Raw genomic sequence first — 72,089 nt, forward strand, 5'->3', positions numbered from 1 at the left:
AATCACTTAATTGCCATGATGATTTTACAAAATTACATGCCTTAATTACATGTTGGAAATTATATGTTTTAGATACAAAAAAATTTCATAATAATAAGCATGTTTTATCTTCATGATTGAATTTGAAAATCTATAGCAAAACCTCGTCCGAATGCATGAAAGTGTTAAATTTTATTTTTGGATCTTCTTGATCCTAACAATCGGATTTTCTCGATACATTATTCTCTTCCAGACTTAATAAACATATGTCATATCGAGTGTTTGGATTCACATCATTGATTTTTGACATATGGAATCAACTAGCAAATGCATCTCTCATAGACTTATCATGTGAAAAATATCTTTCGAGAAATGGATTTGACAATTCCTTCTTATATCTTTTGAGAAATAGTTTTACGTGCAAGGATTTGATTCACACACATATCTTGATTCTTGTAAAAATAAAGCGTGCTTTAATATCTTATCAATTTTAACTTCATTCGAGTAAGCTCACAAGTGACTTTCCTCCTTTATGCAAAAAGATAATAACAAATAAAGACGAAGAAGTAATGAAAGTCATCTCCATGTCATGTTTTCCTTGAGATGTTTGTATAATTGGTATCCTATCACTCATTATTGAAAAATGACATAAACCTAGTTAAAATTTGCTAATATCATTCTCCATTTTGTTGATAACAAAGGGGGAGAAATATATGAATTAATGCTATGAGTGCCATATTTGAATTTAAATTATGTTAAGATATCAAAACTTGCTTCGAAATATATGATAAATTGGTGATAGAATTGCTATGATTGCCATATTTGCACTATGTTATTGCCATATTTGCATTATATTGAGATATCAAGAACTTACATCGCAGTTTTAATGTTGATATCTTACCATATAATGAATTGCTACGATTGCTATCTTTCACATTTGAAATGTAAAACCTAAAAATGGATGTCAAGCTTTGACATCATTTTCAGAGAAATACATCATGATAGGAATCATAATAGGAGTATTGATAAAGTTAAATGATCTTAACTTATCAATATGACTCTTGAATTCAAAGGCTTTGAATTCAAAGGCTTTGAATTCAAGAATAACTTATCTCAAGTATGACATATAGATAGGGGGAGTTAAGGTTAACTCCGGTATCAATTGATTGTCATTATCAAAAAGGGGAAGATTGTTGACTCTCGGATTTTGATAATGAAGTCAATTATCATTTGTTATCTAATCCATATGTTGAGATAAGTGTACAGGATTAACTATGATGGAAGAAAGACATGCAGTAAGAGTTGCGCCGGAGTCAAGACCATGATCACGTTGGGGGTTCGAGAGTTCGACGGAAGTCCGGACGGTCGTCGGAGGTTCTACGGGAACAAATCCGAGAAGTCCAGGAGCTTGCTAAAGAAGCTCATCGGAACTCGCCAAGTGGATCGTCGCAAGTCCAGGAGTTGGCCGGAAGTCCACCGGAGCATCGCCGAAGGTTCGTCGGATGTTCGCTGGAAGCTCGCCGGAAGAACCGATTGACGCACCGGAGCAAATTGCAGTAAATGTCTTAAAGAAATATTGTAGTTAGCATGTAGATTAAGCTAGGAATGGGAGGTGATCCCATTAACTTAATCTGGGGGCAATTGGGCCCTTGATAGACCCAAATTGGGCTGAATGGATCAGCCCATTCAGATCCAGATTTCTTGACCGGCGGTGGCACCACCTAGGAGCTCAGTCTCCCAGGAAATTTGGGTGGTGCAACTGCCTAGGTCAGGTAGTGGCACCTCCTGGGCTCAGTCTCCGAGCAAGATTGGGCGGTGGAACCGCCCCAATCAGGCGGTTGCACCGCCAGAGCTCGGTCTCCGAGCTTTGTCAGGCGGTTGTACCGCCCCAGTCAGGAGGTAGTACCGCCAGGACCCCAAAAATCTAAGAAAAGATATTTTTGAGCTCCAAATTCAAATCAGTATGGGGCCTATATATACCCCACCCTTTTCTGCATGAAAGGGTACTGAAAATCCAATCTTACTCTGTGATTTTTAGAGCTCAAAAGTGTTGTAAAGGCTAGAAGTTCTCCTCCCTCTTTTCTTCTAAGTTTTGATCTTTTAAGAGAGGAGAGAAAAATTCTATAAGGGTTGTCTCCTAAGCCCGTCAAAAGGAGTGAAATTGTAAAAGGGTAGTTGGCCTTCGCCTATTAAAGGAAGGCCTCTAGTGGATGTCGGTGACCTCATCGGAGGAGGAAGCCAAAAGTGGATGTAGGTGAAGATTGACCGAACCACTCTAAATCTCGATTTGCATTTACTTTCTGTTCTCTATCTTAACTGCAAACTACCTCCACAGCTTTACTTTAACTACACTTCGCCTAATCTTAGTTAAAGCAACTTCCGAATCGGCTTTCATAATGAAATCGCTTTTACCATACGAACGTCGTATTTCGATTTGTAATTATATTCTGTTCTCTATCTTAACTGCAAACTGCCTCTATATCTTTACTTTAACTGCATCTCACTTGATCACAAGTTAAAGTGATTTCCGAATCAACTTTCTTATCGAAATCATTTTTATCATACGAACGTCGTTTTAAAATCGTCGAAAGTTTTTTACTGTACTAATTCACCCCCCCCCCCCCCCCCTCTTAGTGCTCTTGATCCTAACACAATAGAGTAGAAACCCTTATTGAATCTTATGTAAAAGGAAGTTAAGCCATGGAAACTCCTCGCATCATGCAATGAAGTAGGTGTTGGCCAATTGAGAATAGCTTCTACGTTGCTTTGATCTATTATAATTCCATTTTTTGAAATAACATACCCCCAAAACACGATACTATGAGTAAAAAAATCATACTTTTTCATATTAGCATAAAGATTTTACTATCTTAAAATAAAAAATATCTTTTTAAGATGATTCATATGCTAATCTTCACTTTTGTTGTACACGAATATTGCTAGTCATAGGTGCCCTACAAGCCAATCACATGAGTGATGGCACATGTGACTTGACACGTAGTATTTTTACTTATTATTATTATTTGGTATTTTATCACTTTATATTGTTTGTTGCTTGAATATATTGTGATGTCCATAGATCTGTGCAATAGGAATCGGACCATGACAAGATCACGATAATGAGACCGATTCACCTTTAAACATAGATCCTAAATAATCTCGGTCATATGTTACTCAAGAGGGACATCGAGATAACTGGACAGGCTAGTGTGCTATAAACCCGTCCATATGATGGATGTAGCTGGTCTCATAGCTGCTAGTATGGGGGCACTAGGGATACAGTATATGTGCTCATTGGAGAATGAGTTCATTGATTGATCTGCTTACGAAATGCTAGATGGTTGATGACACCTTATTGTCAGACAATGATTCTGTAGTCCTAGTGGTGTATATGATCCTTAAACTTGAGACACCAAGGATGTTTTGTATGAGTACTCCATTCTTTGATACCGGACTTATAGGTCTGGAGGTTCTAGATCTAGCATAATCGGTCATTAGGAGTAGTAGCCAACCTTACGAGGACTATTGAATATCGATTGAGGATCATCCACTCTTAGTGTCATGAGAGGAATATTTCATATGTTCTTGCTTAGACAAATCCCTAGTCAGGGTCGTTCGGATTGAGAAAGAAATAGTTCTCCGAGAAAATCCGATTAGAGTGAGACTCGAGTAGAAATTGTATGGGCCTGATAGTACAATGCCCGGTATATAGTCTCTGGGATATTAGATGGATGAAGGATTATATGTACATGGTAACTGAAGATAGACAGGTTCAATGGATTGGATTCCCCTATATCGTCCGATAGAGTACCCCATCCTCTTGAGAGATATGTGAGACATATCAAAGGAGAGGATATTGAGGATATTGATCCTCGGACCTACGAGGAGGTTATTACTGTTGGGAAATCATTGGGGGGTGACATCATATGCGCAGCGGAAGAACAAGAAAACAAAAATCCCCGATTCCCAAAAAGATGTTCGTCGTCGTGCGAAGATTGGTGCGCAAAAATCCGCAAAACACAAAACTGCGTATAGAGATTGTGTTACCTAGGGAGATCGTATATCCCTGTTTCCTTGCAGATCCTTAGGAGAGGGTGAAGGAGGTCAAGCGTCCTCCTCTCTAGCGGTGATCCACACAGCAGGGTTGCGACGACGCTCCTCAAAACTCCAGGCCTACTCTAAGGTGGAGAGGGAGAGGAGAATAGGAAAGGCAAGCAAAGACTCTAGCCTATGAGGCTGTGAATCCCTCCTATTTATAGAGATCCCGTGTCAAACCCTAATGGGTCCTTTCCTAGTGGGTATTGGATCTGCATCCAATAAGACAAGGGCTCCGTCGGATATCTCATATCCGAACCTCTACTCATCGCAATGCCTACCATATGTGTGTGACCCTCTAGGCCCAATATCGAGCTGGCCGTGAGTCATACCTGTCAGAACTCCTTCTAACTCAGTGAATTATTATCTCTGTAATAATTCACTCGACTCATCGACTACGGACGTACTAGGCCACTACGCCGTAGTCCCCAGACGATACAGGGGAATCCAATCCATTGGACCTGTCTGTCCTCAGTTACCATATACCTATAGTCCCTCATCCATCTAATATCCCAGAGACCGTATAGTGTTGTCAGACCCATACGGTTTCTACTCGAGTCTCGCTCTAATCGGATTCTCCCGGAGAACTCTTTCTCTCTCAACCCGAATGACCCTGGCCAGGGATTTGTCTGAGCAAGAACAAATAGGATATTCCTCTCATGACGCCGAGAGTGGATGATCCTCTATTGACACTCAATAGCCCTCGTAAGGTCGACTACCACTCCCAATGACCAGCTGTACTAGATCTGGGAACGGCCAAACCTATAAGTCTGCTATCAAAGAGTGGAGCACTCATACAGGACATCCTTGGTGTCTCAAGTCTAAGGACCAGATACACCACTAGGACTACGGAATCGCTGTCTGACAATAAGGCATCATCAACCATCCAGCATTCCGTAAGCGGATCAATCAGTGAACTCATTCTCCAATGAGCACCTGTACTGTATCCCTAGTGTCCCTACACGAGCAGCTATGAGACCAGCTGCATCCATCATATGGACGGGTATACAGCACACCAGTCTATCCGGTTATCACGATGTCCCTCTCGAGTAACCTATGACCGGGATTATTTAGGATATGTGTTTATAGGTGAATCGATCTCATTATCGTGATCTCATCACGATCCGATTCCCATTGCACAAATCCAAGGACATCACAATATATATATGCATTTATGCAATAGTTATAAAGTGATATACGCCAAAATATAATAAGCAAAAAGATTCTGTATCAAGTCACACGTGCCATCACTCACGTGATTAGCTTGCTGGGCACCTATGACTAGCAATCTCCCACTTGACCTAAAGCCAATCACCTATGTGTCTGATCCCCATTAGACTCCTGTGACGCTCAAAGACAATCTGAGACAACGGCTTTATCAGTGGATCTGCAATGTTATCTTCGGATGGAACTCTTTCCACTACTACATCTCCTCGGGTTACGATCTCTCTTATAAGCTGGAACCTCCTCAGAACACTTCTGATGAGACCCGGGTTCCCTTATTTGAGTAATCACCCCATAGTTGTCGCAATATAAGGAAGTCGACTTGTCGCTATCTTTATCGACTCCCAAATCTGTGATGAACTTCTTCACCCAGACTCCCTCCTTTGCTGCATCCGATGCAGCAATGTACTCCGCCTCTATGGTCGAGTCAGCAGTGGTATCTTGCTTGGAACTCTTCCAGCACACTGCTCCTCCATTCAAGGTGTACACATACCCTGAATTCGACTTGCTATCATCGACATCAAACTGAAAACTTGAGTCAGTGTAGCCTTTAACCTTAAGGCTATTACCTCCATATACTAGTAAAAGATCCTTAGTCCTTCTCAAGTATTTAAGGATACACTTTACTGCTTTCCAGTGCTCCAAGCCTGGATCCGCCTGATACCTGCTCATGACACTCAGAGCATGCGCTATATCAGGCCTAGTACATAGCATGGCATACATGATAGACCCTATTGCTGAGGCATAAGGTATCATATTCATGTTTGCCCTTTGGAATTTTCCATGTCAAACCTTTTGACAATGGTTTCTATGTACCTGGACTGGGACAAGCCAAGCATTCTCTTGGATCTATCTCTATAGATTCTAATCCCCAAGATATAGGATGCTTCCCCTAAGTCCTTTATGGAGAAGTGTCTAGATAACCAAGTCTTTACTGTGGATTGCATTTCTACATCATTCCCAATGATGAGGATGTCATCCACATATAACACCAAAAAAGTGATAGCGCTCCCACTTACCTTCCTATATACACAAGGCTCATCTTTGTTCTTAACGAAGTCATAAGATCTGATTGCCTCATCAAATCTTATGTTCCAACTTCGGGAAGCTTGCTTTAGTCCATAAATGGATTTAAGCAACCTACACACCTTATCTAGGCAGTCCTTGGACACGAATCCCTCAGGTTGCATCATATACATCTCCTCCTCGAGGTTCTCATTGAGGAATGCGATTTTCACATCCATTTGCCAGATCTCATAATCATAGTGTGCTGCAATAGCCAATAGAATTCTGATGGATTTTAGCATTGCTACGGGTGAGAAAGTTTCGTCGTAGTCAACACCTTGCCTTTAACGATACCCCTTAGCCACTAGCGTTGCTTTATAGGTCTCTACCTTTCCATCTACTCCGATCTTTTTCTTAAAGATCCATTTGCAACCGATGGGTACAATACCTTCGGGCGCATCAACTAGGTTCCAAACCTTATTGGAGTACATAGAATCCATCTCAGAATTCATGGCTTCTTGCCACTTCCCGGAGCCTATACTCATAATAGCCTCCTCGTAGGTCTGAGGATCAATATCCTCAGCATCCTCTCCTCTAATATGTCCCACATATCTCTCAGGAGGATGAGATACTCTATCAGACCTGCGTAAAGTTGAAAATTGTGTATTAGGTACCTGAACAGACTTGGGCTGTAGAGTGGTGCTTGAGCTTGGTTCTCTAACTTCGCTCAACTCTATCATTCTCCTACTGTCTGCGCCAAGAATGTGTTCCTTCTCAAGGAACACTGCTCTCTTAGCTACAAAGACCTTTTGGTCCTCGAGATGATAGAAGTAATACCCACAAGTTTCCTTGGGGTATCCCACAAATATGCATCGCTCTGTCCTTGATTCTAACTTATCGGGGTTGTGTCTTTTAACGTAGGCTGGGCAGCCCCAAATCTTAACAACCTTAAGATCAGGCTTCTTCCCTTTCCATATCTCATATGGTGTAGACACTACCGACTTAGTTGGAACTCTGTTCAGAAGGTAAGCTGCGATTTCTAGGGCATATCCCTAGAATAAGATGGGTAGGTCAACGAAACTCATCATTGACCGTACCATATCTAATAGCGTACGATTCCTCCTTCCAAAGACACCATTGAGCTGAGGTGTATAAGGAGGTGTCCATTGGGATAATATCCCATGGTCCTTGAGGAACTGAGTAAACTCTGTACTTAAGTACTCACATCCTCGATCTGATCGAAGAGTTTTGATACTCTTTCCAATCTGGTTCTCCACCTCATTCTTATACTTTCTGAATTTCTCAAAGGCCTCGGACTTGTACTTCATTAAGTACACATATCCATACCTTGAGAAATCATCAGTAAATGTAATGAAGTAGGAGTAACCTCCAATGGCATGAGTTGACATGGGTCCACATACATCACTATGTATGAGTTCCAACAACTCAGTGGCTCTCTCTCCAGTTCCACTAAATGGAGATTTGGTCAGTTTTCCACGAATGCAAGGCTCACAAGTTGCATATGACACATAGTCGAATGGATCTAGATATCCATCATTTAGCAACTTTTGAATCCTTCTTTCATGGATGTGACCTAGCCTACAATGCCACATGTATGCACTGTTCAACTCATCTCGTTTCCTTTTGAACACATTTACATTCATGATATATGGAGTGGTGTCTAACATAAATAAACAATTATGCAATGTTCCTTTCGTGATGATCTTATCATCTAATGATATTGAACAACCATTGTTCTCAAAAACAAATTTATATCCACTAACTGTTAAACATGAAATGGAGATAATATTTTTTGATAATAGAAGGAACAAAATAACATGCATCTAATGCAATAAAAGCTCCACTAGGCAGATGTAGGGCAACCTCGCCAACAGCTAATACAGCAACTTTTGCTCCATTACCCATCTTGAAGTCCATCTCGCCTCTCTCTAGTCTCCTAGGCCTTGCCAGAACCTGCAACGAATTGCATATATGATAAGCACTACCGGTATCCAATACCCATGTGTTATCATAAGAGTCTAACAAATGGAGACTGATCATGAATGTACCTGAAGCTTCATCAAGCTTTTGTTTCGCCCTTTCTGCAAGGTACTCTTTGCAGTTTCTCTTCCAGTGCCCATCTTTACCACAGTGGAAGCATTGGCCTTTGTCCTTTGTTGGGTCTTTCTTAGCAACCTTTGCTTTACCTTGTTTGCCCTTACCCTTTCCCTTCTTAAGGGACCTTTCTGCTTTCCTTTTCTTTCTGGTCTCACCAGTGTAGATAACTGGCTTCTCTTTCTTAATAGTACTCTATGCCTCCCTTAACATATTGAGGAGCTCTGGGAGAGTCACCTCAAGCTTGTTCATATTAAAATTCATTATGAACTGTGAAAAGGAATCTGGTAGGGACTGAAGCACAATGTCCACACATAAGTTATCCTCTAGGACCATTCCTAGACCTGTGAGTTTCTCTATTCACTCAATCATCTTTAGGACATGGTTCTGAACCGGTGTCCCCTCAGTCATCCTAGCGCGGAAAATGCTCTTGGATATCTCATATCGTTGAGTCCTTCCCTGTTCCTCAAACAATTTGCGGACATGTAGGAGAATGGATCTGGCATCCATCTTTTCATGTTGTCTCTGTAACTCTAGAGTCATAGAGCCCAACATATAGCACTGAGCAAGAGTGGAGTCATCAATGTACTTCACGTAGCGAGCGATCTCATCCTCGCTTGCCCCTTCTTCGGGCGTAGGCATCACTGTATCAAGGACGTATACGATTTTCTCCGCTGTGAGAACAATTCTCAAGTTACGGAGCCAATCCGTATAATTTGGACCAGTGAGGCGGTTGACATCAAGTATGCCACGTAAGGGATTTGAAAGCGACATTTTCTGAAAATAAAGATGTAGCAGAAATTAATAACATGCAGATTTTGCAAGAAATAAACTATCAAGATATGGACTTCTATCTTAATATGCTCCCACTATTTTACTAACGAGTCACGCGACACCCTCAGCACGTGAAACGGAAGTCTCCGGCAGACTTCTAGTGGGGATCAGGATCCAATCAGCGTCTTAGTGTAACCTCGAGGGACTCGACCAATCACACTAAGCCTAAAAGGTAGACAACTCTTGCCGATCACAACTCCTTGTGATTCCCGTCCTGTTCGGCCTCCGAATCACCATGGCCTCGAGGGACTCGACCAACCATGATGCTCGGTTAAGTCAACACCTTCGTTACAAGATGAGTCCGATTTGATGATATACCCTCGAGGGACTCGACCAAGCATACCATGCCCTCAGGTCACCGGTGACATCTCTATGTTGTAAGCAAGATAGCGAATCGCGATATAGGTGAGTCTCGAGGGACTCGACCAACTCAACCTACACCGGGATTCGGTTCCTACTCATAACGATGGAAGGCCACGTGGGTCAATCTAATTGCCTCACGTTTACCGACTTAATATTATCGAGAGATGTTTCTATGATTTGGTCTCCTAATATGACATGTCACACATATACATATTTAATATATATCTACATCGCATGCAAATATATATACATATCTAGTATGTGTATAAGCAATCACACCAGATGATCATGGACCACAACCTAATATGATTAGGCCCGAGCCAGTAGGCCTAATCAATCACATCAAGATCTATGTGTGCAACGGTGCATCTCCATGCCGTGTGATCGTCCATCTCGTCCTCGTCGGTTTCGTCGACATCTTGATGCATCTCCATGCAACACGATCGTCCGTCTCGTGGGTCCCGCTGTCGCATCCACGCTCCCGCTGCGCCTCCTCATGTGATTACAACATAATCATAGGCACGCAGGCCCGACAATAAACGAGAAATATAATGGAGGTTCGCAGACCTCAATAATAATAATCACAAGTACACACATCACACGGTCCATAATCATCCGTCCACACATCATACATCACATGTATAAATAATCATCATCATGTAGGACTACTAGATAATAATAAAAATAATAATCAACTAAACCTTTTAATTAATTAATATTTTTCTGAAATCAGGGACATGCAGGGAATTTCTCAATGCCTAAGGGTATTTTCGTAATTTGGACAAAAACAGAAACTGGAATTTCTCAAATTCCGAGGGGTAAAACTGTCTTTTTCCCAGAAAACCCTAATGCCCTCTTACTGCTGCCGTTGCCGCCGCCGCCACCCTGCTGGCGGCGGTCTGTGCGGCGGGGCGAGGGCGCTGCCCTCGCCTGCAGGCGGCACGCCCGCTGGCGGCGCTGCCGCTGCAGGTGGGCTCCCCTTTCGGGCGTCGCTGCCTCCGCAGGCGGTGCTGTACCGCCGGGCGGCCGCCCCTGTGGGGGGGGGTTTCGCCCGCGGGAGCAGCGGCAGCAGGCGTCGCTGCCCTCCGGCGGCAGGCGCCGCTTCCTTTCGGCGGCAGGCGGCGCTGCCCTGCGGCGCCTCTGCCCGTGGGTTGCCAGCCCCGCCGGCAGCAAGCCTGCTGCAAGCAGACCGCCGGCCGGCTGCTGCAGGCACAGCGCTTGCGCATGCGCCGGCGCTGTGCTGCCTGGCTGCGGCTGCGGCTGCCGCTGCAGGTGGCTGCAGGCATGCAGATCGAGGGCAGCAACTGTTGCTGCCCTTCCTCGCTTTTGCGTCAACGATTTTGACGTCAAAATTCTTCCTAAACACAATACACGCAGTTCAAAACCAATCATTCGCACGAACAACCTGGCTCTGATACCACTGTTGGGAAATCATTGGGGGGCGACATCATATGCGCAGCGGAAGAACAAGAAAACAAAAATCCCCGATTCCCAAAAAGATGTTCGTCGTCGTGCGAAGATTGGTGCGCAAAAATCCGCAAAACACAAAACTGCGTATAGAGATTGTGTTACCTAGGGAGATCGTATATCCCTGTTTCCTTGCAGATCCTTAGGAGAGGGTGAAGGAGGTCAAGCGTCCTCCTCTCTAGCGGTGATCCACACAGCAGGGTTGCGACGACGCTCCTCAAAACTCCAGGCCTACTCTGAGGTGGAGAGGGAGAGGAGAATTGGAAAGACAAGAAAGACTCTAGCCTATGAGGCTGTGAATCCCTCCTATTTATAGAGATCCCGTGTCAAACCCTAATGGGTCCTTTCCTAGTGGGTATTGGATCTGCATCCAATAAGACAAGGGCTCCGTCGGATATCTCATATCCGAACCTCTACTCATCGCAATGCCTACCATATGTGTGTGACCCTCTAGGCCCAATATCGAGCTGGCCGTGAGTCATACCTGTCAGAACTCCTTCTAACTCAGTGAATTATTATCTCTGTAATAATTCACTCGACTCATCGACTACGGACGTACTAGGCCACTACGCCGTAGTCCCCAGACGATACAGGGGAATCCAATCCATTGGACCTGTCTGTCCTCAGTTACCATGTACCTATAGTCCCTCATCCATCTAATATCCCAGAGACCGTATATCGAGCATGGTGTTGTCAGACCCATACGGTTTCTACTCGAGTCTCGCTCTAATCGGATTCTCCCGGAGAACTCTTTCTCTCTCAACCCGAATGACCCTGGCCAGGGATTTGTCTGAGCAAGAACAAATAGGATATTCCTCTCATGACGCCGAGAGTGGATGATCCTCTATTGACACTCAATAGCCCTCGTACGGTCGACTACCACTCCTAATGACCAGCTGTACTAGATCTGGGAACGGCCAAACCTATAAGTCTGCTATCAAAGAGTGGAGCACTCATACAGGACATCCTTGGTATCTCAAGTCTAAGGACCAGATACACCACTAGGACTACGGAATCGCTGTCTGACAATAAGGCATCATCAACCATCCAGCATTCCGTAAGCGGATCAATCAGTGAACTCATTCTCCAATGAGCACCTGTACTGTATCCCTAGTGTCCCTACACGAGCAGCTATGAGACCAGCTGCATCCATCATATGGACGGGTATACAGCACACCAGTCTATCCGGTTATCACGATGTCCCTCTCGAGTAACCTATGACCGGGATTATTTAGGATATGTGTTTATAGGTGAATCGATCTCATTATCGTGATCTCATCACGATCCGATTCCCATTGCACAAATCCAAGGACATCACAATATATATATGCATTTATGCAATAGTTATAAAGTGATATACGCCAAAATATAATAAGCAAAAAGATTCTGTATCAAGTCACACGTGCCATCACTCACGTGATTAGCTTGTTGGGCACCTATGACTAGCAATTACGAGTATAGACTCTGAGAAGTAGCAAGAGGCCATGAATTCTGATATGGATTCCATATACTCCAATAAGGTTTGGAACTTAGTTGATGCACTCGAGGGTATTATACCCATTGGTTACAAATGGATCTTCAAGAAAAAGATTGGAGTAGATAGAAAGGTAGAAACCTATAAAGCAAGGTTAGTGGGTAAGGGGTATCGTGAAAGACAAGGTGTTTACTATGACGATACCTTCTCACCTATAGCCATGCTAAAATCCATCCAAATTCTATTGGCTATTATATCACACTATGATTAAAAGATTTGACAGATGGATGTAAAATCTGCGATCCTCAACGGTAACCTCAAGGAAAAGGTGTATATGATACAGCCTAGGGGATTTGGGTCCAAAAAAAGTTCAGATAAGGTATGTAGATTACTTAGGTCCATCTATAGACTAAAGTAAGCTTCCCGAAGTTGGAACATAAGATTTAATGAGGTGATCAGATCTTTGTTAGGACCCTTTTTCTAAGCTTTTGAATAATGTTTGTTGAGTCTGTTTAGTCCAATTGTTTATTGAGTCAGTTTGGTTCAGTTAGAGTCAAGTAGAGGTTTATTTAATATTTATTTATTATTAGAGTTCAAGTCCTGATGGACTTTGGGTGGAACTCTATAAATAGGGATGTAACTGCTTCTTTTTAATAATCTATGAAAAATACTATTATCTTTGGACAAACCCTAGGAGGTCGATCCCCTCGAAGTGATCAAGGAGGGCCGATCCCCTCGAAGAGATCAAGGAGGGTCGATCCCCTCGAAGTGATCAAGGAGGGCCAATCCCCTAGAAGAGATCAAGGAGGGTCGATCCCCTCGAAGCGATTATTATCATTCCCTTTTCTCCAATTTCTTCCACGATAAGACCCTAATTAGAGCCTACGATAAGACTTTAGGTTCTTATCATTTGGTATCAGAGCTTACGATAAGACCTTTAGGGTCTTATCATTTGGTATCAGAGCAGCGATCCTTCGCGTTCTCGTTGCAACGAAGCTATCAAAAAAAAAAAAAAAAACAATGATACGAAGAAAGAAAGAAAGAAAGAAAGAAAGAGAGAAGAAGAAGCAGCAACCGCAGCCACGCACCCCTGCTTCCCTTGCGTCCGGCCAGCCCACCCGCCGGCGCTCTCCGGCCAGCGCCCACCATCGCCCCGCTTCCCGGCCGGCGACCACCACCGCCGTTGTTCCCTGGCCAGGAGATGACGCTGCCAGCGTCCATCCCAGCCCTACTACCGCCGCCCGCCTCCCCTTGCGTCGCAACGCAGCCGCTCGACTCTTCTCCTCGGTGATCGTTGGTGACGCTGCTCCCAGTCGCGCCACCACCGCTGCCTCTCCACCGTAACCCTAGCCGTGCCCCCCCCTTGGGTCGCAGTTGCAGCCACCTATTGCCGCAGCCCCTCGTTGCAACGATTGCAGAAAAAGGCAACTGCGGCTGCGACCCAAGGGGGGGGCACGGCTAGGGTTGCGGTGGAGAGGCAGCGGTGGTGGCGCGGCTGGGAGCAGCGTCACCAACGATCGGCCCTCCTTGATCGCTTCGAGGGGATCGGCCCTCCTTGATCACTTTGAGGGGATTGGCCTCCTAGGGTTTGTCCAAAGACAATAGTATTTTTCATAGATTATTGAAAAAAAGCAGTTACATCCCTATTTATAGAGTTCCATCCAGAGTCCATCAGGACTTGAACTCTAATAATAAATAAATATTAAATAAACCTCTACTTGACTCTAACTGAACCAAACCGACTCAATAAACAATTGGACTAAACAAACTCAACAAACATTATTCAAAAGCTTAGAAAAAGGGTCCTAACCTAGCCGTGCCCCCCCCCCCCTTGGGTCGCAGCCGTAGCCGCCTGTTGCCGCAGCCCCTCGTTGCAACGGTTGCAGAAACAGAGTTCCTCTGTTGCTACAGCCCCTCATCGATCGCAGCCGCGCCTCCACCAACCGCGCCGCCTCCAGCACTCCTCTTCCCCTCCAGCGCCGTCGCCGACCAGTCGACCCATAACTGCAGCAGGCCACTGTGCGACGACCGTCGCACGCCTCCCAGCAGCCGATCCTCCTTGCTCTGCATCCGTAGTGCCAGAAACAGGGCAACTCACCGGTTGCCCTTGTTCCCAACCGTGACACTGCCGACTCCTCCTTCTCCACCGCTGCCGCTGCTTCTCGGTTGCATGATCACCGCCGCGCCACCGTTGCCAGCATCGCCAGCGGCTCCGGCTATGGTGCGATAGAAATAGAGCACCCTGTTTCCCATCTCCAGCATCGCAACTTCCCGGCCAACGACGACGCTCGCTGCCTTTTTCTCCACCGCCAACGCTGTGCTCCGGCCAGTGACCATCGGTGCTGCCAGCCACCGCAACCTTCTCCTCAATCGCTCGTGATCCTTCCGGCCAACTCCTTCGGTGGTGCGACAAAAACAGAACCACCACGCATCAACAAAAATAGTGGCACCCTCTGCTGCCGTAGCCGTCGATTGTAACCACCGTCGTCGCTCCCGGCCAACGACTAACCCCTCGTTCTGCAGTAGTCACCCTCCAACAGCGAATGCAGCAACAACAGCAAGTACGCTGCCTTGCCTCAACCCCAGCAGCGCACGCAACATTGATTCCTCTTCTCAACCTCGGCCGCATCAACGCCGCCTCCCCCTTGCTTAGCATATTCTGCCACAACCACAGGTTGCTATCACCGCAGCCTCAACCTCGTTGCTTGGCGATTGCCCCTTGGGTCACAGCAGCTACAACCACATCAACGCAATCGCCTTCCAACCCCGGTGCTCTCACCTCACGCAGCGATAAAAACAAGGCAGCTACTCTTCCTCCAACGCAACGACCGCAGCACTGTCCTTGGCGTCCACCTCCTCGGCAACTTCGCATCAACAGTGTTGATGCCCTTAACCGACACCAAAAACAGGAGTTGAGATTACAAATTTACAGTATTACGCAATGGCCACTGATAACTCAGTGAAAGCACAAATGGAAGCATTGGAAATCAGAATTGAGAACCGGTTACAAGAAGTACTTAATGATTTCAAAAAGGACTTACTAGGGAGCCTTAGTAAATTTCAACAAGGTGGGAGCTCAAGTTCTACATTGCATAGATCTGGAAATACTAGAAAAGGGCCCCAAGATTGTGACACAATCTACTCAGACATGAAGGTGGATGGACAGCTCTCAAAAATTTATCAGACTTCTATAGTGTTGGAATATCAGAGTAGGTTTGAAAGATTATCAAATCAAGCTAGAGATTGGTCGGAACGACAACTTCTGGATACATTTATTGAAGGTCTTATTCTAGAGATTCGGTGTGAAGTTAAGGCTCGTCAACCCTGCACTATGATAGCTGCGATCTCATTCGGACATCTACATGAGAAAAAAATCAACAGGGAAAATCATGGAAACAGAAGTGACAACAACCAGATGATTAGTAAGCCACTGGCCCCATCTATTCCCAACCAAAGCCTTGACACCCGAAGACTAACCCAAGAAGAACTCAATGAAAGATTAGTAAAGAGTTTGTATTATGATGAAAAATGGAGTATGGAGCATCGATGTAAACAAGGGCAACTTCTGATGATTGAACCAATTGGAGAGGAACCAAAAGCTAAGAATATGGACTCCGATCATGAAGGTATAAATTCTAATGCAGAGGTTGGACCTACCATACATACAATGCATGCATTAGCTGACTATTCTAACCCGCAAACTATGGAAGTTGGCGAAACTCTGGAACATTAGCCTGTTATAGTTTTGATTAATACTGGTAGCACTAACAATTCTATGGACAGTGAGACTGTTGACCGATTGACCCATCACATTGAAGACTGTGACAAATTCAAAGTAAAGATCATTGATGGACGGATTTTCACTTGTGATAGCAAAGGTTCAAAGATAAAATTGATTATACAGGGCCAGAAGTTTCATGCAACGATTACTACACTGAAAAATAAACTTGTTGCTTACACTATCAAAAAGTGGAGACCATATTTACTTGATCAACGGGTTGTGATGCGTTGCAGATAGTCTATGGCTAAAGTACCGAAGAGAAGCTCCCTGAGATTGATGCTGCTCAGCCTTGAGGACAAGGCTGATTTGAAGAGGGAGGAACTATTAGGACCCTTTTTCTAAGCTTTTGAATAATGTTTGTTGAGTCTGTTTAGTCCAATTGTTTATTGAGTCGGTTTGGTTCAATTAGAGTCAAGTAGAGGTTTATTTAATATTTATTTATTATTAGAGTTCAAGTCTTGATGGACTCTGGGTGGAACTCTATAAATAGGGATGTAACTGCTTCTTTTCAATAATATATGAAAAATACTATTGTCTTTAGACAAACCCTAGGAGGCTGATCCCCTCGAAGTGATCAAGGAGGGTCGATCCCCTCGAAGAGATCAAGGAGGGCCGATCCCCTCGAAGCGATCAAGGAGGGCCGATCCCCTCGAAGAGATCAAGGAGGGCCGATCCCCTCGAAGCGATCATTATCATTCCCTTTTCTCCCATTTCTTCCACGATAAGACCCTAATCAGAGCCTACGATAAGACTTTAGGGTCTTATCATCAAGGAGGGCCGATCCCCTCGAAGTGATCATTATCATCCCCATTTCTCCCCTTTTTTCGACGATAAGACTTTAGGGTCTTATCATTTGGTATCAGAGCCTACGATAAGACCTTTAGGGTCTTATCAATCTTATAACTTCGTTAAGAATGAAGATGAACCTTGTGTGTATAGGAAGGTAAGTGGGACCATTATCACCTTATATGTGGATAACATCCTAAACATTAGGAATAATATAGGAATGCTCTCCATAGTAAAGACTTGGCTATCTAGACACTTCTCCATGAAGGACTTAGGGGAAGCATCCTACATATTGGAAATTCAGATCTATAGAAATATATCTAAGAGGATGCTTGGCTTGTCCCAGTTCAAGTACATAGACATTATTGTTAAAAGGTTTGACATGAAAAATTCCAAGAGAGGTCTCTAGGAGTATGTCCCCAAAGATTCCTAAATAAAGGGTAGACATATATAGGATACCCTATGCCTCAGTGATAGGGTCTATCATGTATGTCATGCTATATATTAGGTCTGATATAGAGCATGCTTTAAGTGTCAGGAGCAGGTATTAGGTAGATCTAAGCTTGGAGCATTGGAAAGCAGTAAAATATATCCTTAAGTACTTAGAAGCACTAAGGATCTTTTACTAATATATGGAGGAAGTAGCCTTAAGGTTGAGGGCTACACAGACTTGAGTTTTCAATCCGATGTCATTACTTAGAGAAGCACTAAGGATCTTTTACTAGTATATGGAGGAAGTAGCCTCAAGGTTGAGGGCTACATAGACTTGAGTTTTCAATCCGATATCAATGACAGCAAGTCTAAATCAAGGTATGTGTTCACCCTGAATCGAGGAGTAGTATGTTGGAAGAATTCCAAGCAAGATACTACTATTGACTCGACCATAGAGGCAAAGTATATTTCTGCGATAGAAGCAGCAAATAAGGGAATCTAGATGAAGAAGTTCATCACAGATCTAGGAGTTGTGTCAAGTAATGAGGAGCTAATTCCCTTATATTGCAATAACTATGAGGCGATTGCTCAAATGAGAGAACCTAGGTCTCACCAGAAGTATTCTAAGAAGGTTCCAGTTTATTAGAGAGATCATGGCCCAATAAGATATAATAATGGAAAGAGTTCCATCCGAAGATAACATCACATATTCATTGACAAAGCCATTGTCTTAAATTATCTTTAAGCGTTATAGGGGTCTGATGGGGATCAAACACATAGGTGATTAACTTTAGGTCAAGTGAGAGATTGCTAGTCATAGGTGCTCTGGAAGCCAATCACATGAGTGATGACACATATGACATGACATGCAATCTTTTTACCTATTATTATTATGATATTTTCTTATTTTATATTGCTTGTTGTATATATATATTATGATATCCATAAATCTATGCAATAAGAATCGAATCATGATGAGATCACAATAATGAGACCGATTCACCTATAAATATAGAACATAAATAATCCTGGTTATAGGTTACTCGAGAGGGACATCAAGATAATCAGATAGACTTGTGTGTTGTATACTCATCCATATGATGGAGATAACTGGTCTCATAGTTGCTCGTGTGAGGATACTAGGGTTACAGTGCAGGTACTCATTGGAGAATGAGTATATTGATTGATCTGCTCATGTAATACTAGATAGTTGATAATAACTCATTGTTAGACAATGATTTTGTTATCCTAGTGGTGTACCTATTCCTTAGACTTAAAATTCTAAGGATGTCTTATATGAGTACTCCACTCTTTGATACTAGACTTATAGATTTGGAAGTTCCAGATGTAGTACAACCGGTCATCGGGAGTGGTAACCAATTTTACGAAAGCTATTGAGTGTCGATAAAGGATCATCTGCTCTCGGTATCATGAGAAAAATATCTTATACATTATTGCTCAAACAAATCCTTGGCCAAGGTCATTCGAATTAAGAGAGGGAGTTCTTTAGGAGAATCCGATTAGAGCGAGAGTCGAGGAGATATCATATGGGCTTGACAGCACCATACTCAGTGTACGTATTGAATCTTGAATTTTGATGATGAAACCAATTGATAAAGTAATGATTTAATATGTATTTAAGTGACACAGGACTAGCTTCAATTAGGAAAAGATAAATCAATTAAAGTAGTGGAATCAAAGGTTAGGCCGGAATGGAACATGTCAGAAGATTAGACATTGGGTCGAAGGTCGATGTGTTAACAGAAGGCTTTATGCCATGAGTTCAAGTATTAGGCCAGAAGGATAAAAAATTATGCCAAGAAAATCAGATGTTGCAGAGATTAATATGTCGATTGGGCAATTCACCGAAAGAGAGAACGATGCGTCGAAAGGTCGGACGAAGCTCTAAAGGGTCAAAGGAAGCACCGGATGAACTAATAACATACCAGACAATATGTGATTCATGCTTGTAATCAATTGTGTCTTGATAGAAGTAGGTTGTAATTGAGTTGTTTTGAACATAATTAAGTCAACTCAATTAGGGGCCCAATGGGCCTGTTCTGGGGCTAATTTGGGCCCATTAGGAGGCACATTCAATAATCCAAAAGTTGGGTCAAAAGGTGGCACTGCCAGACTACGCGATGGAACCGCTAGAGGCTCAGTCTCCAAGAGCCCAATCTCCAAGGCTATCAGGCGATGGTACCATAAGACTGGCTAGTGGTACCATCTAGTGTCAATCTGTAGGCGATGGTACTACCCAATACTGGTGGTGGTACCACCAATACATTGAAAACCCAAGATAAAACCATTTTGGCTCTAAATTTAAATCCATTTGGGGCCTATAAAAACCTCACTCATCTCTACTCGATTAACACAGAAATTGAGAACAAAAATTGGGGAAAACACTATTTTAGTCTTGTGAGAATTCCCCTCCTCTAGCTCTAAGTGTTGATTTTAGTTTAAGAGAGGGGTGAGTTGGTTAAAAAGGTTATCTCCTAAACCCGTGAAAAGGAGAAAAAGGTTATAAGAGGGTAGTTGACCTTTGCCCATTGAAAGAAGATCGATAATGGAAGCCGGTGGTCTCAACGGAGGAGGAATCGGGAGTGGATATAGGTCGTGACGATCGAACCACTATAAATTTGGTATGCACGCTCTTTCTGCTCTTCATTACTATTATTTTCTATTTTAATTATTTATTACACTTACTTCAAGTGAAGCATACTTTCGATATCATTTTCGATACGGGCTTTATCGAAACAGTTTTTCTAAATCATCGAAGTTTTTCGATAGCATTAATTCAACCCCCCCCCCCCCCCCCCCCTTTCTTAGTGTCAAATTCGGTCCTAACAGTATGGTCTCCAGGATATTAGATAAGAGACTATAAGTACATAGTAACTGAGAATAAATAGGTCCAAATGATTAAATTCCCCTGTATTATCTAGGGACTACGACGTAGTGGTATAGTACGTCCGCAGTCGATAAATCGAGTGAATTATTATGTAGATAATAATTCACTGAGCTAGAAGGAGTTCTGACAGGTATGACTTACGGCCAACTCGATATTGGGCCTAGAGGATCACACATATATGGTAGGTATTGCGACGAGTAGAGGTTTGTATATGAGATATCCGTCGAAGTCCCTATCTTATTGGATATCCATTAAACTTCTAAATTATTGGATCCTATAAATGAGATCCAATAAGAGCTAATAAGAGATTATTAGATAGAGATCCACTAATCTAAGAGGCTTGGGTAGTTGGATAAAGATCCAATACTCAATAGGGCAGGATTCATTAGGGTTAAATTGATAGGGGCCTCTATAAATAGGAGAGAACAAAAGGGCCATAGGCTAGGATTCTTGGTTGCCACCTCCTATTCTCCTCTCTCTTTTTCCTTCTCAGATAGCAGGTATAGAGATTTGGATAGTAATTTGAGGAGCATCTTCGTAGCTCATATCATGTGGATCACCGCTAGAGAGGAGGACGCTTGACCTCCTTCATCCTCTCCCATAAATTTGTAGAAATTCAGGGATATACAATCTCCCTAGGTAACACTACTATCTCACATGTGGTTTTAAGTTTTGTAGGTTTTTATGCACCAATCTTCGTATGACAATGAACACCTTTTGAGAAATTTGGGATTTTATTTTATGTTCTTCCGCTACACATGTGATGTCGCCCCTAGATTTCCCTACACTCCCTACGACTACCGTAGCCACTTTTGTTTCCTCACCTTTTTGCTATTGGCATCGACATAAATTGCCTCCTAGCCGTGCTCTCAACACTGCCTCCTCCCAACCATGACCCTCATTACCTCCCCTTAGGTCATAACCATAGCTGCTCGTGGTGATGCTTTTGCCTCCAACTATGCATGCAACGACCGCAACGAGCCCTCATACTGCTCTCGGCATCCACTTCCTTAGTAGCCTCATAGCAATTCCTCACACTCTCAACACAAGCTTTACAATAGCTATACCGAATAGGGTAGTGCTGATGCCCTTAACTAGACAACAGAAATAAGAGTCAAGGATTACATATCTACAATCCTATGCAATAGCTACTGATAATTTATTGAAAGCTCAACTTGAAGCCTTGGAAACTAGAATTGAGAACCGATTGCAAGAAACACTTAATGATTTCAAAAGGAGCATCCTAGAGAGCTTTAGCAAACTTCAACAAGATGAAAGTTCAAGTCTTATGTTAAACCAACCTAGAGACATAGGAAAAATGAACCAAGAATAGGACACAAACTACCCCTGCATGAAGGTGGAATTTCCAAGATGGGAAGATGGAGATTCGACCAGTTGGATCTCTAGGGCAGAAAACATTTTTTGTTTTCACAGAACTCTAAAAGAATCTAAGGTGGAAATAGCTTCAATCTAACGAAATGAAGATGCAATCCAATGGTATGATTGGTACGAAACCTACCACGAGGTCCTCTCATAGGAGCAATTCAAGAGAGGGCTTCTCGCTAAAATTCATCAGAATTCTGCAATGCTACAATATCAAAGCAAATTTGAACGATTATCAAATCAAGCTAGAAATTGGTCCGAATGACAACCGATGGGAACATTTATTGAAGGACTTAATCCAGATATCTAGTGTAAAGTCAAAGCTTGCCAACCCTACACTATGATAGTTGTAATCTCATTTGCACATTTGTATGAGGAAAAAATTAGTAGGGAAAATCATCGAAACAAAAGTGACAATGAATAGATAATTAGCAAGCCACCTGTTAGGAATGAGTTGGTACTAAGGGGGGGGGGGGGGGGGGGGGAGGGGAGGGGGTGGGGGGGGGGGGGGGGGGGGTGTGTGAATTAGTGCAGTGGATAAAAACGACGTCAGTTCGAAAAATCTTTATTTCGATAAAATCGATATCGGAAATGTATTTAACTTGAAAGCATTCATAAGAGTATAATGAGGAAGTAAAGCAAGTAAGGCAGTTTGTAGTAAAGGTAAATTGCAAGAAGTAAATGCAAACCAAGTTTTATAGTGGTTCGATCGTTGTGACCTACATCTATTCCGTTGATTCCTCTTTCGTCGAGGCCACCGATATCCACTAACGGTCTTCCTTCATTAGGCGAAGACCAACCATCTTCTTACAACTATATTCTCCTTCTGACAGGCTCAGGAAAGAACCTTTACAACTCCCTTCACTCCTCTCTTAAACAAGACTAACACTTAGAGCTTGAGATGAGTTCTCATAAGATTACAACATCATTTTTATTTCTTTTTCCTCTCAATTCTTGTGTGAGTTAACCAAGGATGAGAGGGGTATTTACAGGCCTCAAGTGGATTCAAACTTAGAGCTTAAAAGTATCTTATCTTGGGTTTTTCGGGTCTTGGCATCACCACCACCTGTAACACTAACACTGGGTGGTACCACCGCCTAGTCTAGTGGTTGTTGGGAAATCTTGGGTGTGACATCACATGTGCAGCAGAAGAACAGAAAATAAAATCTTAAATTTCCAAAAATATATTCGTCATCGTGCAAAGATTGGTGAGTAAAATCTGTGAAACTTAAAACTGCATATAGAATAGATTGTGTTACCTAGGGAGATTGTATATCCCTGAATCCCTATAGATCTCTAGGAGAGGGTGAAGGAGGTCAAGTGCCCTCCTCTCTAGCAGTGATCCACACAGTAGGGCTGCGATGATGCTCTTCAAAACTCCAGGCCAATTCTGAGGTGGAGAGGGGGGAGGAGAATAGGAGAGGCAAACAAAAGCTCTAGCCCATGAACCACTGAATCCCTCCTATTTATAAAGGTCTCCTATCAACTTAGCCCTAATGGATCCTCCCCTATTGGGTATTGGATTTTCATCCAACTATCCAAGCCTCTTAGATTAGTGGATCTCTATCCAATAATCTCTCAAGGGCTTTTATTGGATCTCGTCCATGGGATCCAATAATTCAGGGGCTTATTGGATATCCAATAAGATAGGGGCTCCGGTGGATATCTCATATCCGAACCTCTACTTATCGTAATGCCTACCATATGTGTGTAACCCTCTAGGCCCAATATCGAGCTGGTCGTGAGTTATATCTGTCAGAACTCCTTTTGACTCAGTGAATTATTATCTCCATAATAATTCACTCGACTCATCGACTACAGATGTACTAGGCCACTATATTGTAGTCCCTAGATGAAACAGTGGAATCTAATCCATTGGACCTGTCTGTCCTTAGTTATTGTGTATCTATAGTCCCTCATTCATCTAAAAATCTAGAGACCGTATACCAGGTATGGTGCTGTCAGACCCATATAGTTTCTACTCGAGTCTCGCTCTAATCGGATTCTCCCGGAGAACTCTTTCTCTCTCAATCCGAATGACCCTAGCTAGGGATTTGTTTGAGCAAGAACACATGAGACATTCCTCTCATGACACTGAGAGTGGATAATTCTCTATTGACATTCAATAGCTCTCATAAGGTTGACTACTATTCTCGAAGACTGGTTGTACTAGATCTGGGACATTCAAACCTATAAGTCCGGTATCAAAGAGTGGAGCACTCATACAAGATATCCTTGGTGCCTTAAGTCTAAGGACCAGATACACTACTGAGACCATGGAATCGTTGTCTGATAATAAGGTATCATCAATCATCCAGCATTCCGTAAGCGGATCAATTAGTGAACTCATTCTCCAATGAGCACCTGTACTATATCCCTAGTGTCTCCACACGAGCAACTATGAGACCAACTACATCCATCATATAGACGGGTATATAGTACACTAGTCTGTCTAATTATCTCGATATCTCTCTCAAGTAATCTATGATTGAGATTATTTAAAATCTGTGTTTAAAGGCGAATCGGTCTCATTATCATGATCTCATCACGATCCGATTTCTATTGCACAGATCCAAGGACATCATAATATATACATGCATATATGTAATAGTTAATATAAAGTGATAAATACTAAAATATAATAAGCAAAAAGATTGTGTGTCAAGTCATATATGCCATCACTCACGTGATTGGCTTATTGGGCACCTATGACTAGCAGTGGTACCACTGCCTAGCACCCTACCACTAGGTAGTACCATCGCCTGACACTTGCCACTAGGTAGTACCACTACCTAATAGTCTCTCGGAGATTGTGTTCGGGCGGTACCACTGCCCAAACTGATGATACTACTGCCTAACATAGTCTCGGAGATTGTGCCACAACGGTTCCACTTGTTGGGTCACTGTTTAGGCCTTTTCACTTGGTCCAACATAGCCCAAACTTGGGCCCAATTGGCCCCTAATTGAGTTGGCCCAATTCTAACCCAATTATATGCTAACTATGAATTTTAAGGCATACACTAAGCTAAATAAGTCCGGTAAGTTTAGGTTTCTTCTAGCGAGCTTCAAACGATCTTCAAGCGAACTTTCGATGATCTCTCGGCAGTGTTCTAGCGGACTCCCGACAAGCTCCTGAACTTCATGATGATCTTCTTAGTGAGTTCTGATGAGCTTCTTTGGCAAGCTCCTGGACTTCTCGGTCAATTTCGATAGAAATTTCGATGAACGTCTGAACTTTTGATGAACTCTCGAACTCCCAACGAAATCTCATTCTTGACTCCGGGACTTCATTTTTCTTTATGCCTTAAAACCTACTTGTTGTAGTTAATCCTGTACACTTAAAACCTACTTTGATCTAGACAATTATTATAAAGCTTGAATCAAATGTTGTCCGACATATCATTGGTTCATCGATACTTCGTCCGATTCTTCGGCGCATCGTCCTCTCTTGCGGCCTATTGCCCAATCGGCCAGTTGACTTTTGTAACTCTGATTTCCTTGGTGCAATTTCTGATCTTCTTGGCTCGATGTCCGAACCTATAGCCCGAAGCATTTTGCTGATATGTCGATCAGTCCTCCAGCCCGACATCTAATCTTCTAACATGTTCCACTCTGGCCCAACATGATTCTTCCTGCTTTTAATTATCTCTCCCTGATCGAAGCTTTCTACATCACTCAAAACACAGATCAGATAAAGACTATTAATTGGTTTTATCATCAAAATTCGAGATTCAACACCACCCACCCCATCTATTCCCAACCGAAACCCTAATACTCGAAGACTAACCCGAGAAGAACTCAAGGAAAGATCAACAAAGGGTTTATGCTGGCACTACGATGAAAAGTGGTGTAGGAAGCACCAATGTAAATAAGGGCAACTTTTGATAATTGAACCAATTAGGGAGGCATCAGAAGCTAACAATGTGGACCCCAATCATATGAAGGTATAAATTTTGACGAAAATGTTGGACCTATCATATATACAGTGCATGTATTAGCTGGCTACTATAACTTACAAATTATGAAAGTTGGAGGAACATTAGAACATCAGTATATTATAGTTTTGATTGATACTGTGTTAGAATCCCTTTATTTTCTAAGCTTTTGAATAATGATTGTTGAGTTTGTTTAGTTCGGTAAGAGTCAAATAGGGGTTTATTTAATATTTATTTATTATTAAGAATCTAAGTCCTGGTGGACTTTAGGTGGAATTCTATAAATAGGGATGTATCTATTTCTTTTCATCAAGTAATGAAATATTATTCAGTCTTTCAATAAACCTTAGGAGGCTGATCCCTTCGAAGTGACGAAGGAGGCTGATCCCCTCGAAGTGATCATCCTCTTTTTTCTCCTTTCTTCTATGATAAAACCCTAGGGTCTTATCATTTGGTATTAGAGCGATGATCCTCGGCGTTCTCGCTATAGTGTTACTATAGATATCGTCATCTCAAACAAAAAAAAAAAAGAGAAGAAAAAGAGAGAAAGGGTGAAGTCAACAACCACGCATGCTAATACTTCTTGACTGAGAAAGAACCCCTGCTTCCTAGCCAGCAACTACCGCCATCGCTATTTCCTCCCCTCTTCACTACCGGCGTCAATAGCAACCACTGCAGCCTAGTCCTCAACCATCGTAGTCGCCGTTGTTTCCTCAATCACCAGCAACCTTCCCTCCTCGCTGCCCCACCCTGCTCAAGTGAGAGGGTTTACAACCACTATTTCATAGCCAGCGAACCACCCCCCTCGTCGCTTTTACCATCGACGATGCTGCCCCTGGTCACATCACTATCGCTGCCTCCCCTTAGGTCATAGTCGCAGTCGCTTGACCATCTCTCCTCGAGGTGATCGAAACAAGGCAACCACGACCGTCGTATCCATTGCAACCATTGCTGTTTCCTCCCCTATTCGCTGCCGACATCAATAGCAACCATCGTAGCCTAGTCCTCAATAGCCGCAGCTGCCGCTATTTCCTCACCCGCCCATGATCTCTCGGCATCGCCAGCGCCTCCTTCCACGATATGATAGAAACATGGCAATGCTACCTCCCATCCACACTGTCACAGCCGCCGTAGTTTCCTCAACCGCCCGTGATCCCTCAGCATCACCAGTGCCTCCTTCCGTGGTGCGACAGAGATAAGGCAATGCTGCCTTCCATCCGTGCTGCCGCAGCCTAGTCCTCAACCATCGCAGCCACCGTAGTGGTGAGCCCTTGGCGGTGTTGCCCCCTGCCGCACCACCATCGCTACCTCCCAACCCTTAGTAGCAGCGATCCCTCTATGCAGTGACCACAATAAGCATTGCTGCCTCCCACGCAGCGATCGCAACTATATCTCTACATTCTCGCAGTACCCCTTCACTCCCATAGTGCTGTCATTGACTGCATCACAGTAGCAGCACCGAATAGGGCAGTGTTGATGCCCTTTTTCTAACACTAGAAATGGGAGTTGAGATTATAAATTTGCAATCTTACGCAATAGCTACCAATAACTCAATAAAAGCCTAAATCGAAGCATTGGAAATTAGAATTGAGAGCTTCAACAAGTTTCAATAAGATGAAAGTTCAAGTCTTACATTGAACCGATCTGAAGACACAGGAAGAAGGAACTAAGAACATGACACAAGCTATCCACGCATGTATGTGAAATTTCTAAGATGGGAAGATGGAGATCCGATCAGTTGGATCTCTAGGGTAGAATTTTTTTTTTCATTTTCACATGTTGATGTTCTAGAGTTCCTCCAACTTTGGGTTAGAGTAGCCGACTAACGCATGCACTGTATGTATGATAAGTCTAATATCTTCATCAGAATCTATACCTTCATGATCGGAGTCCACGTTATTAGCTTCTGGCTCCTCCCAAATTGGTTCAATCATAAGAAGTTACCCTCGTTTACATCGGAGCTCCCTACTCTATAATGCCAGCACAAACCCTTCGTTAATCTTTACTTGAGTTCTTCTCGGGTTAGTCTTTGGGTGTTAGGGTTTCGGTTAGGAATATATGGGGCGGGTGGCTTGCTGATCATCTGTTTGTTGTCATTTATATTTCGATGATTTTCCCTACTAATTTTTTTCTCATGCAAACGTGCAAATGAGATTGCAGCATTCATAGTACGGGGTTGGCGAGTTTTGACTTTATACCGAATATTTGGATTAAGTCCTTTAATAAATGTACCCACCAGTTATCGTTCAAACCAATCTCTGGCTTGATTTAACAATCATTTAAACCTACTCTGATATTCCAACACTGTAGAAGTTTGACAAATTTTGGTGATCTGTCCATCAACATTCTCATATTCAGATGGTCCAAAGTGAACAAGAAGCCCTCTCTTGAATTGCTCCCACGAGGGTACTCCGTGGTAAGTTTCATACTAATCATACTACTGGATTGCATCTCCCTCTAGCTGGATTGAGGCTATTTCCATCTTGGATTCTTTTGGGGTTGTTACAGTTTTGATTGATGCTTGTAGCACTAACAATTTTATGGATAGTAAGGTTTCTGATTGATTAGCCTACCACATTGAAGGCTGTGATAAATTTGAAGCAAAGGTCACTGATGGATAAATTTTAACTTGTGATAGCAAATGTTTGAAGATAAAATTGACTAAATGTTCGAAGATAAAATTGACTATACAAGGCCAAGAGTTGCTTGTAGACTTTTTCTTACTATCCTGGGAAGGATTCGAAGTGGTGCTTGGAATTGAATAACTATCAACCTTGGGTAATGTTTCTTGAAATTTTTATAAACTAATTATGAAGTTTTTTATTAATGAAAAGCAAGTGATTCTAAAAGGAAGACGTGGAATTAAGGTCATAATTGTCACTAGCCATCAGATGGAGAGGGTTCTCAAGAAGACTACAATGACTACTACACCGAAAGGCCGATCTATTGCTTATACTATCAAGAAGTGGAGATCATACTTACTTAATCAACGGGTTATGATGCGCCACAGATACACTGTGACTAAGTGCTGAAAGAGAAGCTTCCCAAGGTTGATTTGAAGGGGGAGGAATTGTTAGGATCTCTTTATTTTCTAAGCTAAGCTTTTGAATAATATTTTATTGAGTTTGTTTAGTTCAATAAAAGTCAGATTTATTTAATATTTATTTATTATTAAAAGTCTAAGTTCTAATGAACTCTGGATGAAACTCTATAAATAAGAATGTATCTATTTCTTTTCATCAATCAATAAAATATTATTCAGTCTTTTGACAAACCCTAGGAGGCTGATCACCTAGAAGTGATCATCCCCTTTTCTCCTCTTTCTTCTATGATAAAACCCTAAGGTCTTCTCGTATAGATTCTTGTCTGTGTGTAGTATAATTCTTTGCAAGTATGAAATGTGAGCATTTTCTTTTCAATATATGGATTTGGATATTTTTCACCAGCATATCAATATTTTTTTACCCTCAAGTAAAATTCTAACACTAAAAGAAGAAAAAAAAGAAATTGAACGGCCAAATTTGAGAAACAAATGCTGAATCAAAGTATCATAGTCTCATTTGTACTACATAAGAAGGGACGAGTTGATGCCATAGAACCATCGGTCACTGACAACGTTATGATCGACTCATGATCTAATGAAATAACAACGAAATAGTCGTCTCTTTGGATCCATGCAAGAAGCTTCATTCACTCGACACCTCTCAATTATTATGTCGTTGTTACTATCCATAATTATCGTTCTGTCTTGCACTAACTATAAAGAAAACCTCCTGATTTGAAGGGATTGAACATCTCGATCATGTCATTACCATCAAAAGTCTCCATCCCTACTTACTCCCTTTCCTAGTAATTTTTTCAATTGCTAAATCGTATGTCGTACATCTGATATCATGTTTTACTCCTTCCATTCGAACATTACATAATCGCGTACGTTTTTGACTTTCGACTGTCCATGCTACGCTGACCTTTGGCTCTCTCCACAGACATAATAATTTGCCCCAAGAAGCATAGAGATCCACCAGACGCCCTTAGAAACAATTCAGCGCACATTGCCACAATCTTGACTTCGCTCAATGCAACACCTTTGACAAGGCAAGGTCGAGCATCCCACACAGACATAAACCATTTCCACGCCACATAGAAGACTGGGATGGGCCCTTCTGATCCTAGCCGTCGAAATGACCAAAATTGACAGAGAGCGGAAAGGAAAAACAATGGAAAAACAAAATTCTTACATCAAAGGCATCCCAAGAAGCACATGGCAAAGGCAAAACTACTCTCGTTTAATGTATACACATTTTGATCAAATACCACAACACAATCCTAAAGCACAAAACCATGGCAGATCATTCTAGGCAGAAAACCTAAATTCTGAAGGTGCATTTCTACCGGGAAATCAACTACAAACACTAATAAATGTCCGTAGCAACTCTGATGGCATCACATTCTTGCTGCTAACGTGCTTTGATAGTCTGCACTTTTGTGTATACAGATGCTCGGTTGCTTGTAATCTCCTCATACACAGTACGGCGAGCAAATCTCAAGTGGCAATATCATCAACTTCAGAATTAAATACAAAACTCGGAAATGTTGTTGTTATGTCCCTGCATAGTTACCATAAAGACAGGTCATTTGACTCACATTACTAAGCCACAAACGCAGTTACGAGAGACTAGTGCTTTCATGCAAGCTTACAGAATATTGTAAATATTGCTTTACAGAATTGGAACCCATAAAAGATACATAAAAGTACTGGTATTCATTATTTGCACAGAAAATAATTATTTCAAGAATAAAGTTCTAACACATCCCCATAATTTTAACATTTACAAGTCTGCATGCATGAAAATTTGAAAGCCAAAAATATTTGTTAAGAGGAACAAATATTGGTCAAGCATATTTCACAATGGCTTTTGTGGATACATATTCTTATGAAGAGTACCAGAATCAGAATGAGGTGTCCTTAGTTCCATTTAATATCATGATCCTCAGTGATACTTTTAAGTTTTACTGACCAGATCAAACTAAATCTGTCTTGAATAATACTAAATGATGACACTTTGGACAAAATATCTAGAGATAATTGTATGAACCCATGCAAGCTGTGCTGCATAGTGTTCTATCTAGACTAATACTCCCAGTTGACACAGATGAACCAGTATATGGAAATAAATTAACAAAACCTTATGGCGGATAGGTCCCTTTCTGACATTTCTCTATACCAAGGATGTTCTCCCTTGTTCAAAGAGTACAATGCTTTTTAATCTAGTCCTCGGACCTTTTCTTTTAATCGCACAAATTGTTGCAGATCAAACTTCAAACTATATATAGATGGTATGCTTTATCATTGATTATTCTTGTTGTTGTCTAAAACAAGTCAAAATCTTAGGAAAAAATAGTCGGCAGCTGTACAAATGTTTGCATTATCCAAAAGAATTACAGTGCCTTGTAGTGCACTATTTGCACAATGATAAAGATTGAATAATTATTCACCCAATCTCCAGAAGTAGGTCGAGCATCCAATATTTACCAACCAACATATATCCAATCAGTGAACGTTCCTCTTCTCTCTTATATTTCTATCTATTCTTTGTATTTTATATGTTGTTTCCCCACAACCTCATTATTTAGTCTAGTGACTTTATTGTCATCACATAACCAATTGCTAGTTTATTTTACAGAATCTAGCAGCAATTGAGCATTATAATCTACAGGCTTTTTATTCTGTACTATTATGTTTTAGGTTATGGAACAAGAATAGTATTTATTGAGGACATAATTAAGATATGAAGCTCTGTGAGGGTTTCAGACTTTTTTGTTTTGATGAAAATACACAAATATGTTTTACTTTTGTGATCACAGCACATATTTTCTTTTCTCTTCTTTTAAAAGAACTATTATGTGGTGACACCAAACATTAAAATCAATATTGTAAAATAAAAAATGATGATATTTTGTGTTTTTTCAAAAAACGATAATAAAAAATAATTCTAGTTAGAAGGAAACTCATTGAGTCATGAGTCCTACATCATCGCCATCAGCAGCCATGTTATGAAGTGACTTGAGGGTGGAACAGCACAACTTGCCTGGTCAATTACTAGCTGATGTGGCAGTTGAACAACCATCCGAAGTGTGGTTTATGACAAAGGGCATGGATATATTTCAGAGAGATTTAATCAGTGAACAAGGTTGGGATGCAAGCATTGGCTATCAAAACATAAATTTAAATTTGATTTGGTGGAAAAAAGATTTGCTTAGGATGCTTATAATGGGCCAAATAAAATACCAAATGATATGGAAGAAACAAAAGGATAAACACCAGGATCACTGATTCTAGTAATCATATTAGAGATGGTCCCACATCTCATATCTACCATTTAATCTGTGATAATGTAATATGGCTGATAAAGAAGTGATTGGTTCCCCTATGGAGCTATTATTTGTTTCATGTATTCCTGCGTTTATTGGTGTACAAAATGATCAAAATTCCAATCAATCTAGGATTCCAACCATCCTATGGGCAAAATAAGATTCTGATATGTTTCTATTAAGTAACTTCACATTGATTTCCATCTTGTCTGCATATGCTGATATTTACCTCAATAGTTGAGACATTACAGTTTTGCTGTTGTTGCTGCTTCATGCATTGATACATCAAATGCTACAGTAATCAAGCAGCCATCATGAATCATAGTTGAGCACTTATAGCTACAATAGCAGATATTCTACCAGCATATCACATCCCCTCTTTTCCCTTTATTTTTCTTTCCTTTCTTTCCTCTAAATCATTTACTAACTATGATGCTCCACCATCAAAGAGGATGTTCAACACCTGCTCTTTGCAGCTTAACCTTCTACGACTTATGAGAATGTGGTCATATTCAAGGATAGTTTTTTCAAACTTGGATCAGTCCATAATCAAGGATAGTTCTTTCAAACTTTGATCAGTCCATTCAAAATAAAAAACAGCATTTGTCCATAAAATATGGAAAGCTATGTAGCTCCCTATAGATCTTAATAAAGACAAAATGCCCCATTATCATGGAACATACAGGGAGCAAGCAAAAAATCATAGAACAGCCTATGGTATGCAACTTACAAAAATTTTCTGCCTTCTTCACAAAAAATTACCTGAGATATGGAAGGGTCATGATCTTCATCAATGAAGGGTTGTGAGAGACAAAATTCTCCCATTCTATTTTATCTATTTTTCCATCCTGATTAGCATCAGCTTCTTGAAATGTCTGTTAAAAATAATGTAAGAAGCACAGCAATTGAACTGGACTATATGTAGTTCCATGATCAGAAATTGTGAACCTTATCCAGGATTATCTCCAGAGTCTCATCTGCCAATCTCATTTCTGATTCAGACAGCAGTGCAATCAGCATTTGCTTGACCTGTGAAACGAAAAATTAAGTTGCAAGGACCATCTTATGTCAATATCATAAACTGAACTAACAAATCTTAAAAGTAAAAGAGATTAATTCATGCTCAATCAATTTCAACAAAAAAATACAGGTAAAGAAGGTTAGGTGCTACTTCAGCTCCAACATTTATTTAATATATATTCAGTCAATAGATCTAGTTGTAAAACAAAATTGTTGGTCGACAGTAATTGTTTTTATTATCAAACATCACCTATGTTTTATATGGAGAAAAAAAAAAATTCAACAAAATAATACTGCAAAGAACTTCTTTCCTTAAACCAACCATTGGGATACTAAGGACAAAAGACTTCGGGAGAAGCATTATTCCTGCCAATAATTCAAACATTTATTTTTCCCTAGAGAAAATAGCATAGATTCTCCTAGATATAATCAATTTCTCTTTCATATTCACCGATAACCAGTTCCAATGATCTCATTCTTTTAAATTAACACCTTATGTTCACAATTACACTAAACATACTGAATTCAAGCTAACTTTTGTTAATCGGTCCCCTTTTTCCCATCCAACTATTTGCTCATATAAAAACTGAAATGAATTTTCTTCTACATTTTGTTGATCAATACGAGAACATGTTACTACCATATTATGAATGTTACCCTGCATGCCTGAGCCACAGGACATTGTATCAATTAATCAAATGAATGGCTTTAATTAAAGATGTATGTTCCTCCAAGAAAGAAAAATTTTTGTGCTGTGTAAGTGGAAAAATATTACTTGTCCAAAAGGTAAAAAGTGGGCTTTCAATCCTCCTGTAGCCTATTATTGTATTGGAGATGTATTCACAAGGCAAAATCTAATAAACAATTTCTCATTAATACAGGCCAACTAGAATATTAACCATTCATAAGATGTCAAGGTACCTCTTTCCTTTCAATGAAGCCCGTGCCATCCAGATCATAAAGTTTGAAGGAAACTGTGGAATCACATAAAGATTTATAAAAATGGTTCCACCACGAAGTCAAATCAGCTAAAATACAATAAAAAACTTACAATCTACTTTGTCTTCATGCAGAGCATTTGGGTGAAAAACATTGAGAGATCGAACAAAATCCCCAAAATCAATCACTCCCTTTTGTTTAACATCAAATAGATCAAATAACTGCATTTTTAAGTAGTAAAATCAGCTATTGACACAACAGTATCTCAGAGCATACAGAGCAGCTATTAACACTAAACAGTATCTAGCCAAATTTGACCATCTGATTACACTAATTAGCAAACTGAAACTATGAAAGTAATGGATATAGACTCCTTACCAAATACAATACTAAGACATCTTCAACATAGTGCATCAGATAAATGTTAATAGTTCAAGTAGGAAAAACCCCTCAGCCGATGAAGCATGAATATTGTTCTATCAGGTACAAATTCCATTGTTATACAAGGTCAAGAGACAGTATCACATGCAAAACTTGCTTAAAATATTCTTTCTTTATAGTAGTCATTTAAGTAAATGTAAGAATTATGGTGACGTCCAGGGTTGCTACTTTGCAACCTGAGAGATCAGGTTCGAGTCATGGAAACAACCTCTCTATATTTAGAGTAAGGCTAGGCATATATTGATCCTCCCAGACTTGCATTGACGGGAGCCTCGTGCATTGGATACATTTAAAAAAAATGAAATGAAGCTAGCAGCTGGCAGTACAACCTTAATTTTCTCATCATCCATTAGGATTCTTGTTCAGCACATCTTTTAGTGCAGTCTAATTATCTCATGCCTTTGATCTAATGAAAAACTATATCTACAAGCTCATTCGTATGGTTCCACACAATCAGGGTTTGTGAGAATTAACTGGTTGGGCCAGCCTTGGGGGAAGAAGAATCGTTATTACAATTAACAATGGATCATATATAAAAAGGCTTCTTTTGAAAATCTTCATCGTATGTTTTATATATTTCAATGGAAAAATTAGACTAGTTTAAATTCCTAGTTAGATTAAGAGATATGGGCACTACTAGCCCCATATATACACAAGATTGTCAGCCTTTAAATCATCTTCCCTTCTGTGCAGCAAAATATTTAGTTTTGTTAATTGGTCTTCTAGTTCTTAAGCTTGGGAGGTTTCTTCTCCACACTGAATAAAAAGAAGCACATGTTAGAGGTGACATTAACAAAGTCATTCATTTTTAGGTTTACTTCTTACAAATTTAGAAAACTGATAAGACTACAGTGTTGCGTAAGATATAAAAAATCAGAAATAATAGTTAAGATATGAAAACAAGTCCAAAATCACAATATTGAGCTCCCAAATTGATTAACACAACCTCATTTGACAATCAGAAATATGTTATACTAATTAGTCCAGCAACTACCAAGCAAGATGCAAACTCAAGCTATTCTACAGATACTTATCACTGCTATTTGCAGAAGTAAACAGGGATACAAACAAGAAGCTCTTGTTGATATAGTACCCGATTTGCAAAGAGATTGTCCCTTTTTCTGCTCTTAAATAAGGCAAGCTGAAATTCTTCCTGCAGAGAGTAGATAATATGAAAATTAAATCACTAAGTACAACTTGGTGTCTTTAATTCTTTTAAAGAAGTGCACCAAATCTACAGGAGTAATCAGTATATACTAATCACCTGATGAGAACTATTTGTATTAACTAATCAGGTTCTCATATGCATTCTAAAGTAAAATTGGAACAAAGCATCAAGTTATACAAGCATTAACCAAACACCAATGCAGATTTGTATTATTAATGGTAGGTCTTGTTACTAAGAAGCACAGACATGCGTTTTTTGTGGACGTGTCCGTGTCCATGTCCGTGTCAGACAAATGGACACACGTTGAGCATTCACATGGGGATTTTCATTCGTGTGTGGCGTTGCACTCGTGTGGCTCTCTTGTGAGGGGCATATGCTTCGCAAGAAAAGAAATTTGGAGATGGTCACAAGGAAACATATATCAATTACATTTGCAGATTGTTAAATATTATTTGATATACTCAACTTTTATTTTGGATTCTTAAATTTAGATTATTTTAATTATTTTAACCTATATGATGATATTTATTTGTTCATATTGCTGAGTTTATAAAATATAAATATAAATATTATAAAACTCTTGTTAATCAGATATTATATTATATACATATATATATATATATATATATATATATATATATTAAAAAATACACATGTCCTCGCCGTATCCGCGTCCTAATTTTTTAAAAATGGCATGTCACAGTGTCCGTGTTTCTTAGGTTACTAAAGACTAAGTCAGCAATTAAGAAGCCCAACAAAGTTGGGTAGACTGACAACCAACCAAGCATAGACCAATGTATTTCATCTTTCTCATAAGTTTATCAAGATGAAATTAGCTAGTTGTAATTTTTTTGAAGAATAGGTGGTTTAAGTATCCTTTCCCAGAGTTTCATTCTCGAATTGCATGTGCAGATAATGGAAGGTTTTTTTTTTGAGCAAAAGATAATGACAATTTTCTTGAATACTTCCTGACTTGTATCAGAGAATCAAGCAATAAGCCCAAACTAAAGATGAGTGACAAGAATTTATTGGAAGTTACAATCAGTAACTAGGTTAAAAGGTAGTAATTATATCTTGAGTGACATGTGATCTCATTATAAATCATCAGCTACCTTTTTAAAATCAAAGCATCTTGCTGTGAACAATCTTCATTATGCAAAGTGAGAATTTTGTTGGTTTAACTAGTATAGCATCAAAGACATCCAACTTCATTTCATTTAACCCAAAAATTTTGCTTAAGGTCATTTATCTTTTTGCAAGATATCCTGAAAGGGGCTCTTGCCGAAACCTAGTATCATAGTTCCATTAATAACTAGCTTAAATCTATATAAAAGTATTCATTCAATCATTTTATCAGGAAAATATGGAAAAGGAAAATTTTAAGCTAGCCAATCACTATGCAAGGGAAAGTAACATCGTTGCAAAAAAATCAGTTTCTTCACATTGATGCTTCTGTCACTGACATGTCAGAAAGTAAAAAAGTTGCTTAAACAAGAGATATTAATAAACTTTCACCAGAACAAAAGAAAGCGGGAGTTAATAGCAGCCTGTGCTTTACCTTGTTGATCAATCCATCATCGATTACAGAACCACTAATGCTCTTGAACAGTTCAAAAAGTGCCTCAACTTCACTGACAGTAACTGTCAAGATAAACAACAGAAAATATTTATCAAGAAGTGAACAAAATAACTGAATTGAACCCTGCACTTCTTTTTTGTTTTTTATTCTAACTTCAAACAAGTGAAAAACCTGATAATGAAATATGAAGACATAAAAAAGAACAGTTTCACTAGGAATAGATAAATAGATCTCCGAGGCTTTCACTTGATTTAGAGTTAGATGCATCAAAAAATTTATTCTCTCCTCATCTTGCACAAAGCAACGCTTTCAAAAGATGCCACGTTGACATAATCAAGCTTCATGATGCAATAAACAAGCCAGATAATGGTGAAGATTGATGGAGATAGAAGACCATGGTAGGAAGACAGGGTTTAGAGGCTGGAAAAGACACTCAAAACAGAGAAAAAAGTAACTAAAGTCTCGTAGCCTCAAAGAAAACCAATGTCTTTGTTGCTCAAGTGATGAGCATAACCTACTACCAAACTCAAACATGATCCCTATTTAAAGACACAATCAAACTTTCTAGAGAAAAAATACAACTAACTTTATCTCATTTCCCAAATTACTTATTTGTTTACATGTATCTTGAAGATATTTGACTTTTTTTTTCATCCTTCTACTGTCTTTCTTGAACCAACATGTCCAGAATGAAATAGTCAATTGGCACTTTAGCACAGTAACCTTACCAGTTCCAACACTAAGAGAACTCCTGAGATTTACATATAAAAATATTCAGACCTAATTCAATACCTAATTTGACTTAAATTCAAATTAACATTAAAAAATAAATAAAACTGAAACTGATTACATCTTAAGTTTAGACCAAAAATCAAATCAAACTGGAATCAGGCCATAATTTAACTACCATTTTAGAAAAGATGGGTGTACCTCCTCATTTTAATCAGAATTTTCCTTGAGGAAAATGCCAATCTCCATCCTATGTGAGGGGCTAGAAAAACCATGTCAAAACAATGAGTTTAACACTACAATATCATACCCTTAATCAACCTTAGATCTGTAAATCTCAGAAGATCAATCACTTTTCGATGCTAATTTGTATGAAGCATGTCTCCGGAAAAAATTCAGATTTAGAGCAAACAGAAGATGGCCTGTTATATAACAGCTAGGTGTCCATTTCAATATCTAAAAACATGATTCAATTTGAAAGCAAAGGATAAAATATCAGTTCCAAAGGCTAAAGCATGGATAAGCAATTTGAAATTGGATTCGTACAACCAATATTTTGACTTACAGGCCGTCTGAGAAGCAAGAAGCACGGGGTCCTCATATCCTGGGTATTGCTTTCTGCGTTTCGATTGAAAACAGCCCATCTGTTGCAGCTACCTAGCGAACTACGCCTTAGTCACAACTCACAACCATCTCCATTTTCCCAGCAATTCTACAAGCCAAGAAATAACCATTCACTAACCCTACAAGAAGGGAACTTTAATTCTAAATAATCTAGAGCCAAAGAGGCTAAACAAAAACGTAAACACAAGAAAACAGAACACTTGACAAAATCAATCTTGATATCTGGAGGACAATTGCAAGTTTATGTTCACGACTGGAATATCAAGTCAACAAGTCCAGTCAAAAACAAATAATTTATAAAAAAGCAAAGAGTGCGCAAACCACCTGTCTCCATTCACGTAGTGCGGAAGGCAAACAAAAGCCCCAATCGCAAGCGCAGAAACGAATTCAAGAAAACCAATCACCAGGCGACGAATCTATAAAAGAAATTATTTCTCGAAATCCAAATCTTGACCGAGAAATCCTCGGGCAGTGGAAAAGGAAATCACACCCTACGGACACGTACACCAATCGGGTTACACGCATCAAATTAGAAGAGGGAAAAAAGACTAATTGAACGCCTGATCAGGCCGTAATTGTGCGAAATGCAGAGATCGATACCAACTCGACGGAATTCCAGCAGGAACATGGTTGAGTAGACGGAGGAGCAAAAAAAAAAAAAAAAGGACAGAGAGATAGGAAGAGAAAGAGATCGACGCGGTGGGGGCGCGACGCGCGGATCGGGCGGCCGCTGTTCCTCCACTTTTATCCGCTACACGGTTTCCTTTCTTTTCGTGATTTCCTTTTGGTGGGCGGCCGAGGGGAGGGCGGCGATGAGGGTGGTTGGCGGAATCGAGGGTGGGCAACCCAGGTGGGAGGGCGGAGGCACTGTCGGCGGCCTAAATTAAAGATTGGGCCAACCATGGTCGGCAGCCACGTGGTGGTTCCTGTCCAGAACCAGAGGTGTTGCCAACTCGGAAGGCCTCGTTGGCTTTTGCCTGGCTCAGCTGTTTCATCAGGAACACGGACTTGTCGCTGTTCCCCATCGCGCTGAGACACGTATCTCCAATTTTACCTATCTATCCTTTTTTATATTTACGTATTTACCCTTATATATTCTTAAATATTTTTGTCAATGTTACTAGGGTATATTCTAGGAAAAAGTTATTAGCTTTAATTTTTTTCACATAGCTTTTTTTTTTGAAATAACTATTTAACCCCTATCACTCACTCTGTCCTTTGCCCCTATTATGCCTTTGTTGTGCTTACAATCCCGCCCATAAGTTATTTTTGTGGTTAATTATAACCATCACATTCATGATCATCAACAAGAGAGGAGGATGAGGAGTCGAGAGAGGAGGAGGCGACAATAAGTTCAATAAGGAGGGAGAAGATTATCTACTGGTTTAATTTTTTGGATTGAAACGGTATCCAATTTAATATATATTATTATTGATGAGTCGAACTCAAAACTAATTTGATTAAAAAATCTAAATTATGTATAAAAATCAGAAAAATCATGCCTCATCTACTTATCAAAATTTCTAGATATAGTAATATTGATAAAAAAATATTTAAGAATATATAAAACTTTCAAGGTGAAAAAGGCCAACGTAGAGAGGTTCTTCCCACTTAAAGAATTAAGATATGATTAGAACAGATTGAGATTCCCTGGTGATAACAAGACGATAAACCAAACTAACGCATTAAATAATAAAAAAGAAGAATAATGCTCTTATTTACACGCACCCTTCTCCTTTTTCTTCTTTTGACTTCCTTCAAAACCTGACATCTGTTGCTACTCTAGGACGTATGAGGAGGTAAAAGAATGATTTCCTTGGACATGGTAGGCGTGATGGCCACCATCACAAGATCTCATCCTTCCCTTTTGTTCCCTAATGAGAATCCTATGTCCAGGTGTTGGCATTTTGATTTCACTAGAAAGCATGGAAGCTGTCCAGTTTCCATCTGTCTTTACAGAAACGCATACGGGACAACCTGCAATGCTCTCTCTTGCAGACCGGAGAGAGCATGTGAATTTGCTTCCATTCATGTCGATGGCAAACGCTTCTCTCGTGCGGAAACTCACCTGCTTATTCTCAAACAGGACGACCTCTACAGAACAGGAGTGTGTTGCTGGTAGTTCAGAGGTGAGTAGATTGCAGTTGTCTGAAATCTTGAAATGCGAGCAGCTTTGAATGGTATTATTTGGCCTTTTAAGTCTGATGGTTGACCGCCCTTCGTCCTCAGGAAGAGGTTAAGATTCAGTGATCGTGGAGTTGGTTTCCAAGTCCAGTAGTTCACTGGGTTTGGAGGCTGCTCTCTCTTCTAGTCTAAAGAAACTATACAAGATCAGTGTCTAATCATCCTTGTCTAATAATTCAATGACTGTTCTTCGTAGATCAAGATTGACAACCTTAAAAGACCTCTTGAAGATTATACCAGAAAACCATTTGACAAGAGATTGACTCAAGGGAAAGGAGCTTTAGACTTTCAGTAATGTTTCAGGCCTTTGTTATTTGACCACAACAACTCATGTAAGGTTGGATCCAAGGAAGCAACAAGCTAACGTTGACGCAGTGAAATATATTTAGTGAGTTGAAGCACAACCTTCCTCGATCGAGGCTAAGAGTCAAAAGTATAAGTGAACAGTTGAATAGTTCATCCAAGGGAGGAGTCCTTTGCGATCAGCATTATGAATATAAAAACCACTTGGTTTTTTTTTACTATGAATATACAAATATGGGACTGCAGAAAATTTCTGAAACTTGCAGCTTGATGATAATATGCTTTGCGTTTTAACCTACTGGATTGGAAACATTGATCCAAAACGAAGTCTAAATTAATAATAGTATACTTATTAGACTCTTATATCTGTATTAAATCTTTATTTACTTTCAATATAGGATCAAACCGAGGTCTTACACTTAAAACAATCAATCTTTCTTAGCAAGAAGGAAAGAAGAATAATTATGGAGGAATTGTTGTATATGAAGAGAAGGAAATGGGAGGTCTTAGGATCAAAAGATTAAAGCTTGCTACTGACACATTCCCAATCCTTCGAAATATAAAACCTGGTGGGGAACTCCACTTTCTTTCCAAAAAAATATTTCATCTAATGCAGCCACATTTCCTTGATTCGGTCAGTCCATTTTAATTAATAGTGCTGCTTTCATCCATCCAATTATCAAGTCATCCAATTATCAATTATTATAGACTTCTTGAAGAGCAACTACTCCCTATCCTTTTTATCCCTTCTTTTGTTAGGTGATCCAACCCAAAAGCCAGCAACTTGATCTTTGCTTGCAAGTGGAAGATCATCATAGAGACTGACCAAACATGGCATTATTGTTCTGTCAGTAGATTATTCTACTGTTGATTTTAATGATCATTTAAAATGAAAGAGCTTCTTGACTTTTCATTCCTTTTTTTTTTTTTTTTGCTCTCAATTGTTATGTGTTAACCAGGGATGATAAGGGTATTTATAGGCCTCAAGTTGATTCAAACTTGGAGCCTAAAAATATCTCATCTCGGATTTCTTGGGTACGGGCGGTACCACCGCTTGACAGGGACGGTGCCACCGCCTGGCACCTTGCCACTGGGTGGTACCACCACCTAGAATTCCTGGGGTGATGTTCCCTAGGCAGTGCCACCGTCGGCCAGACTTTTAGCACCCTAGTTGGGCCTTGACTCTGGCCTAAACCAGCTCAACTTCTGGCCCAATTGGCCCCTAACAGAGTTGATAGGATTACCTTCCAATTTCAACTCTAATTATGTGCTAACTATGATTCCTAAGATATATTCTAAGCAAGATAAGTTTGGTTTCTTCCGGCGAACTTTCGGAGAACTTCCGATGATCTATCGACAATGTTCCAACGGACTCCTGGTAAGCTCCTGGACTTCATGACGATCTTCTTGGCGAGTTTTGATGAGCTTCTTTGGCAAGCTCCAAGACTTCTCGGTTGGTTCTGGTAAAACTTCCGATGAACGTCCGGACTTCCGACGAACTCTCGAACTCCCAACGAAATCACGTTCTCGACTTCGGGACTTCATTTTGCTTTATACCTTACTATCGTAGTTAATCCTGCACACATAAAAACACACTTCGATCTAGACAATTATTACTAAGCATGAATCATGTCGTTCGGCATGTCATTGGTCCATCGATGCTTCGTCCGATTCTTTGGCGCATCATCCTCTCTTGCGGCCTATTACCTAATCGGTTAGTTAACCTCAGCAACTCTGATATCCTTGGCACAATATCCACTCTTCTTGGCCCGATGCCCGAATCCATAGCCCGAAGCCTTCTGTCGATACGTCGACCGATCCTCCGGCCTGACGTCCAATCTTTTGACATGTTTCTCTGGCCTAACATGATTCTTCCTGTTTTAATTGTCTCTCCCTGATCGAAGCATCCTGTGTCACTTAAAACACAGATCAAATCACAAACACTTATCAATTAGTTTTATCATCAAAATATGAGATTCAACAATCTCTCTCTTTTTTATGATAACAACTAATTGATGATGGAGTTAACCTTAACTTCCCCTATCAATTTGCCATATTGATAGAACCTTGAATTCAAGCTGAATTCAAGTCATTGTAAATTTCATCATGAATATTTGCAACACGTCATCATGCATAACATGATCATACTTCTTCCCCTTTGTCATCAACAAAAAGGAGAAGTGTAACTTTCAAGTGTTTGGATATACAGTTCAAATCATTACATACTAAACATAATCTTTAGTTTTATCACCATACAACTTGTAAGCTAGCAAATTTAACAAGTGTTACATCATATTAGAACATGCAAGCTAGCAGATTCTATATCATTTAAGAGCGTGCAAGCTAACAAGTTTCCAAAAACAAATGCAAGATAGCATTCTTGTTGAAGTGTGCAAGCTAACGATTTTTGCTTCCTTTTGCAATGTGCAAGTTGCAAGTTTTGCTTCTTGAGATTAGCAAGATAGCACTTTTGTTTTTAAGATGAGCAAACTACAAAGTTTTGCCTCTTTTTGCGATATGTACGTTTGTAATTTTTGCTTCTTTTAGATGTGCAAGTAAACAAGCAAGTTTTTGCATCTTCTTGACTTGTGCAAGCTAGCTATCTCCCCCTTTGTCATTGTCAAAAAGAAGGAAAGAATATAATTTTGTATCTCTTTTTTCTTTTACAATAATTTTCAAAGCACGACAAAGATAAGTAATCATTCTTATTTTAAAATTCCATAATTGAGATAAACCTTGAATTCAAATCAAAGCAATTTAAATCATGATTCATATCATATGCAATACATCACATACATCATCATAATAAAAAACATAAGTATTGCATGCATCATTCCAAATCATAAATATTTCATATCATGATGGTATTAATTTGTCAAATTATATCCTACCATGATCATAACTTTCCCCCCTTTTTATCATTGTAAACAAGAAAGAATAAGGGAAGAACATAATAGTGTAAAATATTTCAATTATTTCAAGGCATACATGCCATAAATACAAATAAATCATGTCATGAAAGATAAGACCACTTGAATATCAAAAGACATGATTCATATAGTAAATCTCTTCTTTAAATAAGATACCAAGAATAAAAAATTATAGATGTACAAAGAAGGGATCTTGATTAAAAGAAAATCTCAAGTAACAAATCCAAGAACTCACAAGAAAAATCATGATTTATTTTAGAAAATCTCCTCTTAAGAAAATACCAAGTAGAATCGTAGGAGAATGAATAATAAAAAATCTTGATTCATAATAAATCTTAATTTATAAATATCAAGGAATCAAGATCATAATTTGGATAAAAATTTATTCAAATTTAAATCATCAAAAACACTTTCATAGTTCAAGAGATTCAAAATAATATAAATAGATTTATAAATCTCTTATTCAAAACTCAATAAGATAGAAAAATAATTTCAAGAAAAATATTTTTCTCTTTATAGTTGTTTCAATTCATGTGATTTATTTCATACGAGCATGCCTTTGTCATTTATATCAAACAAAAATATGCATCATTTTTAAAAACAAAAAAGCCACTTTCATTACGGTAAAAATCGATAATCCATAAATCGCAAGAATTATCATGCATAATTTCGAAAGATAAACTAATTAAGCATGATCTCAAATCATCATTACTTTGGGCATGACATCAAAACATGGTTTCAAGTTTTTAAGGTATAACAAGCACAATTTCTTATTAAGCATAATATCAAACTTCTTAACATTTTCATTAAAACAAGATACATATTATTTCTTCTTAAAAACATACATAGGATTATCATTACATTTAAATCTAATATTTTATTATTTTATCATAAAACATGCAATTTTCATGATCATTACTAGAAGGATAAGCATGATTCCAATTTTTTTGCATTTTCATTACATTATTAAACATATAATTTTTAAGAAAAATAATTTTTCTAAACTAAATTAACAATAACTTATGAAAAGCATTATGTAATTTCAAAGTAAACTAAGGGTATTTTGATTACCTCATCGTCGAAAGCCATTAAGACGTAGTTTGACACCTCGTCTTTATCGATTTTCTCCTTATCTTCGGAGGAGCTCGATTTATCTTTTGGCAACTTCTTCTTACATTCATAACAAGTAGTTTCACTCATTTTAAGTTTATTTTTATTCTTTAATCATTGTTTTATGAACTTTTTAAATTTCATGAGGAGTTCAAGTTAACCATCACTTGAGCTTATGCTCGAGTGGTCTTCTTTTGTTCGAAGTGCTAAATCCTTCATATTATTTGGAAGGTTGTTCTAAGTTTATTTTGTGCATTGTGCGCTATTTCATATGTGATCAATGAACTAAAAAGTTCTTCAAGTGAAAAATTATTAAGGTCTTTTGCCTCTTGTATTTTCGAAAGTGTGCTATATTTCGAAAGTCGTTTTGTAAGTAGAAACACGATTAAACTTAGTTTTATCCAAAGCGTAAAATAGAGCATTCATAGCTCTAGCATTTAAGGAAAAAGTCTTCTCCAAATCATTCCAATGGTTCATTGGAAGAGAAGACCTTCGAAAATCGTTTTCCACAATACTCCATAAATTTAAATCCAAAGAAAGTAAGAAAACTCTCATTCAAGTTTTCCAATATGTGTAGTCCATCCCATTGAACAAGGGAGGACGAATAAGAGAAAGTCCATCTTGAAAACCGAAAAGAGCTATTTCTCTTAGGTATTAAACTAAATGAGAAATCACGAGGCTCTGGTGCCAACTTTTAGGGACGAGTCGGCACTAAGAGGGGGGGTGAATTAGTGCAACAGTAAAATCACATCGGTTTAGTAAAACTCTTTCGTACGATAAAATCGATTTCGAAAACTTGAAAGCATATGCGAGTGTAGGTGTAGTAAAAGCATAGCAAGGAGGTTTGTAGTAAGATAAATGGCACAAAAGAAAGACAAACTAGATTTTTATAGTGGTTCGGTCGTCGTGACCTATATCCACTCCATTGATTCCTCTTCCGTCGAGGCCACTGGCATCCATTATTGGTCTTCCTTTAATAGGCAAAGATGAAACACCTTTTACAGCTCTTTCTCCTTTTACTGGGTTTAGGAGATAACCCTTACACCCCCACTTACTCTTCTCTCAAACTATTCTAACACTTAGAACTTTAAGAGGAGTTCACACACAATTGAAACAGAGTTTTCTTTCCCTTTTTTGTGCTCTCAGTTGTTGTGTGTTAACCAGGGATGAGAGGGGTATTTATAGGCCTCAAGTTGATTCAAACTTGGAGCCTAAAAACTATTAGGAACGAGTCAGCACTAAGAGGGGGGGTGAATTAGTGTAGCGGTAAAAATTACGTCGGTTAGAAAAACCTTCGTACGATAAAATCTGATTTCTTCGAAAATCATTTCGGAAAGATCTTTAAATTGAAAGCATACAGAAGTGTAGTTGATGTAAAGCAAGAAAGGTAGTTTGCAGTTAAGATAAAAGGCAAAACAGAAATGCAAACCAATTTATAGTGGTTCGGTCATCATGACCTACATCCACTCCTCTGATTCCTCTTCCGTCGAGGCCACCGGCATCCACTACCGATCTTCCTTTAATAGGTGAAGATCAACCTCCTTCTTACACCTCTCTTCTCCTTTTACCAAGTTTAGGAGACAACCCTTACAAGCACACACACTCCTCTCTAAATAGAATTCTAAAGTTAGATCTAGAGGATAGATTTCTCAAGTGATTTCTATAGCGTTTTCTCACTTTAAAACTCTTTGTGCTTATGTGTGTTAACCAGGGATGAGAGGGGTATTTATAGGCTTCAAGTTGATTCAAACTTGGAGCCTAAAAAGGTCTCATCCCAGGTTTCCTAGGTACTGGCGGTACCACCACCGTTCTTGGGTGATACTACCATCGCAGGATCTGCAGTTGGGCGGTACCATCGCCGAACAAGGGCGATACCACCGCTGGCATTATTGCTGTCGGCGGTACCATCGCCCAGCCTGAGCAGTACCACTGCCCAGATTTCCTAGGGTGATGTTCCCCAAGCGGTACCACTATCGGCCAAGCTTTCAGGACCCTGGTTGGGCCTTGAGTCTAACCCAAACTAGCCCAACTTCGAGCCTAGTTGGCCCATAACAGAGATGATGGGATTACCTCTCAATCCCAACTCCAATTATATGCTAACTATAATTCCTAAGACATAATCTAAGCAAGATAAGTCTGATTTCTTCCGGCGAGCTTTCGATAAACTTTCGATGACCTCTCGGCAATGTTCCAGCGGACTCCCGGCAAGCTCCTAGACTTCACGATGATCTTCTTGGCGAGTTCTGACAAGCTTCTTTGATAAGCTCTTGAACTTCTTGGTTGGTTCCAGTAGAACATCCGACGAACGTCCGAACTTCCAACGAACTCTCGAACTCCCAACGAACTCTCGAACTCCCAACTAAATCACGTTCTTGACTCTGGGACTTCATTTTGTTTTATGCCTTGCTATCATAGTTAATCCTGCACACATAAAAATATACTTCAATCTAGACAATTATTACTAAGCATGAATCATGTCATCCGGCATGTCATTGGTCCATCGACGCTTCGTTCAATTCTTCGGTGCATCGTCCTCTCTTGCGGCCTATTGCCCAATCGGCCAGTTGACCTCATAACTCCAATATCCTTGGTGCAATATCCACTCTTCTTAGCCCAATGCCTGAATCCATGGCCCGAAGCCTTTTGTCGATACGTCGACCGATCCTCCAGCTCGACGTCCAATCTTTTGATATGTTGTCCTCCGGCCCAACATGATTCTTCCTGCTTTAATTATCTCTCCCTGATCGAAGTATCCTGCGTCACTCAAAACATAGATTAAATCATAAACATAACACTTATCAATTGGTTTCATCATCAAAATCCAAGATTCAACAATCTCCCCCTTTTTGATGATGACAACCAATTGATGACGGAGTTAACCTTAACTCCCAGAGTTTAAACAAACTCCCCATCTCAATATGTCATATTGATAGAACCTTGAATTCAAGCTGAATTCAAGTCATTGCAAATTTTATCATGAATATTTGCAACATATCATCATGCATAATATGATCATCCTTCTCCCCCTTTGTCATTAACAAAAAGGAGAAGTTCCAACTATCAAGTGTTTGAGATATAAGTTCAAATCATTGCATGAAAAATATAATATCAAGTTTTATCATCATGCAATTTGTAAGCTAGAAAATTTAGCAAATGTTACATTATGCAAGCTATCAAGTTTTAGATATGCAAGGTAATAAGATAGCAAGTTTGCAACATATAAGCTAGCAAAAATTTCGAAAGCAAATGCAAGATATCGATGTTCAAGATAGCAAGCTCTTTCTTCTCTTTTGAGAAGTGCCATTTTTGCTTCCTTTGCAAAGTGTAAGCTAGCAAAATTTTATAACATTTTAAAACATGCAAGCTAGCAATTTTGAGATGTTCAAGAAAGCAACTCTTGCTTCTTGAAATATAAGTTTTGCTATATGTGAAAGTTAACATTTTTTGATTCCTTTGCAAAGTGCAAGCTAGCAAAATTTTACAACATTTTAAAACATGCAAGCTAGCAATTTTGAGATGTTCAAGAAAGCAACTCTTGCTTCTTGAAATATAAGTTTTGCTAGATGTGCAACTTAACATTTAAAGCTTCTTGAGATAGGTAAGATAGCACTTCTTGGTGATGTTCAAGATAGCACCCACGAGACCCACGATATCGGGACCCACGAGATGGACGATCGCGATGTATGGAAATGCGTCGAGATGTTGACAGAACTGACGAGGATGAGATAGACGATCACAGGGCATAGAGATGCACAGTTGCACACATAGATCTTGATGTGAGTGATAAGGACTACTAGCTCGGGCTTGATCACATTAGGCTATGGTCTATGATCATCTGGTGTGATTGCTTATACACATACTAGATATGTATATATATATTTGCATGCGATGTAGATATATATTAAATATGTATGTATGACATGTCATATTAGGAGACCAAATCATAGAAACCCCTCTCTCGATAATATTAAGTCGGTAAACGTGATATAATTAGATTGACTCATATGGCCTTCCATCGTTATAGGTAGGAATCGATTCCCGGTGTAGGTTGAGTTGGTCGAGTCCCTCGAGGCTCACCTATATCGTGATTCGCTATCTTACCTACGACATTGAGATGTCATCGGTGACCTAAGGACATGGTATGTTTGGTTGAGTCCCTTGAGGGTATATCATCGAATCAAACTCATCTTGTAACGATGGTGTTGACTTAACCGAGCATCATGGTTAGTCGAGTCCCTCGAGACCATGGTGATTCGGAGGCCGAATAGGACGGGAATCACAAGGAGTTGTGATCGACAAGAGTTGCCTACCTTTTAGTCTTAGTGTGATTGGTTGGGTCCCTCAAGGTTACACTAAGATGCTGATTGGATCCTAATCCCCACTAAAAATCTGTCGGAGACTTCCGTTTCATGTGCTGAGGGTGTCGCTGACTCGTTAGTAAAATAGTGGGAGCATATTAAGATAAAAGTTCATATCTTGATTGTTTATTTTTTTATAAAATCTGCATGTTATTCATTTCTGCTGCATCTTTATTTTTAGAAAATGTCGCTTTCAAATTCCTTACATGGCATACTTGATGTCAACCGCCTCACTAGTCCAAATTATACGGATTGGCTTAATAACTTGAGAATTATTCTCACGGCGGAGAAAATCGCATATGTCCTTGATACAATGATGCCAACGCCCGAGGAAGGGGCAAGGGAGGATGAGATCAGACACAGGTGTCTGATGGGGATCAGACACATATGTGATTGGCTTTAGGTCAAGTGGGAGATTGCTAGTCATAGGTGCCCAGCAAGCCAATCACGTGAGTGATGGCACGTGTGACTTGACATAGAATCTTTTTGCTTATTGTATTTTGGCATTTATCACTTTATATTGACTATTGCATATATGTATGTATATATTGTGATGTTCTTGGATATGTGTAATGGGAATTGGATCATGATGAGATTACGATAATGAGACATATTCACATTTAAAAATAGATCCTAAATAATCCCAGTCATAGGTTACTCAAGAGGGACATCGAGATAATCAGATAGACTAGTGTGCTGTATACCCATCTATATGATGGATGCAGTTGGTCTCATAGCTGCTCATGTGGGGACACTAGGGATATAGTATAGGTGCTCATTAGAGAATAAGTTCACTGATTGGTCCGCTTACGGAATGCTGGATGGTTGATGATGCCTTATTATCAGACAGCAATTCTGTAGTCCTAGTGGTGTATCTGGTCCTTAGACTTGAGATACCAAGGATGTCCTATATGAGTGCTCCATTCTTTGATACCAGATTTATAGGTTTGGATATCTCAGATCTAGTACAATCGGTCATTGAGAGTGGCAGTCGACCTTACGAGGGCTATTGAGTATCGATAGAGGATCATCCACTCTCAACGTCATGAGAGGAATATCCTATGTGTTCTTGCTCAAATAAATCCCTGGAGTTGATAAATCTATTTATATTATTTTGAATCTCTTGAAAGTGATTTTGATGATTTGATGATTTGAATTTGAATGAGTTTTATCCATGATCTTGATTCCTTGATAATTATAACTTGAGATTTTTATAAATCAAGATTGTTTACTATGATTCTCCTTTTTCACTATTTGATTTATCCAAATGAATCATGATTTTTATTTTGATTTCTCGGTTTTAAACTTAGGCATGTTAAATCTTCCAAATGCATTAATTCTTGTTATACATTTTTCGGATCATGATTTTGATTTCTTAATTTTTATGAATTGAGTTTTCTATAAATTAAGATTTTTTACTTTAACTAAAGAAGAGATGTATTCAAATTAACCATGATATGTCACTTGACTTCTTAATGTTTATGACTTGAATTTTATTATATACAATTGCCTTGTATTTATAATTTGTATATCTCGTGATATGATTGAATCATTGATGTAAAAAAGGGAGAAAAATTATACTATTGTATTCTTCCCTTCTCTTTGATAATAACAAAGGGGGAGAAAGTCTGCTAGCTTGCACATCGCAAAGAAAAGAAAAATTGCTAGCTTGCACATTGCAAACGAAAGTAAAAATTACTATCTTGCCCATCTCAAGAAGCAAAACTTGTAAACTTATCTCAAAATAGAAGTAAGAATTGCTAGCTTGCAATCTCAAGAGAAGCAAAAGTGCTATCTTGCCCATCTTAAGAAGCAAAGAATTGCTAAACTTGCATATCTCTAAAACTTGCTAACTTGCATATTCAAAACTTGCTATCTTACTAGTTTGCATATTTTAAAAACTTGCTAGTTGTTCTTTTTTTTGTTGATGACAAAGGGGGAGAAGGTATGATGATGATCATTCATGGTATATTAAAATTTTATTACGTATAATAGTTTAGATGTAATACTTGAACTTATGATGTAAGTAATGATATAATGTATTGCATATAATTCATGATTAAAATTATGGTATATTGATAGGGGGAGTTTAGTTTAAACTCCATCATCAATTGGATGTTATTATCAAAAGGGGGGAGATTGTTGAATCTCAAATTTTGATGATGAAATCAATTGATAAATTTATGATCTAATCTGTGTTTTAAGTGATCCATGACTAACTTCGATCAGAAAAGACAAATCGATTAAAGTAGGAGGAATCAGACGTTGGACTGGATTGAACATGTCAGAAGATTGGACGTCAGCCGAGGATCGGTCAACATGCTAGTAGAAGGACTTCGTGTTGTGAGTTCATGCATTGGGCCGAAGGATCGGACGTTGCACCAAGGAGATCGAAAGTTGCAATAGGTCAACATATTGATTGGGTAATACACTGAAGGAGAAGAAGATGCACCAAAGAATTAGATAAGCGTCGGGTGAACCAATGATATGTCAGACAACATAGAATTCTAGTCCTATAATTAGTTTTCTTAATTGGTCGTAGTTGAATTGGTTTTGGGTGTTACCATGCCAACTCAATTAGGGGGCCTATTGGGCCTCGGTTGGGATTATTTTGAGCCTAGTTGAAAGCTCATTTAGTGACCCAAAAGTTGTTAGGCACTAAGAGGGGGGGGGGGGGCATGAATTAGTACAGCAATAAAATTACGTCAATTCAAAAATCTTCTTACGATAAAATCATTTCGATAATATTTAACTTTCAAAACATTCATAAGAGTATGCACCAAAAGTAAAGAGGAAGTAAAACAGTTTGCAATAAAGATAAACAATAAAACATAAATGTAAACTATTTTATAGTGGTTCGATCATCGTGACCTACGTCTACTCTCGATTTTTCTTTTATCGAGGCCACCGACATCCACTAACGATCATCTTTCAATGGGCGAAGATCAACTATCCTTTTACACTCTTTTCTCCTTTTCACAGGCTCAGGAGAGAACCTTTATACCTCTCTTTTAGACTTCACTCCTCCCTTAGAAACCTTCTAACTCTACGAGGAAGAGACTCACTAATCTAGAGATATTATAATTTTTACTCAAGGAGTCTTTCCCCCACTTTTGCTTAAATTTTTTGCTTATCCATGCAAGAATAGATGGGGTATTTATAGACCCTAAATGGCTTCAAAATTTGAGTCAAAAAAGGTCTCATCCAGGGTTTCCCGGGTCTTGGCGGTACCATCGCCTGTAGCACTAACACTGGGCGGTACCATCGCTTAACACAGCCTAGGAGACTATGTTTAGGTGGTACCACTGCCCAGACTGGTAGTACCACCATTCAGTCTGACGGTACTACCGCCTAACATAGTTTTGGAGACTGTGTCTGGGAGACTGAGCCACTGGTGGTGCCACTGCCTAGACCAGCAGTGCCATCGCTTGACCTAACTTTTTGGTCACTGAATGGGCCTTTCTTTTAGCCCAAAACAACTCCAATTCGGGCTCAGTTAGCCCCTAATTGAGTTAGCCTAATTATATTCTAAACTAACCCAATTACGACCCAAACTAATTCGATCTAGATAAATTATTACAAAGCATGAATCATCTGTTGTCCGACATGTCATTGGCTCTTCCGGCACTTCGTTCGATCCTTCGGTGCATCGTCCTCTCCTTCGGCGTATTGCATAATCGGCATGTTGACACTCGCAACTTCCGATCTCCTTGGTTCAATATCCGATCCTTCGGCCCGATGCCTAAATTCACAGCATGAAGCCTTTTGCTAACACATCAACCAATCCTCCGGCCCGATGTCCAATCTCCTGACATGTTCAACTCCGGCCCAACATTCGATTCCTTCTGGTTTAATCAATTTTTCTCTCTTGATTGAAGCTAGTTCTACGTTACTCAAAATACAGATTAGATCATAACATTATCAATTGGTTTCATCATCAAAATTCGAGATTCAACAATCTCTCCCTTTTTTATGATGGCAACCAATTGATGACGGAGTTAACCTTAACTCCCCTTATCAATATGTCATATTGATAGAAACTTTGAATTTAGAAAATCATGACTATTTTACCATTACATACTTCATGAATGTTGAAAGAACCAATCATAATATTGCATGCAACATAAAATCATGCATAATCAAAATATCTAAGTACATCATCTCATGCATGATTATCATCATACTGTCCCCCCCTTTATCATCAACAAAAAAGAGAAGTGCAACTATCAATGTTTAAGAGGTATAAGGACAAGCTTAGCAATTTAGCAAATTTCCCATCACTTTAGAACATGCAAGCTAGTGAGTTCTTTCTTCTCTTTCGAAAAGTGGAAGTTAGCAATCTTTTGCTTCCTTTGCAATGTTAGAGCTAGCAATCTTTGCTTCCTTTGCAAAGTGCAAGCTAGCAAAATTTTACATTATTTTACAATATGCAAGCTAGTAATAATTTTGAGTTTTATAAGTTTGTAAATTTTGCTAGATGTGCAAGTTAGCATGTTTGCTTTTCTTTATGATGTTCAAAGTAGTAAGTTTTCGAAAGAGAATGCGAGATAGTAAATAGCAAGTTTAGAACATATAAGCTAGCAAGTTTTTCACATATAAAAGTTGGCAAAATTTTTAGATCTTTTGAGATAAGCAAGCTTGCAAGTTATTCTTCCTTTTTCAATGTGTAAGTTTCCAAATTTTGCATCTTGAGATAGCAATTCTTTCTCCCCCTTTGTCATTGTCAGGAAGAAGGGAAGAATAATGTTATAATTCTTTTCCCTTTACATCAATTTTCAAATTATAATAAAGATAAATAACAAAAATAGATTTACATCAATGTTTCAATCATAAAAAATAAAAGATCAAGTCATGAATACCAAAAGACGATGTATCATTTTTGACATTTTTTTTCTTTTGTAACTAGAAGGAATGATAGGAAATGATCTTGATTTAAAAAGAACACTCAAGTTATAAAAATCAGAAAAATCAAGATCATGATCCGAAAAATATACAAGGAGAGTTTATGCATTTGGGAGATTTAACAATTTGCCTAAATTTAACATTCAAACTAGCAATTTTGGTTCTCTTGATATGCTAGCAATTTTCTTTCTCCCATTTATCATTGTAAACAAGGAATAAGTAGAGTGGAAGAATACAAGTACTTTCTTTTTTACATCAATGATTTACTTATAATATAAGGTTTACAACCATATAGGAATTACACATCATGTCATGAAAGATAATATCAAAGATCATGTGAATACCAAATACATGATTCATTTTTACAAATCTCCTCTTAAATAATCAAAAGAAAATCTTAGGAGATCAAATAATAAAAGATCTTCAAAAGAAATTTTAAGTCATGAATTCCAAGAAAGATATTCTCTTTAGTAAACAACAAAAGAATTGTAGGAGAACAAATAATAAATGATCTCGATTCATGCATAAGAATTCTCAAGTTGTCAAGATTATGATTCATATATCAAAAAGTTTCAAGTTATAATTCCTATAATTCAATATCATGTTATAGATAAGACTCATTCAAATTCAAATCGTCAAATCATTACTTATCATCAAAACCACTTTTCTTAATTCAAGAGATAACATAAAATAGATTCATCACTAAAAATCACTTGTTGAAAAAAAATTGAAAAGCTTTAGAAATATTTTCAAGAAACACGCATTCTCCCCTTTTTGTTTCAATTTAAGTAGTTTGATTTCATACAAGCATGCATTTGTCTTTTATGCCAAACAAAAATATGTATCATCGTTTAAAACTGAAAAATCAACTTTCATTACGACAAAGATCAATAAGCTAAAAATTACAAAAAACATCATGCATAATTTTGAAATATAAGCTCATTAAGCATGATTTCAAATCATCATTACATTATTACATCATTAAATCATCAAGCATGGTTTCATTGAACATAAAGCATTTTCAATCAAAATCAAAAAATAATATAGAAATCATCAAGATACACATTATTGCTTCTTAAAAACATACATAGGATTAATCTTATTATGTGTACAAGTATTAGATTTAAATCTAATATTTGATTCCTTTATCATAAAGAGATGTAATTATCATGATCAATTTTTTTTATTTTTCAAAAACACTAGAAAGAAAAGCATGATCCCCTTTTTTTTGTAATTTTTTATTTTTTACTAACTAATTTAAAAATAACTCATAAAAAGCATCAAGTAATTTTAAAGTAAACTAAAGGTGTTTTGGTTACCTCGTCATCGAAAGTCATTAAGGCATAGTTCGCCATCTTATTTTTATTGGTTTGCTTCTCATCTTCGGATGAGCTCGATTCGTCCCAAGCCTCCTTGAATACTTTCTTCTTCTTTGGCATCAGCTTCTTTTTAAGTTCATTTTTACTTTTTGATTCTTGTTTTAAGAACTTTTTAAGTTTTATTGTGAGAAGTTCAAGGTCATCATCAGCATCATCACTTGAGTTATCACTCAAGTGGTATTCTATTGTTCGAAGTATCAAATCCTTCCTGTTCTTTGGAAGGTTGTTCTCATGTTCATCAAGTTCATCATGTGTCTTGCATGTTATTTCATGTCATCAATGAACCAATAGGTTCTTCCAATGAAAAATTATTGAAGTTCTTTGCCTCTTATATAGCAGTTACTTTTGAATCCCAGTTTTTAATCCTACACAAGTAAAGCAAAACTTCGATCTAGACAATTACTCCTAAGCAATCAAGTTGTCCGGCATGTCATTGGTCCCTCGACGCTTCGTCCGATTCTTTGGCACATCATCCTCTCTTGCAGCCTATTGCCCAATCGGCTAGTTGACTCCGTAACTCCGATATCCTTGGCGCAATACCTGCTCTTCTTGGGCCAAAGCCTTATGTCGATACGTCGACCGATCCACCGGCCCGACGTCCAATCTTCTGATATGTTCCTTCAGCACAACATGATTTTCTTGCTTTAATTGTCTCATCCTGATCGAAGCATCCTATGTCACTCAAAACGCAGATTAAATCATAAACACCTATCAAGTGGTTTCATCATCAAAATACGAGATTCAACAAGACTATGTCAAGCAGTGGTACCGTTAGACTAGGCAATGGTATTGGCCAATATCAAGCAGTGGTATCACCAGACTATGTGGTGTACCACCAAACTATGTAGTGTTACCGCCAAACTAGGTACAGTGTTAGTGCTGCATGTAGTATACCACCAGTACCTCGAAATCTCGGGGATTTGAATTTTGGCTCTAATTTTTTAAGCTATTTGGGGTCTATAAATACCCTAATCTTTTCTACTTAAAAGAGCAAGAAAGTAGAACAAAACTATATAATTCTAAAGTTATAAACTATTGTAAAGTGTAGAGTCCCTCCTCCTAAAGTTTAAAGACTATTCTAATGGAGAGTACGAGAGAAACTTTATAAAAAGAGGGTGTAAAGGTTCTCTCCTGAGCCTATCAAAAAGAGAAAAGGGTTATAAGTGTAGTTGGTCTTCAACCATTGAAGGAAGACCGTTAGTGGATATCGATGGTCTCAATGGAGAAGGAATCAGGAGTGGAAATTTGTATATGAAGAAGACGTAGGTCATGACGACCAAACTACTATAAAATTGGTATGCCTTCTCTTCTTTGCTATTTACTTATTTTGCAACTACTTTACATCTTCATCACTCTCCTATGAACATCTTTAAGCTTAAACATCTTTAAGCTTAAACATCTTTCTGATACAGTTTTATCATACGAATTTTCATGATCGACATAGTTCTCCAAACCACTAATTCACCCCCCCTCTTAGTACCGACTTGATCCTAACACTATTTTGAAAATATTAAAAAAATAAAATAAAATCGAATAGAATGTGTATATCTTCCTTTTATAAAGAATTTCCTATTTGACAAATTAATTACTATTTTATTATAAGTATAATCTAAAAAAGAAATTTAAATTCAAAGTTTTCTTTTCCTTATTTTTTATGTTTCTAGGAAAGGAAATTTGAATAAATACTTTATTTTAAATAAATTTTTAATTTTAAATTTTTAATTTCAAGGGAGGAAAGATTTTTTATATATTGTGCAACTTTTTTTGAAGGAGAATTATTTTCGGATTTAAGTTCATATTGTCTGAATATAAAATTTTCTGATTTTTATTTTTTATAAATATCTGAATTGTTTTTATTAAAAATATATATCCTGATTTCGAATTTTAATTGTTTTCGTTGTTTCATATTTATTCTGTAAAAATGGTTCTAAAATACTGTTACTATATGTAACTATTAGGAATTCTAATTAATTTTGATTATTGTTTGATTATATTTTAACTTGAACTTCTAATTTGATACTCTTAAAATTTTCTATTTTCTATGCCAAATCAAACATCTGATTTTATGCATGTTTTTGTTTTACAAATTATTTTTATGAGTCAAATGGTTCAGCATTTATGGTTTGGTCTAAACAAATATAATAATGAAATAAGGTTAAGTGTTTTTTAATTATCACAAATTCTTTTCTAAACTAAGAAGAAAAACTTATTAATTTATTTTTGATAATTATTTGCTTCTGAACAAAAAAAATTAAAAGATGAAATATAAAAGCTATCAAAATATATTATTGCTACAAAATAATAACTAATGTTTATATATAGAGGGATAGAAATAACATTGCTATCAAAAATAGCAAATATCAAAGATGTGACTTTATACAGATTCCTGTTTCTATTGAGACTGTCCGTAAATGATTCCGACTAAGACATGACAGTCCAAATGGAAGTTTGGGTTAAAGAAATGATCTTTATTTCCTTTAGATGAACTTTATTTATGCCAAGTGATATTTAAGTCTTACCTCACTGATTGCATAGCATAAAAGCATTAACCATCATTTTGTTAATTCATATTATTTGGCTTATTAAAAAAAGATTTTGTAGGGAATTGTTAGGATTGAGTGAAACTCAGAATTTCTTATTCCTCTTTTTATTTTTTTTTCTCCCTCTTTCCTTTTTTTTTTTTGCGCCTTTTCTTGTTTCTGTTTTCACCTTTCCATTTCATTTTTAAGTTGACCGTTTTGTTTGACCTAATTTAATGGTTTTGATGATTTCACTTTTATAGGTTATTGTGTAGTCGTTTGGTCCAAATAATAACTAATCTAGGTTTTTTATATAGAGAAGGGTTTAATCCTTTTTGGGATATTGATATCGTCGAATCCTTCCTCCACCTCAAAGCTCCTCTTTCATAATTTTTCCTACTTCCCTTTATTATGTCGTTTAAGGCAGAAAGAGAACATCCCTCCATATTCGAAGAGCTTTTTAATATCCTATCTTGAGGTATATTTCTCATTATCATCCCACACAAGAATGAGATTTTATGCCTACAACTTGATGCTTATATTTCAAACCTAACTTTAGTTAGATTTCTTGATTAAATCTAATTAGTTTTTAATTTATGCTGCAACAAGAACAAATCTTCTGCTGAATCTTTAGTTCTTTATAGATGCATATGTTTGTTCAGCTACTTAGTTTCTCATCGGTACTTATATCTGATAGTTTTTTATTTGACTAGAGATAGGCTAAGGGGAGCTCAAGAAAATATTCATGTGGTTGATCAGATTCTGTAGTTGATGCAGAATGATCGATACATCACCACCTCTTGTTGTTGTTGAAAGAGAGTAGAGAATTGAATAATGAACCAGGAAAAGAAACTTAAGATGCCACTATTTCCCAATTCAAAACTAGTGATTTGTTTTGGTAATATAAGTGGCATTGTTATCAGATGCCACTAATTCCCGGTTCAAAACTAGTCATTTTTGTTGGTTATAAGTGGCATCGTTATCTTTGTTGTTGCATTAGGAATGCTTCTTAAGATCAAAGTGAAGTCATTCCTCAAATAATGTAAATCTCGTTTAAAAATATTGGTCTAGTAATGACATATGTGATTCATTTAATAAAATACTAAATATCTTACCTGCTAAAGCTTTAGACCATTGATATCAAAGTTGTATGATTAAATTTCATCTTCAACACTTATCTTTTGTGAAAGGTTTTCATTCAAAAAGTGTTTCCAGAAACTAAAATGGGCCATGTTAAGATAGAAAAATTGGGTGCCCACAAATTGCATTTTCTAAAGTACAAGATGAATATGATTTGTTTGTGTGCTTATATTTGAATCTCTTCTTTAGATTTCAATTAACTAAGGCGGCCACCTTATATACTGCCTTATTAGTTTTCATCTGAAGTCATTGGTTCCAGTTCACCTCATGATCATACTTTTTATCATGTTTGTGATACATGATGGCAAAGATATGGACAGTTATCCATAATTCATGTGAATCTTATATGAAAAAAAGTTATGTAATTCGGGAGTCCACCAGAACATTGCCGAGAGATCATCGGAAGTTCATCGGAAGATTATCGGAAGCTCGCCGGAAGAATAGACTTACGGACTTTATTTAGCTTAGAATATGTCTTAGGAATCGTAGTTAGCACGTAATTGGGCTTGGATTAGGCCAACCTAATTATGGGCCAGCTAGGCCCGTGTAAGAACTGTGTTGGGCCCAATAAGAAGCTCAAACAGTGCCCCAAGTGTTGAATCTCGTATTTTGATGATGAAACTACTTGATATATGTTTATGATTTAATCTGCGTTTTGAGTGACGCAGGATGCTTCGATCAGGATAAGACAATTAAAGTAGGAAAATAATGTTGTGCCAAAGGAACATGTCAGAAGATCGTCGGGCCGGTGGATCGGTCGACGTATCGACAGAAGGCTTCGGGCTATGGACTCGGGCATCGGGCCAAGAAGAGCAGGTATTGTGCCAAGGATATCGGAGTTGCGGAGTCAACTGGCCGATTGGGCAATAGGCTGTAGGAAAGGACGTTGCGCCGAAGAATCGGACGAAGCGTCGAGGGACCAATGACATGCCGGACAACTTGGTTAATTGCTTAGGATTAATTGTCTCAATCGAAGTTTTGTTTTAAGTGTGCAGGATTAACTACGATGAAAGTAAGATATGCAGCAGGAGTTGCGTCGGAGTCAAGACAATGATCACGTTGGGAGTTCGAGAGTTAGACGGAAGTTCGGACAGTCGTCGGAGGTTCTACGAGAACAAATCCGAGAAGTCCATGAGCTTACCAAAGAAGCTCGTCGGAACTCGCCAAGTGGATCGTCAAGTCCAGGAGTTTTCCGGAAGTCCGTAGGAGCATCACCGAGGGTTCATCGGATGATCGACGAAAGTTCGCCGGAAGCTCGCCGGAAGAAGCGATTGACGCACCGGAGCAAGTTGCAGTAAATGTCTTAGGAAATATCGTAGTTAGCACAATGATTAAGTTGGAAATGGGAGGTGATCCCATTAACTTAATCTTGGGGCAATTGGGCCCTTGAAAAACCCAAATTGGGCCGAATGGATCAACCCATTCGGACCCTGATTTCTGCCAGGCGGTTGAACCGCCCAAGCCAGGAGGTGGCACCGCCTAGGCTAAGTCTCTGAGTGAGACTGGGCGGTGCAACCGCCCCAGCCAGGAGGTGGCACCGCCTGGGCTCAATCTCCGAGCGAGACTGGGCGGTGCAACCTCCCCTGACAGAGGTGGCACCGCTTGGGCTCGGTCTCCGAGCTCTGGTTGAGCGGTGCAACCGCCTCAGTCAGGAGGTGGCACCGCCTGAGCTCAGTCTTCTAGCTCTGGCAGGAGGTGCAACCGCCCCTGACAGGAGGTGGCACCGCCCAGAGGCTCAGTCTTCGAGCTCTACCAGGCGTTGCAACCGCTCCAGTCAGGAGGTGCAACCGCCAGATCCCAGAATTTCGGGAATTGATAGTTTTGAGCTCCAAATTCAAACTGGGTTGGGGCCTATAAATACCCACCCATTCAGTACTGAAAGGGAAAAAATATACACCGAAATCCTGATCTTGTTCTGTGATTTTTAGAGCTCAAAATTGTTGTAAAGGCCAAAAGTTGTTCTCCCACTTTTCTTCCAAGTTCTGAGCTTTAAAGAGAGGAGAGAAAATTCAGTAAGGGTTGTCTCCTAAGCTCATCAAAAGGAGTGAAATTATAAAAGGTTGGTTGGCCTTCGCCTATTGAAGGAAGGCCTCTAATTGATGTCGGTGACCTCGTCGGTGGAGGAAGCCAAAAGTGGAGTAGGTCAAGATTGACCGAACCACTCTAAATCTCGGTTTGCAGTTACTTTGAGCATCTTATCTTTATTGCAAACCTCCTCAATAGCTTACTGCCTTCCGTGCTTTTACGAACGTGTTTCAAAGTTTAGTGCTTTCCGAATCGGCGTTTAGACGCAAATCAGTTTTATCGTACGAACGTCGTATTTCAGTTTGCGCTTATATTCTGATTTCTATCATAACTATAAACTGCCTTCATAGATTTATTTTAATGTCATCTCGCTTGATCTTAAGTTAAAATAATCTTAGAATCGGCTTTCACACCGAAATCGCTTTTATCGTACGAACGCAGTTTTAATCGCAGAAAGATTTCCGCTGCACTAATTCACACCCCCCCCCTCTTAGTGCTTTTGATCCTAACAATTGGTATCAAAGTATCAGAGCTTGGTATTTCTCATTTCGGATTTACACCCGAGAGAAATGGCTCTTCATGGCTTTCAAGAGGGCTTATCGGTTGTTCGTCCACCGTTGTTTAACGGATTGGACTACACTTATTGGAAAACTCGAATGAGAGTTTTCTTGATTTCTATGAACTTGGATTTATGGAATATCGTTGAAAACGGTTTACAACTTCCCTCCAAACCGATGAACGAATGGTCGGATTTGGAGAAGAAGTATTTTTCTTTAAACGCAAAGGCTATGAATGCCTTATTTTACGCTTTGGACAAAAATGAGTTCAATCGGATTTCTACGTGCGAAACGGCTTTTGACATTTGGCGAACACTTGAAATCACGCATGAGGGAACTAGTAGAGTCAAAGACTCGAAAGTTAATATTTTATTGCATGATTTTGAGCTTTTTCGAATGCAACCAAGCGAGACTATAGGCGACATGTACACCCGTTTCACGGATGTCGTCAATAGTTTAAGAGCTCTTGGAAAATGTTTTTCGGATTTTGAACTCGTAAACAAGATTTTGCGTTCTCTTTCTAAGAAGTGGGATTCAAAAGTAACTGCAATACAAGAAGCTAAAAACCTAAACAACTTACCACTTGAAGAACTAATTGGTTCGTTGATGATATATGAAATGGTGCACAATGCACATGATGAAAATGATGAACAAAATCACCTTCCAAAGAACAGGAAGGATTTGGAACTCCGGACAAATGAATACCACTTGAGCAATGACTCAAGTGATGAGGACAATGATGAACTTGAACTTCGAACACTAAATCTTAATAAGTTTATTAAACAAAAATCTAAAATAAATAATAAACTTGAACGAAGGAAGAGGCCAAAGAAGAAGAACATAAAGCGGGATGAATCGAGCTCCTCCGAAGACAAGGAGAAAATCAAGAAAGGCGAGGTGGCAAACCATGCCTTAACCGCTTTCAATGATGAGGTAATCGAAATCCCCCTAATTTATTTTGAAATTACTTGATGCTTTCATGATGTATTTTCTTTTTTGTTTAGAATTAATTTTCTTAAAAATTACATGTTTCAAAAAAAAAAATTATGATCATGCTAAGTAATTTCGAAAATGATAATATTATATATTTTATGATAAACAAATAAAATGATCTTGATTGAAAATATGAAATCATGGTTAAGAAGTAATAATGTGTATTACGTTGATTTTCATTGTTATTTCTCGATTTTGATTAAAAAAAAATCATGTTTGATTTGAAGAAATGCATAATGATGAAATGAAATATTTTGATTAACAATTTTATGCATGAGATTTTAAGCTATACATGATGATAAGCATGTGTTATTTTCATAAGTGTATTTGAAAAACTATGGCAAAAATGTGCTCGAATGCATGAACTTGTTAAGATTATTTTTCGGACTTTCTTGATTTAATGTTCAAATCACTTAATTGCCATGATGATTTTACACTATTATATTCCTTAATAACATGTTGGAAATTATGTGTTTTGGATACAAAATTTTTATGATCATGAGCATGTTTTATCTTCATGATTGAACTTGAAAATCTATTGCAAAACCTTGTCCGAATGCATGAAACTGTTAAATTTCATTTTCGGATTTTCTTGATCATAATAGTTCATTTTTGAGAATCTATTGATCTTGATGGTTTTATGATGAAATTCATTTTTCGATCCTAAACGTTGATGCATGTTTAACATAAATGAAAAAGCATGCTAACATGAAATCAATTACTTAAAATGAAATACTTAAAAAAGGGGAAAATATATTATGAATTTTGTGAACCATAAAAATGATTTTTGGTGATTTGAATTTGAATGAGTTTTATCCAAAATCATGATCTTGGTTCCGTGATATTTACAAATTAAGATTTATTATGAATCAAGATTTTTTCATTAATCGTTCTCCTAAGATTTTCTTTTGATTAATTATGGAGTAGGTTTTTCAAAAAGAAATCATGTTTTTTGGTATTCACATGTTCTGATCTTTCATGATATGATTTTTATGCAATTCCTTGTATTCATGAAATGTTTATCTCATCACCTAATAATTCTTCTTGATATTCCTTATGTGATGATAAGAATACATGAAAAATTCATTAATTTGTTTTGATGTATACAAATAAGAAGTTTCGATCATGTATGGTAGAATGTAATTTGACAAATTTGGTACCATCATGTTGTAAAATAAATGATGATTAGGAATCATGCATTAATGATGATTGTATATTTTATGATTTGACTTGATGCATGCAATGATGAAATATTCATGAATTTGAAATGATGCATGCAATACTTATGACAATGATGTACATAATGTATTGCATATGATATGTATCATGAATGCTTTAAATGATGAATGTTTGGTATCATGATCAATATGTTGATAAATGCTTAAAAATTTTAATGTTTGAGTACCATGTATGATATGCCCATTAATGATGATTGATTTATTTTTCAGTATCGTGCATGAAAAATAAGGTTTTTGAAATTGTGTATGTTTTAATTTGAATATATAATGATGCACAAATAAAATTGATACTTACCTTTGTCATAATCTGAAAATTAAAAAAAAAAAAAGGGTCTTCCCTTCTTTTTGACAATGACAAAGGGGGAGCAAGAATTTCTAGCGTGGACATCATGAAAAGAGGCAAACTAGCTAGCTTACACAATTCAAGATGAAAGCAAAAATTACACTCCTCTAAAGAGAAGATGCAAATGTAACACTTGCCAAATTGTTTGCTTGCCTCATGTAAAACATTATCTCTTGCTGGTTTGGCATTTTGCTAGCTTGCACTTTGCAAAAAAAGCAAAAATGACACTTCTCAAAAGAGAAGAAAGAGCTTGTTATCTTGAACATCACAAGCTTGCCAAACAAAAATTGCAAAAGTGCTATCTTGCCTATCTCAAGAAGCAAAACTTGCAACTTGCACATTGCAATAGGAAGCAAGAATCATAAGCTTACACAAGAAAGCTATCTTGCATTTGCTTTCGAAATTTTTGCTAGCTTGTATGTAGTAAAACTTGCATATCGTAAAAATTGTTGGCTTGTAGTATAAAGAGAAGCAAATAGTTGCTATCTCAAGAAAATTAAACATGATAAACTTACACCTTGCAATGGAAGCAAAATTGCGAGCTCAAACATTGTAAAGGAAGCAAAAATTTGCTAGCTTGCAACTTGCATATTTCAAGAAGCAAGAGTTGCCTTCTTGAACATCTCTAAATTGCTAGCTTGTAAGTTCTAAAATGTTGTAACATTACTAGCTTGCATGTCCTAAAAGTGCTATCTTGTATTCTGTAAAACTTGATAGCTTGAATGTTCTAAGCATGATGTAACATTTGCTAAATTTTCTGGCCTCAAAACTGCATGATGATAAAACTTGATATTATGTTTTTCATGCAATAAGTCAAACTAATATTCCAAACACAAGAATAGTTGGACTTCTCCTTTTTGTTGATAACAAAGGGGGAGAAGTATGATGTTATGCATAAGTTCATGATGACGTGTTGCAAGTATTCATGATGAATATTGCAATGACTTGAATTTAGTTTGAATTCAAGATTCTATCAATATGGCATATTGATAGGGGGAGTTTGTTTAAACTCCGAGAGTTAAGTTTAACTCCGTCATCAAGTGATTATCATCATCAAAAAGGGGGAGATTGTTGAATCTCATATTTTGATGATGAAACTACTTGATATATGTTTATGATTTAATCTGCATTTTGAGTGACGCATGATGCTTCGATCAGGATGAGACAATTAAAGCAAGAAAATCATGTTGTGCCGGAGGAACATGTCAGAAGATCGTCGGGACGGTGGATCGGTCGACGTATTGATAGAAGGCTTCAGGTCGTGGACTCGGGCATCGGGCCAAGAAGAGCAGGTATTGTGCCAAGGATATCGGAGTTGCGGAGTCAATTGGCCGATTGGGCAATAAGCTGCAGGAAAGGACGATGCGCCGAAGAATCGGACGAAGCGTCAAGGGACCAATGACATGCCGGACAACTTGGTTAATTGCTTAGGATTAATTATCTCAATCGAAGTTTTGTTTTAAGTGTGCAGGATTAACTACGATGAAAGTAAGATATGCAGTAGGAGTTGCGCTGGAGTCAAGACAATTATCACGTTGGGAGTTCGAGAGTTCGACGGAAGTTCGGACAGTCGTCGGAGGTTCTGCGGGAACAAATCCGAGAAGTCCATGAGCTTGCCAAAGAAGCTCGTCGGAACTCGCCAAGTGGATCGTCGCAAGTCCAGGAGTTTTCCGGAAGTCCACAGGAGCATCACCGAGGGTTCATCGGATGATCGACGGAAGTTCGCCGGAAGCTCGCCGGAAGAAGCGATTGACGCACCGGAGCAAGTTGTAGTAAATGTCTTAGGAAATATCGTAGTTAGCACAATGATTAAGTTGGAAATGGGAGATGATCCCATTAACTTAATCTTGGGGCAATTGGGCCCTTGAAAAACCCAAATTGGGCCGAATGGATCAACCCATTCGGACCCTGATTTCTGCCATGCGGTTGAACTGCCCAAGCCAGGAGGTGGCACCGCCTGGGCTAAGTCTTCGAGCAAGACTAGGTGGTGCAACCGCCCCAGCCAGGAGGTGGCACCGCCTGGGCTCAGTCTCCGAGCGAGACTGGGCGGTGCAACCTCCCTTGACAAAGGTGGCACCGCTTGGGCTCGGTCTCCGAGCTCTGGCTGAGTGGTGCAACCGCCTTAGTCAGGAGGTGGCACCGCCTGAGCTCGGTCTTTGAGCTCTGGCAGGAGGTGCAATCACCCCTGACAGGAGGTGGCACCGCCCAGAGGCTCAGTCTTCGAGCTCTACCAAGCGGTGCAACCGCTCCAGTCAGGAGGTGCAACCGCCAGATCCTGGAATTCCGAGAATTGACAGTTTTGAGCTCCAAATTCAATCTGGGTTGGGGCCTATAAATACCCCACCCATTCAGCATTGAAAGGGAAACAATATACACCGAAATCCTGATCTTGTTCTGTGATTTTTAGAGCTCAAAATTGTTGTAAAGGCCAAAAGATCTTCTCCCTCTTTTCTTCCAAGTTCTGAGCTTTAAAGAGAGGAGAGAAAATTCTGTAAGGGTTGTCTCCTAAGCCCGTAAAAAAGAGTGAAACTGTAAAAGGTTGGTTGGCCTTCGCCTATTAAAGGAAGGCCTCTAGTTGACGTCGGTGACCTCGTCGGTGGAGGAAGTCAAAAGTGGAGTAGGTCAAGATTAACCGAACCACTCTAAATCTCGGTTTGCATTTACTTTGAGCATCTTATCTTTACTGCAAACCTCCTCAATAGCTTACTACCTTCTGTGCTTTTACGAACGTGTTTCAAAGTTCAGTGCTTTCCGAATCGGCGTTTAGACGCAAATCAGTTTTATCGTACGAACGTCGTATTTCAGTTTACGCTTATATTCTGATTTCCATCATAACTACAAACTGCCTTCATAGATTTACTTTAACGTCATCTCGCTTGATCTTAAGTTAAAGTAATCTTATAATCGGCTTTCACACCGAAATCGCTTTTATCGTACGAACGCAGTTTTAATCGCAGAAAGATTTCCGCTGCATTAATTCACCCCCCGCCCCCCCCCCCCTCTTAGTGCTCTTGATCCTAACACTAAGGAGTCTCACCATTGTGGCACAGTCTTCGAGACTATGTCAAGCGGTGGTATCGCCCCTGGCAGGGTGCCAGGTGGTGGTACCGCCTAGCACAGGAGATGGTACCGCTTGTGCTTGGGGAACCCGGGATGAGATGTTTTTAGGCTCCAAGTTTGAATCAACTTGAAGCCTATAAATACCCCTCTCATCCCTGATTGACGCACACAAGTATTGAGAGTAAAAAAGTATAGAAATGCTGCAGCAATCTTGTGTGAGCTCCTCTCAAAGTTTTAAGTGTTAGAATAGATTTAGAGAGGAGTGAGTGGGGGTGTAAGGGTTATCTCCTAAAACCGGTAAAAGGAGAATTGAGTTGTAAAATGGTGGTTGGCCTTCACCTATTGTAGGAAAGCCTCTAGTGGATGCCGGTGACCTCGTCGGAGGAGGAAGCCGAAAGTGGATGTAGGTTACGTTGACTGAACCACTCTAAAATTGTCGTGCTCTCTGGTTTGCATTTACTTCTTGTAATTTACATGCTGCAAACTAAATCTTTACTTGCCTACTGCTTTCACTTTATATTCGAATGAGAACGAGATTTCAAGTTATCTTCCAAGTTAGATTTTCAAGTTAAGTTTTCAAAATCGATCTTTCATCGGAAACAGTTTTTTATCGTACGAAAGTTTTAAATCGAGACGTTATTTTACCACTGCACTAATTCACCCCCCCACCCCCCTCCTTAGTGCCGACCCTAATCCTAACAATTGGTATCAGAGCATCGTTATTTCTCAGTTGGTTTAACACCCAAGAGAAATAACTCATTTCGGCTTTCAAGAGGGTTACTCTCTCATTCGTCCTCCCTTTTTCAATGGGACAGACTATACTTATTGGAAAACTCGAATGAGAGTTTTCTTACTTTTTTTGGATTTGAATTTATGACACATAGTCGAAAACGGATTTGAAATGTCTTATCTTCTAATGAACCATTGGAATGATTTGGAGAAGAAGACGTTTTCTCTAAATGCAAAGGCTATGAATGTCTTATTTTGTGCCTTAGACAAAAACAAATTTAATCGGGTTTTTTTTTTATGCGAAATGACTTTCGATATTTGGCGCACTCTTGAAATCACACACGAAGGCACAAGTAGTGTAAAAAATTCTAAAGTAAATTTTTTGATGTATGATTTTGAGATGTTTTATATGGAACCAAGAGAGACTATTAGAGACATGTACACCCATTTTACGGATGTCGTCAATAGTCTAAAAGCTCTTGGCAAATATTTTTTGAATTTTGAACTCGTTAACAAGATTTTGCACTCACTTTCTAAAACTTGGGATTCAAAAGTAATCACTATTCAAGAATCAAAAAATTTAAATAATTTTTTAATCAAAGAACTAATAAAGTCTTTGATGACCTATGAAATGACGTGCAATGCACGTGAAGAACTTGAGAACCACCTTCCAAAGAACAGGAAGGATTTCAAACTTAGAACATTTAAAGACCATTCGAGTATAAGCTCAAGTCATGGTGAACTTGAACACACTAAGAAATTTAAAAAGTTAATAAAATAAAATTTTAAAAAGAACGGAACTACTTTCTTTGAACGCAAGAAGAAGAATAAAAATTGGAATGAATCGATCTCCTCCAAAGGTGAGGAAAAAATCAAGAAAGGCGAGATGGCAAACTATGCCTTAACCGCTTTCAACGATGAGGTAATCGAAATCCCCCTAATTTACTTTGAAATTACATAATGCTTTTCATTATGTATTTTCTTTTTTTCTTAGTTTAGAAAATATTTTTACTTAAAAATTACATGTTTCATAATGTTATGAAAATGCAAAAAAATTAGGAATCATGTTTATCATGCTAGTGATTTTAAAAATAATCATGAAAAATACATGTTTTATGATAAACAAATAAAATGATTTTAATTGAAATTATGAAATCATGCTTGATGATTTAATGATGCATAATGATATTTTGATATCATGATTGATGATTTTATTCTATGCATGAGATTTTCGAAATTATGCATAATGAATCTTGTGGTTTACATATTATCGATTTTTACCATAATAAACGTGCCTTATTGATCTTTGTCGTAATAAATCTTGCACTTTCGATTTTAAACATGATACATATTTTTATTTGACATAAATGAAATAAAATCATATGAATTGAAACAACTAAAAAAGAGGAAAATATTTTTTTCTTGAAAATTATTTTTCTCTATTGATTTTGATGAATCCATTTGTATCATCTTTATGAATCTCTAGGACTTTGAAAATGATTTTGATGATTTAAATTTGAATGAATTTTTATCCAAATCATGATCTTGATTCCATGATATTTACAAATTAAGATTTATTATGAATCAAGATTTTTCATTAATTGATCTCCTAAGATTTTCTTTTGATTATTTATGAGAAGGTTTTTCAAAAAGAAATCATGCCTTTTGGTATTCACATGTTCTAATCTTTCACGATATGACTTTTATGCAAATCCTTATATTCATGAAATATTTATCTCATCACCCAATTATTTTTTTCTTGATATTCCTTATGTGATGATATGAATGCATGAAATATTCATGAATTTATTTTGATGCATATAATGATAAAATGGGGAGAAGTTTTGATCATGAATGGTAGGATGTAATTTGACAAATTAATACCATAACATTTATGATTTGCAATGATGCATGCAATACTTATGCTTTTTAATTATGATATGATGTATTGCATATGATGTGAATCATGATTTAAAATGCTCTGAATTATTACTAAAATGATGTATTATAAATGTTGATTTAATGTTTTGTATCATGAATGCTCTAAATTATGAATGTTTGGTATCATGATCAAAATGTTGATAAATACTTAAAAATTTTAATGTTTTAGTATCATGTATGATATGCTCATAATGATGATTGATTTTTTCGGTATCGTGCATGAAAAATGAAATGTAATGTTATTGAATTTGTGCATGTTGTAAATTGACACTATAATGATGCACAAATAAGAATGATTACTTACTTTTGTCATGATTTAGAAATTAACGTAAAGATTCTTCCCTTCTTTTTGATAATGACAAAGGGGGAGCAAAACATACTAGAAAGCAAAAAATTTGCTAGCTCGCACAATTCAAGAAGAAAGCAAAAATTATACTTTTCAAAAAAGAAAAAATTGCTATCTTGAACATCACCAAGAATTGCTTGCTTAAAATCTCAAGAAGATGCAAAAAATGCTATCTTGCACATCACAAAGAAAAGCAAATATGTCAACTTGCATATCTTTAAATTTGCTAGCTTGTATGTTGTAAAACTTGCATATTTCAAGAAGCAAATGTTGCTTTCTTGAACATCTCTAATTTGCTAGCTTGCATAATGTAGAACTTACTATCTTGAATACTATAAAGAAGTGCTATCTAACCTATCTCAAGAAGCAAAAATGCTAAACTTATACATCTAGCAAAATTTACAAACTTGCAAAACTCTAAATTTTTGCTAGCTTGTATGATGATAAAAAAAATAGAAATTATGTTTATCATGCAATGTGTTGAACCTGTATTCCAAACACATAAATAGCTGGACTTCTCCTTTTTGTTGATGATAAAGGGGGAGAAGTGTGATCATATTATGCATGATGACGTATTACAAATATTCAAGATGAAATTTGCTATAACATGAATTCAGCTTGAATTCGAGGTTCTATCAATATGGCATATTGATAGGGGGAGTTTGTTTAAACTCCGGGAGTTAAGGTTAACTCCGTCATCAATTGGTTGTCATCATCAAAAGGAGGAGATTGTTGAATCTCGTATTTTGATGATGAAACCAATTGATAATTATTTATGTTTTAATCTGCGTTTTGAGTGACGCAGGATGCTTCGATCAGGATGAGATAATTAAAGCAGGAAATATCATGTTAGGCTAGAGGAATATGTCAGAAGATTGAACGTCGGACTAGTGGATCGGTCAACATAAAGACAGAAGGCTTCGGGCCGTGGATTCGGGCCAAGAAGAACGGGTATCGCGCCAAGGATATCAGAGTTGTAGAGTCAATTAACCGATTGGGCAATAGGCCGCAAGAGAGGACGATGCGCCGAAGAATCGGACGAAGCGTCGAGAGACCAATGACATGCCAGACAACTTGATTAATACTTAGTATTAATTGTCTAGATCGAAGTTTGTTTTACATGTGTAGGATTAACTACGATAACAAGGCATGAAACAAAATGAAGTCCCGGAGTCAAGGACGTGATCACGTTAGGAGTTCGAGAGTTCATCGGAAGTCCGAACGTTCGTCGGAAGTTCTAGAGGTACCAGCCGAGAAGTCTCGGAGCTTCCCAAAGAAGCTCATCGGAACTCGCCAAGAAGATCATCGTGAAGTCTATGAGCTTATCGGGATTCTGTCGGAACATTACCGAGAGATCGTCGGAAGTTCGCCGGAAGATC

At 38.5% G+C, this 72,089-nt stretch overlaps 1 protein-coding gene across 3 annotated transcripts; it reads right to left on the reverse strand.

The window, feature by feature from the left end:
• Positions 1 to 29,999: 29,999 nt before the first annotated feature.
• LOC135584329 (calcineurin B-like protein 1) lies at positions 30,000 to 39,581 on the reverse strand. 3 transcript variants are annotated; one of them, XM_065108900.1, is made up of 9 exons: positions 39,352 to 39,581; positions 38,595 to 38,741; positions 37,280 to 37,362; positions 35,647 to 35,706; positions 34,225 to 34,333; positions 34,095 to 34,147; positions 33,102 to 33,182; positions 32,916 to 33,028; positions 30,000 to 30,388 (listed from the first exon to the last, which is right to left on the reverse strand). In XM_065108900.1, the coding sequence occupies exons 2-9, from the start codon at positions 38,671 to 38,673 to the stop codon at positions 30,325 to 30,327; spliced, it is 642 nt and encodes a 213-aa protein (XP_064964972.1). In that variant the 5' UTR covers positions 38,674 to 38,741; positions 39,352 to 39,581; the 3' UTR covers positions 30,000 to 30,324. The 3 variants fall into 3 exon arrangements, with proteins under 3 accessions (XP_064964972.1, XP_064964971.1, XP_009385950.2); XM_065108899.1 differs by having other exon boundaries at positions 38,978 to 39,557; XM_009387675.3 differs by having other exon boundaries at positions 39,254 to 39,386.
• Positions 39,582 to 72,089: the final 32,508 nt, after the last annotated feature.

This window comes from Musa acuminata, chromosome BXJ2-5 (assembly GCF_036884655.1).
Source record: "Musa acuminata AAA Group cultivar baxijiao chromosome BXJ2-5, Cavendish_Baxijiao_AAA, whole genome shotgun sequence".
NCBI lineage: Eukaryota > Viridiplantae > Streptophyta > Magnoliopsida > Zingiberales > Musaceae > Musa > Musa acuminata.

Bases quoted from the DNA above. Each gene is read 5' to 3' on its own strand.
- LOC135584329 (XM_065108900.1), bottom strand. From the start codon at position 38,673: ATGGGCTGTTTTCAATCGAAACGCAGAAAGCAATACCCAGGATATGAG. The intron at 34,334-35,646 runs GTACTATATCAA...TTAAAAATGCAG, and splicing joins ACAATCTCTTTGCAAATCGG to TTATTTGATCTATTTGATGT. The intron at 33,183-34,094 runs GTACCTTGACAT...TTCGTTTCACAG, and splicing joins GCTTCATTGAAAGGAAAGAG to GTCAAGCAAATGCTGATTGC.